Below are 72,089 nucleotides of genomic sequence, written 5' to 3'. Positions count from 1 at the left end.
ACATTCGACATTTGAACCTTGCCCCCTGAATCCAAGTCTCCCACGAAAGTTAAATGGTGGTAACTTATCACATTTGCCAATTGGTGGGTATACTGACGTCGACGACCTTCGTGGATTAATCGTTAAATATAAACGTAGCCTTCCGCGGCCATTGTCACAGTCAATAAAGTTTTTCTGGATTTGTGACCGCATATTCAGTATGTAAAACTACCGACGTTTTGGTCACTGTAGTAAGTGGCCTTCTTCAGGGTGTTTTTGTTTTTGTTTGTATTGTATTGCATTGTATGGAACTGGTGACCCAGAAACGACGGAGAGGGTACGTCCACGCCGGAGCCGTCAGTGATTCACAAACCCACAACAGGCTACAGCAGTCCACTCACCCCACCACCGCGACACACCGAACCCAGGGTGGTTATTGTATGGTTTAGCTCCAGTGTCCCCCCTCCCTGGGAACGTCTCTCACCAGACGAGTGTAACCCCAATGTTTGTGTGGTAGAGTAATGATGGTGTATGCGTACATGGAGAAAGTGTTTGCGCAGCAATCACCGACATAGGGTAACTGAGGCTTTATAAGGGAAACCAGCCCGCATTCGCCGAGGCAGATGGAAAACCACGTTAAAAACCATCCATAGACTGACCGGCACTCCGGATCTCGACACTAATCTGCCGGGCGGATTCGTGCCCGGGACCGACACGCCTTCCCGATCGGAAAGCAGTGCGTTATACCGCACGGCTAGTTTATGTTCACTGGTGAATGAGAAAACCTTGTTTCTTATATTCCTGCAGACGTGGCCATTATCTAATTCTGATGCGTTGTCAAGAATGAAGGGGAAGGATGTTAGAATTTTTTTTTTCCCTTATTGAATTTCAATTCCCCCCGAAGGGGGCGCGCTGGCAGCAGCTTAGTATGCCGCTCTTCAGCCTACAGACTTTGTTAGAAAGATGAAGAGAATAAATAATAAAAACAGGCGTTAAAATCGGAGACTTAAAGAGTAACATGGCGAAAAGAAATCGTGGAACTTAAAACAAAGAACAGAGGGATGATGACGCTAAGAAAATACATACAAAGCAGACAGGTAAAACAATAGACAGACAATTAAAAAAACACGACGACAGTCTGGTTTCTGTTCGCAAAAGACATAAAATTCACACCCAGCGACAGCATGGTTTCTGTTCACAACACGAGAAAGACGAACAACACTGAAGAGTCACTGGAACACTGCACTAAAAAGTTGGCAAATGTGACATACCACAGCCGAGAGTGGGTGGGGGGAAACTGGACAGATGTTGGGAAAATAAAAAAGGGGGGGAGCCGGGAAAGGAGCTGATGGAGGATGAGGACCCATAAGAGGGGAGGGGGCGCTGGGCAGACGCTACAGGGAGTGGGGTAGGCAGAGGAGGGGAATACAAAAGGACTCGGGTGGGGGGGGAGAAAGGAGGTAGGGAGAGGTTTAGTGGGGAGAAAACAGGACGGAAGGGGGGGAAGAGGGAGCCCAGGGAAAGGACAGAGGAAAGGAGGGGGAGTGAGGATCAGAGTTGATAGGAGGGATGAATGGAGGGAGAGAGGGCATCATCCGGGAGGGGGAGTTGACGGAAGAAACCTTGGGAAAGGAGATGTAGGGTGTAGAGATGGAGGGTAGGGGGGACACAACGGTGAAGACGTGGCAGGGGGCGGGGATGGGAGAGGAGAGGAGCAACCAGGGGATGTTAGAAGTACTTTATTGGCGTTTTTATTATTTCTTTTCATTAATGGGAACCTGGCGTTTTGATTGGTGTTTGCATTACTGCTTGTGACTGGTGGAAATCGGCGAATGGGAAACAGGCGGCCGTTGTGAGTTGGTGTTTACCTGTTTTCCAGCGCCGGCTGAGGCGCGCCAGTACTCAACGAAACTGCGGTCACTGCGGTCTCCCGCGCGCCTGTGTGTGTTGCTTCACGTGAGCTGGCATCGTGTAACGCTGTTATTGCTGGCAGCCAAAACGTCGGTAGTCGCTACCCATCTTCTCTGTTCATGTTCGTGGGTCGCTTGGCTATTTTATTACCTCTCTAATCTTCCTCCTGAAAGTAAGAGGCTGTTTCGCCAGTACATGAGCTTCACTAAAATCAAGCTGTTTGCCGCATTCATCCAGGCGTTGTGCCACCGCTGACTTGGTGTGTAGTCTTAGTCGGATATATCTTTCGTGTTCAGTCAGATATCCGTGTGCCAATGAGTCGCCCCGTCTCGCCTACATGTAGTAACCCACATTCGCACCTGGTTTCGTAAACTACAGCAGCATATAGTTTGTCAGCTGCATCTTTCGTTGTGTGAAGAACATCTTTTGATCTGTTACTGCTTCGGAAAATCGTCTTGATGCCTGCTCCGCGGAGAATTCCCCCCCCCCCCCCCTCCCCCCTTTTCGATGGCATCTTGAACAGTGCGATGTTTTCTGCTTCCTTCTGCTCTCCTCTATTGCCTTCATTCTTTGTCGTCATAGTTTTATCTCTTAGTTTCATTCCATAACCATTGGTACCAAAAATGGAGTTAACGTTTTGTCGTTCCCCCTTTAGATGTTCCTTATAGCTGATCCAGTGAGCCTTCCTGGTTAAAGTGTGCAGGGCGGGTTCCTTCTGCGTAGGGTGATGATGAAAGGAGGCAAGTAGGTACCTGTCAGTACTGGTTGGCTTCCTATGTACTCTATGGCCCAGCTTACCATCACGCTTTCTGTATACTTCCACGGCGAAGAAAGGCAGCACCCCATTATTTTCTATCTCCATAGTGAATTGGATTCTGCTATGCTGCTGGTTGAGGTGTTGGTGGAAATTTCGTAGCTCTTCCTCACAATGTGGCCACTTAATGAAGGTGTCTTAACGTTTCGGACGCAGGTATATAAAAACTAGTCTTCTCACTCAGCAGCAAACAAAACCAAAAACACCCTGAAGAAAGTCACTTGCAAACAGTGACCGAAACATCGGTAAGTTTAGATACTGACAATGGAGTCACAAGCCCAGAAAAATTTTATTGTCCGCTGAAACGTTCATCATCAAATGCCTGAGGTACTCACTACGTGCTGAGTCGTTCATATCAAAACAGTCGTCCTTGAAAGGAGAAAACCAGTTTCAGGCGTGATTTTTACTATGGCACTCACTCCACACACAGCATAATCTTTCGGATTGCCGCTGCAGCATTCGATTCTCTATTAAGACCAACATATCACAACAGAGTTTTTATTCCAATGGAGATTCCACTTTCTAACGCTTAAACAAGACACGTAACCTTCAAATGTGGAAAACTGAGTATATAACCTCAACAGAAATACATCTTAAGATAAAAGAGATGGCGATCTTAAGACAAAATAGATGGTGACATAAACTATCGCACCTGATTGTCAGACGTATGGTGGGCGACAGCCATGTTGGTATACCAGCGCAGTCAGGGGCGTCTCTAGACATGTCTTTGCCGGCCATCGGGCCTCAGTTCGAAGCTGGAATCATCACTGAAGACAATTCTACCCCATTCAATGAGATTTCAGGCCGCAGACATGTCTGGAGACGCTCCAGACAGTGAAGGGATAGCCGGCCGATGTGGCCGAGCGGTTCTAGGCGATACAGTCGGGAATCGCGCGACCGCTACGGTCTCAGGTTCGAATCCTTCCTCGGGCATGGATGTGTGTGATGTCCTCACGTTAGTTAGGTTTAAGTAGTTCTAAGTTCTAGGGGACTGATGACCTCAGATGTTAAGTCCCATAGTGCTCAGAGCCATTTGAACCAAGTGATGGGATACCAACCAGATTGTCGTCCTCCATACGGCCGAACAACCAGGAGTTGTGGTCTAGTGCCATTTCATTCCACAACAGGACGCCTTTGGTTGTCATCATCATCACACTTACGGCACAGCGGTACGTCGACGATATTCTAGGATCCGTTTGGTTACCCTTCATGGCAACACATCCTGAGCTTACTTTCACATCCTGAGCTTACCCGACCACACAAGGAGTGAGTTTATACTGTTTGTCTTCGTGCCTGCCAAACCTGTCTTGGCCAGCAAGGTCGCCGTATCTCTCACCAATCGAGAACGTTTGGAGCATTATGGGTAGGGCCCTCCAACCAGCTCATGATTTTGACTAGCTAAAGCTTCAGTTGGACGGAACTTGATACGCTATCCCCCGGGAGGACATCCAAAAACTCCATCAATCAACGCCAAGTCGAATGAATGCTTGTATAAATTTCAGATGTAGGCCAGCTCGTGGTCTTGCTAGCTCTTTTTCTGTCGAGTAAATCACTTAATTTTTCTAAGATTGTAATCATTTGTTTGTCGATATATGTACAGCGCATTTACCGATATCCTTTCCATTCAAATAATGCCTTCATGGTGCGCCGTTTTTTTTTTTTTGTGTGTGTTAGAGTGTATTACAATTTCAAATAAAAAACGACCATTGATAAAGAAAATCAGAGCAATCAACGTGCCAAAACGTCAAATAAAATCGTTACGAGGTTTTCTAGTAATCAGATACTTTTATGTAAATTTTAATCCGGATGGAAAACTGTTTCCTTCAATTTTCCTTACATATTATGGTGTATGAGCAGTAGCCACACAGCTTTTGTCACTTCAGTGTTCACTCGATTTATCGAAGAAACTGCACACAGAATTTCACGTGATAATAATAAGTAATTTTGTTCTTGCCAAGGCGAGTGCAGCAGCGTGCTCTGTAGGCCACAGGGGAAAGTTTTTCCCGCTTTGTCACCTGAGTGGGTGCCGGCGGCAGCTGGCTATGGTGAGTTTGCGACACTTGCACGGAGTGACACTCGTACGGCGGGGGAATGTGTTGACATTTGCACGGAGCCCAGGACACTGGATGTAGTGGACAGGGTGTTTCAAAAGTACACTACTGGCCATTAAAATTGCTACACCACGAATATGACGTGCTACAGACTCGAAATTTAACCGACAGGAAGAGCATTCACGCAAGGTTGGCGCCGGTGGCGACACCTACAATGTGCTGACATGAGGAAAGTTTCCAACCGATTTCTCATACACAAACAGCAGTTGACCTGCGTTACCTGGTGAAACGTTGTTGTAATGCGTCGTGTAAGGAGGAGAAATGCGTACCATCACATTTCCGATTGCGGTTTATCGTATCGCGTCATTGCTGCTCGCGCTGGTCGAGATCCAATGACTGTTAGCAGAATATGGAATTGGTGGATTCAGGAGGGTAATACGGAACGCCGTGCGGCATCCCAACGGCCTCGTATCACTAGCAGTCGAGATGACAGGCATCTTATCCGCATGGCTGTAACGGATAGTGCAGCCACGTCTCGATCTCTGAGTCAACAGATGGGGACGTTTGCAAGACAACAACCATCTGCACGAACAGTTCGACGACGTTTGCAGCAGCATGGACTATCAGCTCGGAGACCATGGCTGCGGTTACCCTTGACGCTGCATCACAGACAGGGGCGCCTGCGAAGGTGTCCTCAACGACGAACCTGGGTGCACGAATGGCAAAACGTCATTTCTTCGGATGAATCCAGGTTCCAGGTTCTGTTTACAGCATCATGATGGTCGCATCCGTGTTTGGCGACATCGCGATGAACGTACATGGAAGCGTGTATTCGTCATCGCCATACTGGCGTATCACCTGGCGTGATGGTATGGGGTGCCATTGGTTACACGTCTCGGTAACCTCTTTTTCGCATTGACGGCACTTTGAACAGTGGACGTTACATTTCAGATGTGTTACGACCCGTGGCTCTACCCTTCATTCGATACCTGCGAAATCCTACATTTCAGGAGGATAATGCACGACCGCATGTTCCAGGTCCTGTACGGGCCTTTCTGGATACAGAAAATGTTCGACTGCTGCCCTGGCCAGCCCATTCTCCAGATCTATCACCAATTGAAAACGTCTGGTCCATGGTGGCCGAGCAACTGACTCGTCATAATACGCCAGTCACTACTCTCGATGAACTGTGGTATCGTGTTGAAGCTGCATGTGCAGCTGTACCTGTACACGACATCCAAACTCTGTTTGACTCCAATGCCCAGGGGTATCAAAGCCGTTATTTCGGCCAGAGGTGGTTGTTCTGGGTACTGATTTCTCAGGATCTATGCACGCAAATTGCGTGAAAATGTAATCACATATCAGTTCTAGTATAATATATTTGTCCAATGAATACCCGTTTATCATCTTCATTTCTTCTCGGTGTAGCAATTTTAATAGCCAGTAGTGTAGTACACACCGACCGGTCTGCCCGCCGCTACCTGCGACGTATTCAGGGCAAGGCCTTAGCCGATTTCCCGCACCAGTTCGTAGTGCGCGTGGTTTTCTCCCAAAGTTCAGTACTGCAGTTGACCTATGTGTGGCAAGTAGTGTTCAGCGTTTTGGTGCTGAGATAATGGAATTCACCGAGACTACCAAAGGGAAGCCTTTAATGATATGCAATGGATGTCAACATATAGTGAATTATGCAAACGAACAAGAAGCGGCTAACTGGCCTTGTGTAACTTTAAAAAGAATAAATGCAAAGAAGGACTATCCACAAAAAATAACACAGTTTTAGGGGAAGCTAACCATGTTTGTATTCCAGATGAAGCAGCAAATGATGTGCGAAAACGTTTTTATCAGCGCGAAAAAGCGCGCAAAAGAAACAGACGCTACAGTTTCTTCAGTTTACATTGAAGAAGCAGTGCTGCTCTTCAAGCGAGAATACGACTTAGTAACATCATTACCAGCACACAGTACTGCGCAACAATCGATATATCCCATCAGGCGAAAATATATGGGAACTACACACGATCCCGCCGAATCTGGAGAAATGTTCCCCTAAGAAAATAATTCACTGATGAATGAACGTAGCAATTTTTTACTTGCTGATGATAACAGGAGACCGAATGAGAGAATACTGGTGTTTTACAGCGAAGTGAGGAAAAAAGTATTTATCAAACTGCGTATCATTCTTTGTGGATGGAACGTTCAAGAGTTCCAGGAAGCAGTTTGGGTAGTTATTTACACTCCACGCCAGCCTTAATAGTTCTTAGGAGGAAACGAATACCATTCCAGTTCTTTAGGCTTTACTGCCGAATAAAAAGCGAGAAACATAAAAATGTTTTTTTACAGCTATTAAAAATTACGTGCCTGGATGGAACGCTACATCTCTGATGATGGACTTCGAACTTGCAGCAGTCCAAACAGCTAACAGTTTATTTCCTGGAACAGAGATAACTAGTTTGTGGAAACAAGTTCAGTGTTGCGGCCTCGTTCCACCTTATAACACGCTGTCACATAAGAACGTATTCTGCTGTAGCACATCTTCCCCTGGAAATAATGGATTATGGTTGGCTATGTATTCAGGAGAGTACGGCTGAAAACCAAAAGTTTCAGAACTTTTGTTACTATTTTATGGAGCAGAGGCAAGATAACGAACATGCGCCAAGAGAGATGTGGAATTCCAGTGGAAGACGACATCGCATTAACAACGTCTCAGAAGAATGGAAAGAAAGAATAAATACGTTAATATCAAAAGTTCAGTCGAATGTTCACTCATTAGTGAAAAATCTTCGAGAATATGCAGCGTACTACGGCCACCAGTTTGCTCGACTGATTTTAAACTCTCATGGGAAATGAAGAAAAAAGTCAGCAGTGAAAACTGACAGAACGACTGTGAAGGCTTTAAGAAACTTTAACTGATGGGAACTTGTTAGTAAGTTTCGATGTCGTTTCACTCTTCACGAGGGTCCCTCTTTTGGATTCATTGTCACTTATCGGCAATAAGTTTACGGCCGATATAACGGCGCTGTTTCACTATGCCCTTTCCTCTACTTACTTTCTATTTAATAATGAATATTTTGAGCAGCTTGACGGTGTTGCCATGGGTAGTCCTCTGTCTCCTCTGGTAGCAAACTTTTTTATGGAAGACTTTGAGGAGAGGGCTCTCGATTCGGCGATGTTTAAACCAACAGTTTTCTGGAGCTACGTGGACGATACTTTTGTAGTGTGGCGTCACGGTGAAGAAGAGCTTTCACGGTTTTTACAACATCTGAATTCCATCCACACAAACATTCAGTTTACGATGGAAGTTGAAAAGGATGGTTGCCTACCATTTCTGGACGTCATGGTTAATCGCAGGGTGGATGGGTCATTGGGGCATTCTGTCTAACGAAAAGCCACGCATACGGACCTGTACCTGCAGGCGACAAGCTGTCATCACCCGTCACAAACTATGGGCGTCCTTCGAGCGTTGGTGCATAGGGCACATGTCGTGTCTGATAAAGGCAGCCTTGCAGACGAATTAGAGCACTTGAAATCTGTATTTCAACATAATGGATATTGTGCACATCAGGTCAGTACTGCTTTAAGGACGAAAAAACGTGACCAGCCACAAGATCAAGAGGATAAGGAGGTGTTTAAGTCCAGAGCATTTCTCCCATATGTCGGGAACATTTCATCGAAATCAGGCAGAATTTTAAAGAAACATCGTGTGAAAGCAATCTTCCGGCCACCTACAAATACTCGTGCGCTTCTGGGCTCAGCCAAGGATGATCTGGGATTACGGAAGGCTGGAATTTATAAAATACCTTGCGAGTGTGGGAAAGCCTACATTGGTCAGGCCACACGCACAGTACACGACCGCTGCGTTGAACATGAGCGCCATACTCGCCATTTACAGCCCAGTAAGTCGGCCATAGCCGAACATTGTATTTCCAGAGGACATACTATGGATTATTCTGCCACGAAAATCTTGGCCCCATCGAGATCCTTCTGGGATTCAGTTGTTAAGGAATCCGTGGAAATACGTTTTTTTTTTTTTTCTTTATTGTGAGTTTAACACCTTATACAAAGGCGGGCTGGCAGCAGCACAATACGCCGCTCTTCAGCCTCGAGTGTTACAACAAGTAGTACATAAAGGTGGCACAGAGTAGGCAGTAAAAACGGTGGGCAAAAAATGTAGACACTAAAAATCGATAAGACACGTAGCCGTTCACGCTAGACGAGAAACATCACTAACACTGGGCGACACGATGCACAGAACATGGATGATGGCGACGGCACGTGAACGGTGGGGGCGTGACGGCGAACAACACTACACACAAACGAAGGCACACACACGAAACACTGACGGCGATGATCCCCGGCGCGCGAATGTTCACTGAGCGTGTACGAGTCCGGGGACCTGCCAAGAGAGGAGGTGGAGGAGGAGGAATGGGAAGGGGAATGGGAGAGGGGGGAGCAGAGATGCCATGGGCAAAGGAGAGAGGGGGAGGGAGGAAGGGGGAGGGAAGCCCGGTGGAGAGGGGAGGAGGGAGGGGGGAAAGGAAAGAGGAGGGAAGGGAAGGGAGGGAGGGAGGGTGACTAAAGGAGAGGACATAGGAGGTGGGGGGAGGATCAAAGTTGATAAGAGGGGTAGATGGAGGGGACGAGGACATCATCAGGGAGGGGGAGCTGGCGGAAGCCACCTTGGGAGAGGGTAAGGAGGGTGGAGAGATGGAGATCGGGTGGGACGTGGGAATACAGGCGCGGCAGCGGGCGGGGGTGGGAGAGGATCAGGGAAACGAGCGGGTGAGGAGGATCAAGTTTACGTGAGGTGTACAGGATACGTATCCTTTCAAGGAAAAGGAGGAGGTGGGGGAAGGGGATGAGATCATACAGGATCCACGTGGGGGAGGGGAGACGGATGCGATAGGCAAGGCGGAGAGCATGGCGTTCAAGGATTTGGAGGGATTGATAGAAGGTAGGGGGGGGGGGGGGGCGGAGATCCACGCTGGATGGGCGTAACAAAGGATAGGGCGGATGAGGGATTTATAGGTGTGGAGGATTGTGGAGGGGTCCAGACCCCACGTGCGGCCGGAAAGGAGCTTGAGGAGACGGAGTCGGGAACGTGCCTTGGCTTGGATCGTCTGGAGATGGGGGGTCCAGGAGAGGCGACGGTCGAGGGTGACGCCAAGGTACTTAAGGGTGGGAGTGAGGGCGATAGGACGGCCATAGACGGTGAGATAGAAATCAAGGAGGCGGAAGGAAGGGGTGGTTTTGCCTACAATGATCGCCTGGGTTTTGGAGGGATTGACCTTGAGCAACCATTGGTTGCACCAAGCGGTGAACCGGTCAAGATGGGATTGGAGAAGGCGTTGGGAGCGTTGCAGGGTGGGGGCAAGGGCGAGGAAGGCAGTGTCATCGGCAAACTGGAGGAGGTGGACAGGGGGCGACGGCGGCGGCATGTCCGCCGTGTACAAAAGGTACAGAAGGGGGGAGAGGACGGAGCCTTGGGGCACACCGGCGGAGGGGAAAAAGGTGTAGGAATCGGTGTTATGGATGGTGACATAGGAAGGACGGCGGGAGAGAAAGGAACCGATCAGACGGACGTAGTTAATGGGAAGGGCAAAGGTTTGGAGCTTGAAGAGGAGACCGGAATGCCAGACGCGGTCATAAGCGCGTTCGAGGTCAAGGGAGAGGAAGATGGCGGAGCGACGGGAATTAAGCTGTTCGGAAAGGAGATGAGTGAGGTGAAGGAGAAGATCGTCGGAAGAGAAGGATGGCCGAAAGCCACACTGGGTGACGGGAAGGAGGCGGTGCTGGCGGAGATGCTGGTGGATGCGGCGGGTGAGGATAGATTCCAGGACCTTGCTGAAGACCGAGGTAAGGCTGATGGGACGGTAGGAGGAGACGGCGGACGGCGGTTTGCCAGGTTTAAGGAACATGAGGATACGGGAGGTTTTCCACAAGAAATACGTTTGGCGAAAAATCTCATTAATCGTGATGGCGGCTTTCAATTGAATAAGGCCTGGGACCCGTTGATTTCTTTAATATCAACAAAAAGAAAACTTTTTATGGCTTCTGACATGTCGAGCGACAAGTAATTTTAATTTCAATATTGAAATTTGGCATTTTATTGTTTTGAACACGTCTGCGTGCATGTTTTACTTGTTTCACGCATTCGTTTGCGCTCCATAGATGCAGTAATATTGTAGAGGGCCTTGGAGTCGACAGGTGGCGCGCGTGCAACGGTAACTGGCGCATGCGCGTCTTGCGGCACTTTTACGTATAAATAGAGCGACTTGCACTAGCAGTCTCCAGTGTCAAACACTCGCATGAAGATGGCTGTAAGGTTGTCAGCCGAAATATCGTGGAAAGAAGTCGATGAGATCCGGCTGCAATCCCGAAATCTTGTGGAATATTCGATGCGCCGGGAAAACTTTAAGAGTCACATAAAATAATAGTATCTGACTTGTGTGGCCTACGCACAAAAGTTACAATGATGAAGGGCACAGGAAAAGAACGTGCTTTGTCCACATTATTAAATTGTTCAGTAGAGCAATTTTAAACTTTGATACTAATGGACAAAATTAATTAACACAAAAGTCACTTCGAAAGACATCTTACATACATCAAATTTAATAAAAACTGATTCCTTCAATTGTGGTTTTATTGGCACAATATTTAAAGTAATGTCATGCACTACAAGGAAAAGATGTGGTACTTGTATATAGCGAAACTCAAGACATTGTTAGTAAAACTGTATTTTTTTCCTAAACATAATGTGTCAGATTATTTGTAATTAAAAACAGTGTTTGAAACAAAGGTACTTCTTGTTAAGTAGATTCCCCTTGCCATTTTCACTTCATGTGATAAAGATGTAAAAAGATTAAAATGTAATTTCTCTTTGTCCCAACATCCACTTATCAGCCAAGCACAAAATGTTTGTGTAAAAACACTCTAGTCTCTGGTCTGCAATCAGAAGGTAAAGAAGAAGTGCCCCATTATTTAAAATTTGCCTGCATCAGTATGACAGCAGGTCAGGTCAGCTGACGGAGCCGGATTCCTCCGCATCGATCCACAGATTGAGGCCCGGACTTGCCGAGTATGGGGAATCCGCCACTCGACCTGTGAACCCCACCCCCATCACATTCTCAAGCAAACACACACACACACACACACACACACACACACACACACACACACACACATACATACATACACATGTGGGAAGTCTAGGTTCGGCGCGAGGTCGTTTGGATTGCATGGTTGGCGTGTGTGGCTGCCTGTAAACAGGTGCACATGAGGTAACGGTCAGCTTCCTTAACATAGACGTAATCTCCGTTAAAAAGGATAATATTTAATACGAGGAGTGTTTTGTAAATAAAAATTAAACAGGAAGACTTGCCTTAGCAATTTTATTTTTACAAGTAAGTCTATAACCCATTGTTTACTGGCGGGACTTTGGAGTCCCAGTAGATTCTGTGTCGAATTACGTAACTCAACAGCCCGTTAAACTTGTAGGGATCGAAAGGTCCCATTCCATATAGTCTGTGCGTTTGTCCTTCCTACGGTGGATGTCACTACAGCCTGCATGCCATTCCGAAGCCTATGGATCAACCTGAAATGTAAACAGCTGTACTACAAATGGCTGCTTGATGTGAAAAACAGCGCTACAACGCTACGTAAATAAAAATAAGGTGTATATTTGAACTGAGGTGAATGATAGCTTCTGTGTAGTCACCTTTATACATACTAAAGTTAATGTGGATAAAATATCAATACAGTACCCTTGTAATATTCAATTACAACGTAACAAAGGATGATTGGGAATTAGCAATCCTGTCAGATACAGGGCACTAACTTCACAAGTTGCAGTTGCATTTACTTTTGGTTGCTTTGCTTTCATGTTTATAGCTTTTTCTACTTTCAGGGCTTTATGCACACGAAGACATAACCTTGCTGAGGACAACATTAGTGAACTTAGTAACATTTTTTGTTATGTTTCAGGCTATGACTGCACATTACAGAATAAGTCTTCCAGGCGAAGAATTGGTGCTCAACTAGAAAATTTCCCAGATGATATTGATACACCATCTGAATGTAGAGATGACAGTGAAGATGAAATGATTTCGCAGTGTTCTGTGGAGCAATAACGCAAAAAGTCTTCAGGCGCGTGCTAGTACTTCACAAAATATTACAGAATCTCAACTAAATGCTAATCTGGAAGAGGCAGGCAATGAAAAAAATGTTCAAACTGTCACTCTTCAGGTATGTAATAGTACTACACAGGATATGGATTGACAGTCGTGCAGTCCACTTTCTTTCAAATTATCATGGAAATGCAGGGTATCCAGAAGCCAGAAAGACGGTACAAGACTTAACTGAGGGCACTGACTGTTGTACAAGATTGTAATGAACTCACAGGTGGCCTAGATAAAGCTGACATATTGAAGTTTCTTTATGAGATAGACAGAACGTCTAACAAGTATTGATAAAGGCTGTTATATGCAGTGGAGGAAATGACCCTTGTGAATTCATGTATTTCATACTGTGACGTACAAGAAACAATTCCATTGATTGACTTCAAACGTAGAACTCCACTTCTTGGTCTACTCACATTTGGAATGCAAATGTTCAAGAAATGGAGAAGGCCCCAAAACGTTAAAAATTTCTCTCTTTCAACTCCATGGAGAAGAAGCACAGTATTTTCGGTAAGAAACGACGTTGACGTTCGATTTCAGAATACAGTTTGTTACTGGCTAACATTTGTCAATTCAGGAGGCAGATGTGTACTTTTCTATGTACAAATGTCGAATCTTGGCCTCATTCAGAGTGTTCAGAGCGTAATATTTTTTTGTGATAATGAAAAGAAGAACTGTTTTCGTAAGTGTCACCAGATGCAATAATCCTAGCTGTATGAATCTTTTGGGTCTTTTCGGTCCCCTACTGTACTTCGGCTGCATAATCCTGTCGGAACTTACGAGTCCTCTAAACATATCATGCATTTTAACGACTTTGTATCATTTTTGAAATACAATAATCTGTTGTTAATTCGATAACAGTTCATCAAGTATTAAACCCTGATTTAATATTTCACGATAGCGGTAAAAAAGGATAATCTACTTTTCTGCATAATTTCCTCCAATATTAATGCACTTTTCGTATCGTACAATCAGCATTTGAATACTGTCTTTATAGAAATCTGCCGTCTCATTAGACAACCATTGCAACACGGTCATTTTGACCCCCTCGTGGTCTTGGTGGAAATGACCACCCAGATGCTTCTTCGTATCCGGGGACACGTGGCTGTTATGGCGCGTTAGATCAGGTTCAAAATGGTTCAAATGGCTCTGAGCACTATGCGACTTAACTTCTGAGGTCATCAGTCGCCTAGAACTTATAATTAATTAAACCTAACTAACCTAAGGACATCACACACATCCATGCCCGAGGCAGGATTCGAACCTGCGACCGTAGCGGTCGCTCGGCTCCAGACTGTAGCGCCTAGAACCGCACGGCCACTCCGGCCGGCGCTAGATCAGGGCTGTACGGAAGGTGATCAAGTTGTTACCAGCCGAATGATACAATCAGCTGTTGTGTTCGATTGGTCGCTTGTGGCCGGTCGTTGTGATGAAGCAAAATGGCTTCCTTTCTCGCAAGTAACACTACCCAAATGCCATTCGCCGATTCCGATACACTTCGAATACGTTTTGGTCTAGGTCAAAATTTGAGACACGTATTTCTCATACGTGCCCATACGGCCGCTGAAGTGGTGAAAACCCTTCCGAAGAAAACTCTATTCTTATCTTTCTGAGCACATATCGTCGAAAACAGTAGGAGATATAACAAAAATTTTGAAACATAATTTGCGTGGTTGCTACTGCACTTAATATCTCTGCCATCACACGTTTAAACATTTCGATATATTTCGAAATCATTTTCTCACGTCGCATTTTTTGAAACGGTGAAAAGTTTATGTGCAGTAAATCTAATATCGTATTTAACAACATATTCAACCATAGATGATAAAGTTACATGCCGAAGTCGCAGTAGTCAGATGTAAGTTGGAATTACCCTTATGTACTGCTATACGCGATCTGTCCGCCGTGTGACGCTTGTCATACAAGGCGATAGTGTTGTCTGACAGTGCAACCATAGGACACGGGCTCCTGAAGGATTTAATCCAAACAATAAGGTCTCGCTCTCTGTCAAGTCCGGGAATAACCAACATAGAGGTGGAGGGATTACTCCCGTTTCGTTTTTTCGTGGTCTTTATCTTATTTGTTTGTTGTTTGTTTTGTTTCGTTTCTTTGGTTGTTTGGTTGTGGATATTATGTTCGACATGTGTTTTGTTATTTTACAGTATTTAGGTGCTGTTGCATTATCTTTGATAGTCAGTGCAATAATTGGTGACGTTGTATTATCCATTACAAAGAAGTGCTGCATACACACACATTTTGTGCTCCACACACATCTGATTATTGCAATATTATTGAACAATTTATAGCATGTAAATGGTTCAAATGGCTCTAAGCATTATGGGACTTAACATCTGAGGTCATCAGTCCCCTACACTTAGAACTACTCAAACCTAACTACTTAAACCTAACTAACCTGAGGACATCACACACATCCACGTCCGAGGCGGTAACTAAACATCCGCAAACCATTTAATAGCGAGTTCTGATGTTAACTTACCAGATGTTGAAGCAAATGCAAAAATATTATCGGCTTTTTACATAGTTTGTTGAACAATGGGTCCAAACTGGCCACCTGTTTCGTGCAGGACTATGAGCAAAGGAGATTGTAGAGTACCACTTGAAGAGAGGATGGGCTGTATCGTGTAGCTATGGGTTAACGAACTCAACGACTGAGCGAGACATTCAGTTTTTAGTGTTCCCTCAAGGGATACACTCTGTGACCAAAATAGTGCTGCAACAGAGGACTACAGACTAAAGACCGAAATACTAAATGTCCTTTTCCAAAGCTGTTTCACAGAGGAAGGCTGCACTGTAGTTCCTTCCCAAGATTGTTGCACAGATGATATCGAAATAGATGACAGAGGGATAGAAAAACAATTAAAAACGCTCAAAAGAGGAAAGGCCGCTGGACCTGATGGGATACCAGTTCGATTTTACACAGAGTACGGCAAGAAACTTGCCCCCCTTCTTGCAGCGGTGTACCGTAGGTCTCTAGAACAGCGTAGCGGTCCAAAGGATTGGAAAAGGGCACAGGTCATCCCCGTTTTCAAGAAGGGACGTCGAACAGATGTGCAAAACTATAGACCTATATCTCTAACGTCGATCAATAATGACTTTTCTGGAGACTAGAAATCTACTCTGTAGGAATCACCATGGGTTTCGAAAAAGACGATTGTGTGAAACCCAGCTCGCGCTATTCGGCCAAGAGACTCAGAGGGCCATAGACACGGGTTCCCAGGTAGATGCCATGTTCGTTGACTTCTGCAAGGCGTTCGATACAGTTCCCCACAGTCGTTTAATGAACAAAGTAAGAGCATATGGAGTATCAGATCAATTGTGTGATTGGATTGAAGAATTCCTAGATAACAGAACGCAGCATGTCTTTCTCAATGGAGAGAAGTCTTCCGAAGTAAGAGTGATTTCTGGTGTGCCGCAGGGGAGTGTCGAAGGACCGTTGCTATTCACACTATACGTAAATGACAACATCAGAAGTTCACTTTTTGAGGATGATGCTGTAGTATATCGAAAGGTTGTAACAATGGAAAATTGTACTGAAATGCAGGAGGATCTGCAACGAATTGACGCATGGTGCAGGGAATGGCAATTGAATCTCGATGTAGACAAGTGTAATATGCTGCGAATACACAGAAAGAAAGATCCTTTATCATTTAGCTGCAATATAGCACGTCAGCAATTGGAAGCAGTTAATTCCATAAATTATTTGGGAGTAGACATTAGGAGTGATTTAAAATGGAATGATCATATAAAGTTGATCGTCGGTAAAGCAGATGCCAGACCGAAATTCATTGGAAGAATCCTAAGGCAATGCAATACGAAAACAAAGGAAGTAGGTTACAGTACACTTGTTCGCCCACTGCTTGAATATTGCTTACCAGAGTGGGATCCGTACCAGATATGGTTGATAGAAGAGATGGAGAAGATCCAACGGAGAGCAGCGCGCTTCGTTACAGGATCATTTAGTAATCGCGAAAGCGTTACGGAGATTATAGATAAAATACAGTGGAAGACTCTGCAGGAGAGACGCTCAGTAGCTCGGTACGGGCTTTTGTTGAAGTTTCGAGAACATACCTTCACCGAGGAGTCAAGCAGTATATTGCTCCCTCCTACGTATATCTCGCGAAGAGGATAAAATCAGAGAGATTAGAGCCCACACAGAGGCATACCGACAATCTTTCTTTCCGCGAACAATACGAGACTGGAATAGAAGGGAGAGTCGACAGATGTACTCAAAGTACCCTCCGCCACACACCGTCCTGTGACTTGTGGAGTATGGACGTAGATGTAGAAGTAGATAGGGTATGACCTTCATGTGTCTCGAAATTAAATCCAGATTGATCCGAATTGTAAACATTTTCCTCTCCTAATGGTGCAATATTCGATTTTACTTTTGCATTAGCTTGTTCTACTAATAGTTCTTTATTGGTTAATTGTTTCTGAGTAACAAATTTATTAATCTTTCTGGAAATAATTCTATGCCTTACTTTAGAGTGGGTAACCCATTTCGTAGAGCCGGCCGCGGTGGTCTAGCGGTTCTAGGCGCGCAGTCCGGAACCGCGCGACTGCTACGGTCGCAGGTTCGAATCCTGCCTCGGGCATGGATGTGTGTGATGTCCTTAGGTTAGTTAGGTTTAAGTAGTTCTAAGTTCTAGGGGACTGATGACCACAGATGTTAAGTCCCATAGTGCTCAGAGCCATTTGGACCAGCCATTTCGTAGATGCCGTGAATAGGCGGCGCGGCAAATTAACTTCATCTCTCACCCTCAAAGCCCATTATTCCAGATCCAAGTCATGAACAGGTAGTGATTTATCGCATGCCTTCTGGAACTGTTCCAGTACATATTTGAAAATCTGTAATAATTTTTCGCTTCGTGTCCCACCTTCAGTGACTTTTGTTTCCCATCCATATAGTGCTTTTGTATCCTTACCCTTTCTGAAATTATGATGAACTGTTTTTAAATTTTTATTCCTCTTCTATCCACTGCGTTTTTTATATTCCAAATCTATTACCATTGTACTCTTCTTACTGCCTTCCACAAAATCCTGCCGGCTGAAGTGGCCGAGCGGTTCTGGGCGCTACAGTCTGGAACCATGCGACCGCTACGGTCGCAGGTTCGAATCCTACCTCGGGCATGGATGTGTGTGATGTCCTTAGGTTAGTTAGGTTTAAGTAGTTCTAAGTTCTAGAGGACTGATGACCTCAGAGGTTAAGTCCCATAGTGCTCAGAGCCATTTGAACCACAAAATCCTCATAATCCTCTTCAAACACATCTTCCACTGTGATAGCCTCAGGAAAAACACTTTTGTCATCATAGGTCAAAGTTCTGTAACTGTCTACAGATAAATCGGTGTTGATGGACTCTTTAATCATATTCGCTAAATGTAATGCGAACGATGTTTCTTTGTCGGTAGTGATAGAGTCGATATCGTATTTCGGATAATCGAAGCTTGTGTAACAGGTGTAATAAATTCTTTGGATTCATCGTGCTGTATTGGGAATAAACGTGTATACACTCAATCTGTTACATCGGTGTACGCCATTTGATTTCAATCCGACGTTCGATCTGCAAATTCCGGGCTCCTGTTTATGGGAGCGGTGATTACCGAATGCACCTGTACGCACGCAGTTGGAGTACATGCACACTAATGCGAAACTGTCCTACCGTCTCGGCCGTTCAACACTTCCTCATCATCGTGTTCCTGCCGAGCGATTCGGAGTCCATATTTGGCCTGCTGCATGAAATGTATTGGTGTAAACACGAGGCGGGCATGCGTGTGTCTGCTGAGGTCTTGGATAGACCAAGTGCGTTGTGCTCCCGTCGTCGCCATCCACCACCCCCACACACCCCGGAATTACACGCTCGCAGTACAAGTCACAACATACATGTGGCCACAATAAATCCATATTTAATGCTTCCTACATGCACATAGTTACCGCAGCCTTTGTAATAATTTACATTGTGGATTGGTCTTGTTCGTAATACCCTCTTCTGGCGATCCATCGCAAAATACCTGGAATAGGGAAATAAGGACGTACATCGTGTAACGATTCATCATGTTTTCTCCATACACTTTACTGATCCGACGATAAATTCCAGCCGCTTTCATGCCTTTAGCACCAAGAAAACGAATCACAGCGCGTATGTCGCAGTTGGCGGAATGAGGCATTCAAATACTCAGAAAGAAATCAACACGCTGATTGACTCGTAATAGTGTAATGGCGGGTTTGGTTTGCCTAGTGTGCGTGAGGTACACATCGCGCATGCGCCAAGTTCCGACCGTGGCACTGCAGTGGCGGAATTTCGAAACGGTACTTACTTTAGAAACACACCTCGTATATGGTTACTGTTTCACTTTTATTTGTATTTTAAGATGACTACGCAAGCACAATCACTGTCTCTCTTCGAATTGGACAATAGCTTTCAAACAACTACAAACAAAAGCAGATCAGGTGTTCGAAAGAATAGTCAAACGAGTGAAGTAACTTGTCTCGATCCGCTAAGCGTCTGTGGAAAAAAAAAAAACTGCCACTTTATGGTTTTTGGCGAACACATTGCAGAGAAACGGAGATCTCTGCCAACATTTATGTCCGCTCACTACCAGAAAATAATAAGCACTCCCATTTTCTTGGCAGAGATGTAAACTTTTAATGTCTCCTGCACAATAAATACTAAGCAGCTCTTTACCGTTCCATCAACCACAAGTGAGGAAACAGTCATGTCACCATTTTGCACGACCGTCGTTTCTTTTGAGAATAATGAGGACCAGGAAAAATCGTAAAACGCCTATACAGGGTTTTCATAGTGTCCCGCTATCGTTTGAAAGCAGCATTACTTGGAAACCATTAGGGACAGAGAATCGTGCATTGTTGTAAAACGTGTAGCTACTCTGAAAGCTTTTTCTTTTGTTCTTTGTAGATTTGACTTGGAGTGCATGAAAATGGCGACAGACCAGAAGAAGGCCAACGGAGGTAATAGAAGCATAATGGAGACGCTAAAAATCTTTAACGTGAAATGACGTTCCTCTAAGTAGACATACCCTGTAACTCAAGCACGTGTTGACAACAGTGCAAACTTTTCAACGTAGCCCCCAGAAGTCAATTCTTCCTGCATCATGCGAATTATAGGAAGCAAGATCAAATGTGTCACATTAGCTCTTACACCTTTTGCGTGCAAAGTGCAAACGGTCCAACCATTACAACCAAACGATCGTCCTATGCGGTATGCATTCGCTGGCTTCGATAAATGCTTACAATGACTGACTGAAAAAAGTCAATTTTTTGATGATGCAATGTTCTCCATTGCTGGACATGTGAATCGCCCCAGCATTACGATTCGGGGCTCTGAAAATACACGCGAACATACCCGTGATAGCCTGTATGTTTGGTGTAGCTCAATGCACGATAGGAGAGAAACATAAGGGGAAATGTTTATCCGGATATACTAGCACTGTTCCTGTTATCACAGATAATGCATTTCCTGAGAGATGGGAGGGTCGTGGTGGTTCCATTGCATGGCCCCTGCAGTCTCTCTATGTCACGCCATTAGACTTCTTTTTGTTGGGTTACGTCAAGCATCCCTTTGACACAACACCTATCAATGACATCACTACCCTTCACGCTCAGATCCATGAAGCAATCAGAACTCCTGACGCTGCAAAACTGACCTGTACGACGGGCAGAGCTCAAATTATCGCCTTGATGGTGTACAAGCGACGATTTTTTTCCCTTTATTGACATTTTATTCCCCTTGCTCCATATGGGCACGGCGTGGGATGTCAGTGGATGCAGGTAACCGCTCTTTAGCCATACGAGAGAAAAGATTTTAAAATATAGTAAAAACTGGACATGGCAGTTGACGAAATAAATGTTTGACGTAATAAAAAGACACAGATACAATGACACAATTTAAAACATAAAAGGCAGATTAGATGATTAATTAAAACATTGATACAGTTGAAATGAAAAGAGAATGTTTCACGAATGATGAAAGACAGAGGGACAGGACCATAAGTTAAATGAAGTGCGAAGCCAGTGTCAAGAAGTGAGTGGGGTTAGACTGCCAGGAGGGGGTTATCATGGGGATGCAGCAGTTGGGGTAGTGACTCAGGGGGAGTCTGTGTGGGCAGATGGATAGAAGAGGAACTCGGAAGAGTGAAGAAGGACCAAGGATTAGGATGTGAGTGGAGAGGAGTTGAGAGGAAGGGAGTCTGATGAGGATGCTGTGATGGGTTATTTCAGATGTGGTAGGATTGGTATACATAAGGGCGGATTTCATGGTCACGGAAGGAAAAGCGATTAAAGTTTGGTTGGAAGACGATGTGGAGAGTGTGGAGTCGTAGCGTTGGGCGAATGTAGTGGTAGAAGTGTGACAGAGGTTCAAATGGTTCAAACAGCTCTGAGCACTATGGGACTTAACTTCTGAGGTCATCAGTCCCCTAGAACTTAGAACTACTTAAACCTAACTAACCTAAGGACAGGATTGGAACCTGAAACCGTAGCGGTCGCGCGTTTCCAGACTGTAGCGCCTAGACTAATGACCTCAGAAGTTAAGTCCCATAGTGCTCAGAGCCATTTTTGTAGCGCGTAGAACCGCTCGGTCACACTGGCCGGCTGTAACAGAGGGCCAGGAGCGGTGAGCAAGGGAAGAAACTAAGGGATGGGTAGTGTCGAGTTTGTGGGTAATGTAGGATATTTGGAGATGTTAAGATGGAATAGTAGCGAGGGCAATTTTATAAGTTGGTGCAGGATGTCGGTGGGGAAGGGTAAACGGATTCGAAACGCTAGGTTGAGTGCAACGCGTTTAAGCATCTGAAGGGCGTGATAAGAATGAGGAGCGGACGTTCATGCCACATTTGTATAGCAGAGGATAGGTCAGATCAGGGATTTATAGGTGTGAGAGGATTGTGGAAGGGTGCAATCCCCACGTTGGGCCGGTTAGTAGTTTTGGCAATTTCAGTCTGTTGTGGGATTTCTGTTGAATTTTTAGTAGATGGGGCTTCCATGTTAGTCGGCGATCTAATGTTAGTCGGAGATATTTTAATGTGTTAGTTAACTGGATAGGGTTGTCGCAAATGTTAAGGTAATAGTCGTGGGGATCAGGCTGTGGGTGGTTCAGTCTATAAGTATTGCCTGCGTTCTGTTACGGTTGATTTTGAGGAGCGTCTGGTTGCACCAGGAGGTCAACTAATTGAGATGGAGCTGGAGGGATCGTTGGAATTTCTGGAGGGTAGGGCAGAGGGGGAGGAAGGCAGTGCCATCAGCATACAGGAGCAGATACAAAGGAGGGTGACTTGCGCGTATTGGCAGCCTAGAAGCCTGCAGGGCAGGGGAGAGGGCAGAAGAACCTTGGGGCACGCCTGCAGTGGGATGGAAGATATGGGATTTGGTGTTGTTGATGGTGACATAAGATGGGCATTTAGAGAGAAAGGAGACGATGAGGCTGATATAATTTATGGAAAGAGCGTTTGTCCGGATCTTGAAGAGGAGCGCAGAATGGCGTACATGGTCGTAAGCTTCCTCAAGATCAAGGGAGACAAAAATGGCGGATTTGCTGTTGTTGATCTGGTGGGAGAGGAGATGAGTACAGTACAGGAGTTGGTAATGGGAGGAAAAGTTGGGACAGAAGCAACATTGATGGACAGGAGTGGATAGGTGTTGTTGTAGGTGTTTATGGATATGTCAGTATAGAAAGGACTCAAGGACCTTGCTGAACATGGAGGTGAAGCTGATGGGATGGTTACAGGAGGTGTCAGTGTTAGGTTTATTAGGTTTCAGGAAGAGGAAGATTCAACAGGTTTTCCACTGTTCAGGATAGAAACCTATGTGGATGATTATGTTGTAAAGGACGGAGAGGAAAGAGAGGGCGTATTCTTTTACGTATCTGAAGTGATGCAGTCATGTCTGGGAGCCGTGGTGCGTTTGTGACGGAGCATCTGTTGAATGTCTTGTGTTATTCGAGTATTGAGTTCTGTCTGTGGCATGTTGTCGAGATACTGGAAGCTAAGGGCAAGAAGTGGGATGGAAGAATTGATACCTACGTGGACAGTCAGGAAGTGGGAGGGAAGAATTGCTACCAACGTGGACAGTCAGGAATAAGGAGTAATCGAAGTAGAGGTCATGAAGCTGTCGGAGAGGTAGGACGCAAAAAAGTTGGCTTTGCGTAAGTTGTTGGGGAGAGAGTGATTATCGTGCTCGAGGGAGTAGGGAACATGGTTGTTGCCACTAAGGCAGTGAAATGCTTTCCAGTACCTAGAAGAGTTTATGGGCAGTTGATATTGACGTTTGTACACGTTTGGCGCCAAACGCGGCGTTTCTTTACAGTCAGCAGTTCGGATGTGTCGTAATTGTTGATGGCATGTAAGTGTGTCTCGGTCATGGGTCTGCAGGAAGGATCGGTTCAGGTGGCAGGGGAGCATGTGGGGTAGTGTGGTTAGATGGGCTTCGTCAGAATGTGATGTGTTATGGCGTTTGACAAAGTCTTTTGTAGGAAGATGGCAGCATGGTTCACGTTATGGGGGTCTTTGAAGACTAAGGGATGGCTTCAAAGTTGAGTGGCAATGATTTCCCTGCAGCTACTCCAGTTGGTACAGGAGTAGTCGTAGATTCTTTCGGGAGAGGCAGGAGGAGTGAGTGCACGGGTAGGATGTGCAATGTAGGGGATGGTAAGTAGGACAGTGAGATGGTCGCGTCTGATGGGAGTCGAAGACTGCTGCAGTAATGCGTCCAAGAAGGTTAGGAGGGGTGAGGATAAAATCGGGAGTGGAATTGCTTTGAGGGCGAATATGTAGTGGGGGAGGGAATATAATACCGTGGAGGGAGTCAGTAAACCAATGCCCCTCCTGGAGTTCAGCATGGGACCAGCTATGAATGTTAAGGTCAGTGGCAATAATATGCGTTGAAAAGGTATTGTCTATATGAGTGAGGAAGTCATATGGAATGGGGTGATCTGGTCATATACAGATAGTTGCACAGGTAACAGTTATGGTTTTGAGGAAGAGGGTGAGAATAAGGTGTTCAGCAGGAGTGTTGTAGAGGGGTTATGGTCAATTGGGGAGGTTCTTGTGGTGGCCAATAGCAACTCCGCCTTGGGCCTTGAGGAGCGGATTATCTGATCGCTGGAGAACGCATGATGGAGTGCAGATAATATGATGAGGTTGAAGGAAGGTATCATTCAGGATGAAGACATCAGTATGATGTTGGGAGAGGGTGTGTGTGAAGAGGTGTTTGGCCATCAGCACTTATTTTGCTGCTCAAATAGCAAAACTTATCTACTTGTTTATGTGTTTCACTTCTTATCCGATTCCCTTAGCATCAGCTGATTTAATTTGAGTACATTCCTTTATCATTATTTTGCTTTCGTTGATGTTAATTTTTATATCCTCCTTTCAAGAAACTGTCCGTTCCATTCAACTGCTTTTCCAAGTCCTTTGCTGTCTCTGACAGAATTACAGTGTCATCGGCAAACCTCAAAGTTTTTATTTCTACTCCCAGGGCTTTCATTCCTACTCCAATTTTTTCTTTGGTCTCTTTTACTACTTGTTCAACGTACATCTTGAATAACATCGGGGATAGGCTACAACCCTGTATCACTCCCTTTCCAACGTCTGCCTCTTTTTCATGCACCTCAACTCTTATAACTGCCGTCTGGTTTCTGTTTACAAGCTGTAAAGAGCCTTTCGCTCCGCGTATTTTACCCCTGCTTCAGAATTTCAAAGATATGCAATGTTAATAAAGTTTGCTTTATTCAGAAAGCTTTAAGAGTTTTCACACAAAAAATCCGGAGGAGTTACTTTTCAGCACGTCTTCATGTCTACTGACTGCTTGTTGGTGCTGTAACTTTTGTATCTGATGATGGGTGTAAAGCCGAAACCAGTTATCGATTTTAATAAAGCAATACAGAGTCAAGATAATGACTTTTACAATCTAAGTGGACGCTAAGGTCCTCGCTAAGTCCAAGTGACCTCATTTCGCGAATTTAAATTACCATCGTAGCTGATGACAGTGCAGCAGTGACGGAATTAAAAACCTTAGATAATTAATAAACACAAGTGGAACAAACCGGAAAAAATCATTAGCATTAAACTCGGAAAACCAACGCCTATTTAACAATTTAAATTAAATAGGACTACCATCACAGACCGTAGCAAAATCAATAAAATTCTGCAACTATAGGATTTCCTACTATATGAGGAACATCACAGCCCAGTATATTTTGAATCGTAAAGATATGACCCAGTTACTAACCAAGAGTCGGATATCGAAGATTACCTATCCTGATTCTTAAGTAAGTCTTATATTGGACAATCGGGCAGAGATATAGCAAATAGGCAGACTGAACGTGAACGCAATTGGTAGGTTGCAGAATTACGACTCCACAGTTGCTGAGCATGTATTGTGTGGGGTACAGACCAGCCAGTGTCCTATGTCCTCCACTTAGCAAACAAAGACCGAAAACAATCTTCTGGAAGCAGTGGAACTCCGGATACATCTGGCCCACATTCCTGATTTATTATTAAATGACCAAACTCAATACTTCTCCTCTTCTAAACTACACTGAGTCTTACAGTTTTCTAATGCTTCCCGCGCACTGAGTTATACTTTATGCCTCCATTTTTCCTGTCCTTATTTACCTTATCGTTATTGTCAGTGTACTCCATATATTTTGTTGTTAGAATGGTCATTTCTGTCTTTTATTCTTTTCTGTATCACGTTCCACGTGTAGCAAGTCTGCAAGCTATCCTTCAGCACTCTGGTGCTGTACTAATTTTATTTTATTGAGATCATTAATTTAAATTGTTAAATAGGATTTTATTCGAGTTTGGTATTAATATTTTTCTGCTTTGTTCCCTTTATATTTATTTGCTGTTTATCGTTTTAAGCCGGCCGTTGTGGCCGTGCGGTTCTGGGCGCTTCAGTCTGGAACCTCGTGCCGCTACGGTCGCAGGTTCGAATCCTGCCTCGGGCATGGATGTATGTGATGTCCTTAGGTTAGGTAGGTTTAATTAGTTCTAAGTTCTAGGCGACTGATGACCTCAGAAGTTAAGTCGCATAGTGCTCAGAGCCATTTTAACCATTTTATCGTTTTAACTGGATTGCCATTGCACTGTCAACGATAACTTCCGTACCTCACTCTCGATGTGTAGCATGTTTTTCGGTGTTGTTCACGAATAATATGCACTCCTTGACGACAACAGTCAGTTAAAAACTGATGACGCTCTAACAAGCCGAAAAGCCGACCGTGGTGGCCGAGCGGTTCTAGGCGCTTCAGTCCGGAACCACGAGACTGCTACGGTCGCAGGTTCGAATTCTGCCTCGGTCGTGGATGTGTGTGATGTCCTTAGATTAGTTAGGTTTAAGTGGTTCTAAATTCTAGGGGACTGATGACCTCAGATGTTAAGTCCCATAGTGCTCAGAGCCATTTGAACCATTTTGCAAGCCGAAAACCATTTCACAAAATAAATACTATAGAACATACACAGTAGCGGTCTCTCCATTTATCATTTAAGTAACTCATTTGTCTTCTTGCTGAAAGTGATATTTAGTACTATTTCCTATTCGGTTTTATGTTCTTTATATAAATTTAGCAAGAGCAGATAAATTAAGGAATCCCAACTCGGCGGACCCATTCTCGTTCATTGAAAAGGCTTCTCACTTCACGGGATCCCGTGTTCGACTCCCGGCCGGGTTGGTGATTTTCTCTGCCCGGCGTCTGGGTGTCTGTGTTGTCCTCATCATTTCATCATTATCGTCATTTGTGACAGTGGCTAGATTGGATTGTGTAAAAATTGGACTGTATGCAAATTGGGACTGGGCGCTGATGAACGCGCAGTTTAGCGCCCCACAAACCAAACATCATCATCATCATCACCATCATCATCATCACCATCAGCTTCTCACTTTACAGATAGGTGTGGCAGGTTCACAAGTGTCCAGTTACTTTGACTGGAACTAAACGGACTCAGTGCAGAAGGACTGGGGCCAATGTACCGCTCGCGTGTGGTGGCCATAAGGTGAAGTCCATTTTACACAGCGATTTTCTGGTCGAGATCGGCTGTTCATGAAGGGTGCGCGTCACGTGCCAGCGAGTAATTCAGCCACCGACAACGACGCTCGTGGGCGAGGCCCACGGAAAATACGGATTTGGCAACGAACTTGTGACGTCACACTAGTTATCTTGCCCGACGTACTTTGCGAACACGCGGCTACCTCGGGAGCCAGCTGGGAAATCAGTATGTTAATGAAAAGGTACCTAAGAAAGTCCTTAACCTTGTCGTATGTTTACGGGAGCTTGAGTGCATTTAAACGTCCAACAGCGAAATATTAAACTGGTCGAAATAGTCAGCCGCTCCCTGCTGGAGAAGGTAGCTACAACTTGTAAGACCTGTAGTGTGACGTGTTGTGGCGTACGTCACAGACCCCGTGTGTAGTTCAGTGACTTCAGTGATCAATTGACTGCCACGAGAGTGGAGTTATAAACCAGTGAGTTCGCTGGAGACTGTGCACAAGCAGAAAGGGGACAGTGACGTTGTCTGCTAACATCGAAAGAAAAACCTATTTCATTGCGCTCACTCATGTTATGGTAATTCATTTTGTGCTAGTGTGTATTTTTTATCTTAATTTTATTCCTCGAATGACTTTCACTATGACAAACTGCCTGTTAGCTTTCGTCTCAGGTTCTTCGGCCGACGTTTCTTTCATGATTTTTCTGACGTTTCGTCAGCACGAGTGGCTGGCATTTTCAAAGCTTCACCCTCCATTGCTGGTGGTGAAATGGAGCCGAGCTCGCGGCCGCAGATTATACGAGGGGCGTTTGAAAAGTCCATGCAAAGTCTGAGAGACGGCACCATCGGCGCGTATCGAGGTCATGTTTAGTTAGTAGCATCTTTGGAAAGAACGCACACCAAGTTTCAGTCATATTGGTCTATTTCTTTGTGTTTGGCATTCGTGTGAATCAAAGAACTCGAGTGATTGTCAAAAAATGGACGAAAAAGTATTTCGTGTGGTGATTAAACATTACTTTATAAAAGGCAAAACGCCTCAGGAGACTAAATAGGAGCTTGATAAACATTACGGTGACTCTGCGTCTTCGATTAGAACAGTTTATAAGTGGCTTCAAAATTTTCGGAGTGGCCATATGGGCACACGTGATGCTGAACGTTCTGGACGCCCTGTGGAAGTTATGACGCCAGAAATCATTGATAAAATCCATGATATGGTGATTTATGACAGAAGAGTAAAGGTGCATGAGATTGCTAGTGCTGTGGGCATCTCGAATGAACGGGTACATAACATTTTGCACAAACATTTGGACACGAGAAAGCTATCCACAAGATGGGTTCCGTGATTGCTCACGCTTGACCAAAAACGGAATCGTGCGAAGTGTTGCAAGGATGATTTGCAGCTGTTCAAAAAGAATCCGCAGGACTTAAAGTGTCGTTTCGTCACTGTGGATGAAACATGGATACATTACTATACTCCTGAGATCAAACAACAATCTAAAAAATAGGTTACCAAGGGAGAATCTGCACCAAAAAAAGGCGAAGACCATTCCTTCGGTCGGAAAGGTTATGGCGACTGTCTATTGGGATTCGCAAGGGATACTTCTCATCGATTATCTCGAAAAGGGTAAAACTATTACAGGTGCACATTATTCATCGTTATTGCACCGTTTGAAAACTGAGCTGCAAGAAAAACGCCGGTCTTTTCCATCACGACAATGCACCAGCACACAGCTCAGCAGCTGTGGTCGAAAAGTTAACGGAAATAGGATTCCAACTCGATTCACATCCCCCCTATTCTCCAGACTTGATTCCCTCGGACTACTATTTGTCCCCCCAATTTGATGAAATGGCTGGCAGGACAAAGATTTTATTTAAACGAGGAGGTGATTGAAGCAGCTTATAGCTATTTTGCAGACTTGAACGATTCCTATTATTCGGAAGGGATCAACAAATTACAACAGCGTAGGACGAAGTGTATAAGTCTAAGAGGAGACTGTGTAGAAAAATAAAAAATGTTTGCCCCAAACACGTAAGTAGTTTTTATTTTTGCTCGGACTTTTCAAATGCCCCTCGAGTGTGTGTGGCGCGCCAAGGTCCAAGGGCTTCTCTGCGGTCCTTTTCGGTGCGGTTCTCCTCTTCCTACCTGCAACTGTCGTTCGCTGCAGCACGGGAGGCCGGGATCCATTCACCTCGAGGCTTTCTTCTTTCTTGTCGGAGCTATTCTCGTGTTTGTGTATTTCTGCAGCTTCTCTGAGCAAGCTGGTCTGATACCTCTTCTCTACAGCCAGAACTTCCGTGTGTCGGCGAATTTTACTATGCGATGGCCTCACTCAGTGCGTGCTCTGCTACGGGCGATTTCTCCACCTGCCCCAACCTGCAATGTCGCTTACGTTCTGTGACCCTGGTGTTGATTGATCGTCCATTCATTCCGACATAAACTTTTCCGCAAGTGCATGGTATGCCGTGTATTCCCGACATTGCAAGTGGGTCCCTTTTCTCCTTTGCCGATCTGAGACACACTTTCGTCTTCTTTGTCGGTTTGTTAAATAGTCTTTACGCTGTGTTTGCGCAATATACGGCCGATTCTGACCATCGTTCTTTGACTTTATGGCAGAAAAGCCGTATCCGACATTTCTTTCTCCGATATGACACTTTGCCTAGTGTTTAACTCTCTTACACCTCTACACTGAAGTGCCAAAGAAACTGGTATAGGCATGGGTATTCAAATACAGGGATACGTAAACAGGCTGCGGTCGCCAGCGCCTATATAAGACAACAAGTGTCTGGCGCAGTTGCTAGGTCGTTTACTGCTGCTACAATGGCAGATTATAAAGATTTAAGTGAGTTTGAACGTGGTGCTATAGTCGCCGCACGAGCGATGGAACGCAGCATCTCCGAGGTAGCAATGAAGTGGGGATTTTATCTTACGACCATTTCACGAGTGCACCGTCAATATGAGGAATCAGGTAAAACGAATCCGGTAAAACATCAAATCTCCAACATCTCTGTGGCTGGGAAAACATCCTGCAAGAATGGGACCAACGACAACTGAAGAGAATCGTTAACGTGACAGAAGTGCAAACTTTCCTAATATTGCTGCAGATTTCAATGCTGGACCATCAACAAGTGTCGACGTGCGAACCGTTCAACGAAACATCATTGATATGGGCTTTCGGAGCGGAAGGCCCACTCGTGTACCCTTGATGACTGCACGACGCAAAGCTTTACGCCTCGCTCGGACCCGTCAACACTAACATTGGACTGTTGATGACTGGAAACATGTTGCCTAGGCGGACGAGTCTCGGTACAATTTGTGTGTAGACAACGTCATCAATCCATGGACCCTGCATGTCAGCAGGGAATTGTTCAAGCTCTGTAACGGTGTGGGGCGTGTGCAGCTGAAGTGGTATAGGACCCTTGATACGTCTAGATACGACTCTGACAGGTGTCACGTGCTGTGTTGGCAGAAGAGCCAACACCGTGTTGCTAGAGGCGGCCGAAATGCACGCGTTTAATTACACGCAGACTGGCGTGAGGTCTGGAACAGTTAAATGTAATTAATATAGCCAATAAGGTACGCTGTTGCTGGAATACTTAACTTTAATCCATAATCGGTGTACATCGCTCTTGACGGTACATTCATATGCTCAATATAAACTGGTAATGGCGCCTTGCTAGGTCGTAGCAAATGACGTAGCTGAAGGCTATGCTAACGTCTCGGCAAATGAGAGCGTATTTGTCAGTGTAGCATCGCTAGCAAAGTCGGCTGTACAACTGGGGCGAGTGCTAGTACGTCTCTCTAGACCTGCCGTGTGGTGGCGCTCGGTCTGCAATCACTGACAGTGGCGACACGCGGGTCCGACGTATACTAATGGTCCGCGGCCGATTTAAAGGCTACCACCTAGCAAGTGTGGTGTCTGGCGGTGACACCACATCACGTATGCAAGCATCCTGTCTGATCACCTGTATCCATTCATGTCCATTGTGAATTTGGGCAGACTTGGGCAACTCCAGCAGAACAGTGCGATATTCCATAAGTCCAGAATTACTACAGAGATGCTCCAGGAACACTCTTCTGAGTTTAAACACTTCTGCTGGCCACTAAAGACTCCAGACTTGAGCATTATTGAGCATATCTGGGATGCCTTGCAACGTGCTGTTCAGAAGAGACCTCCACCCTTCGTACTCTTACGGATTTATGGACAGCCCTGCAGGACTCATGGTGTTAATTCCCTCCAGCACTAATTCAGGCATTAGTCGAGTCCAAACCACGTCGTGTCGCAGCACTTCTGCGAGCTCGTCTGGGCCCTACACGATATTAGGCAGGTGTACCGGTTTCTTTGCCTCTTCAGTGATATATAACTGGTGGAGTATTCATTGCTCCACAGAACGCGTTCCAGGTGTTGAGTTTCGCGTCAGAAGTGCTGCGGCTCATTTGAGTTTGTGCCACACATTCCAAGAGTGATGGTCACAATCGGTCCTATACTGTGTAAACACTGCGGAAAGACTATTTATAAACCGACAAAGAAGACAAAAGCCTGTCTCATATCTGCAAAGGAGAAAGGGGACTCACTTGCAATATCGGTAATATACCATTTATCATTCGCACGCCGATAACTTTATGTTGGAATGAATGGACGTCCAATCAACACCAGGATCATAGAACGCAAGCGACATTGTAGGCTGGGGCAGATGGCTAAATCGGCCGTCGCAGAGCACGCCCTCTGTGAGGTCGACCACATAATAAAATTCGCCGACACGAAATTTCTGGCTGTAGAGGAGAGCTATCTCATCCTCTTGTTCAGAGAAGCTTTTGAAATGCACAAACACGAGAATAGCTCCAACAAGAAAGAATAACGCCTCAGGGTGAACGGATCCCGGCTTCCCGTGCTGCAGTGAACGACCATTTCAGGTAGCAAGAGGAGAACTGGACCGGAAATGATCACGGAAATTTGTGGTAAGGTCTTATGGGACCATCGGTCATCGGTCGCTAAGTTTACACACTACTTAATGTACCTTAAACTAACTTACTCTAAGGACAACACACACATCCATATCCTAGGGAGGACTCGAACCTCTGACGGGGGGAGTCGCGCGGACCGTGACATGGCGCCCTAGACCGTGCGGCTACCCCGCGCGGCCCGCCCTTGGACGTTTGTGCGCCAGACACAAATAATCTGCGGCCGCGAGCTCGGCTCCAGCCCACCACCAGCAGTGGAGGGCGAAGCTTTGACAATGCCCGCCACTCCGGCTGGCAAAAAGTCAGAAAAATCATCAAATAAACGTCACTCGAAGAACCCAAGACAGAAGCCAACAGGCAGTTTGTCAAGAAGTGGTTACAAAAGCCTTAAAAATTTTGGAGTTCCACTGAATTTCTGTACCGTTCCACACTTGAACTGCGCATGGATAAAACGAACACTTATATTTTTCCGTGCGAGCTCTGATTTCTTTTAGTTTATTACTGAGATAATTTCTCCCTGCGTATGTGGGCGCCAACAAAATATTTTCCCATTAGATGGAGAACGTTGGGCAGTGAAATTTCATGAAACGATGTCGTCGCAACGAAAAACGCCTTTGTTTCAATGACTGCCGGCCCAACTCGTGTATCACATCCGTAACACACTCTCGCTTATCTCGAGATGGTACGAATTTCCCTTATTTTAATTTTTTTGTTGTCCTCTGTCAGGTCTATCTGATGCAGATCCTACAGAACAGCAGTACTTCAGATCAGGGCGGACAAGTCAAGCGTAGGCAGTGTCTTAAACAGATTTGTTGCATCTTCTAAGTGTTCTGCCAATAAAACGCAATCTTTGGCTCGCTTTCCCCATAACATTATCTATGTGATCGTTCCGATTTAAGTTATGAGTCACTGTATCGCTAAGTACAGGACTATTACAAATGATTGAAGCGATTTCATAAATTCACTGTAGCTCCATTCATTGACATATGGTCACGACACACTACAGATACGTAGAAAAACTCATAAAGTTTTGTTCGGCTGAAGCCGCACTTCAGGTTTCTGCCGCCAGAGCGCCCGAGAGCGCAGTGAGACAAAATGGCGACAGGAGCCGAGAAAGCGTATGTCGTGCTTGAAATGCACTCACATCAGTCAGTCACAACAGTGCAACGACACTTCAGGTCGAAGTTCAACAAAGATCCACCAACTGCTAACTCCATTCGGCGATGGTATGCACAGTTTAAAGCTTCTGGATGCCTCTGTAAGGGGAAATCAACGGGTCGGCCTGCAGTGAGCGAAGAAACGGTTGAATGCGTGCGGGCAAGTTTCACGTGTAGCCCGCGGAAGTCGACGAATAAAGCAAGCAGGGAGCTAAACGTACCACAGCCGACGGTTTGGAAAATCTTACGGAAAAGGCTAAAGCAGAAGCCTTACCGTTTACAATTGCTACAAGCCCTGACACTCGATGACAAAGTCAAACGCTCTGAATTTTCGGCGCGGTTGCAACAGCTCATGGGAGAGGATGCGTTCAGTGCGAAACTTGTTTTCAGTGATGAAGCAACATTTTTTCTTAATGGTGAAGTGAACAGACACAATGTGCGAATCTGGGCGCTAGAGAATCCTCACGCATTCGTGCAGCAAATTCGCAATTCACGAAAAGTTAACGTGTTTTGTGCAATCTCACAGTTTAAAGTTTACGGCCCCTTTTTCTTCTGCGAAAAAAACGTTACAGGACACGTGTATCTGGACATGCTGGAAAATTGGCTCATGCCACAACTGGAGACCGACAGCGCCGACTTCATCTTTCAACAGGATGGTGCTCCACCGCACTTCCATCATGATGTTCGGCATTTCTTAAACAGGAGATTGGAAAACCGATGGATCGGTCGTGGTGGAGATCATGATCAGCAATTCATGTCATGGCCTCCACGCTCTCCCAACATAACCCCATGCGATTTCTTTCTGTGGGGTTATGTGAAAGATTCAGTGTTTAAACCTCCTCTGCCAAGAAACGTGCCAGAACTGCGAGCTCGCATCAACGATGCTTTCGAACTCACTGATGGGGACATGCTGCGCCGAGTGCGGGAGGAACTTGATTATCGGCTTGATGTCTGCCGAATCACTAAAGGGGAACATATCGAACATTTGTGAATGCCTAAAAAAACTTTTTGAGTTTTTGTATGTGTGTGCAAAGCATTGTGAAAATATCTCAAATAATAAAGTTATTGTAGAGCTGTAAAATCGCTTCAATCATTTGTAATAACCCTGTATTTAGTTGAGCTGACAGCCTTCAGATTTGTCTCATTTCTAGTGTAACTAGTACTCATGTGCATGACCTCACATTTTTCACTATTTGGAGTCAGTTGCCATTTTTCGCAACTTAACAAATATCGCGTCTGAGTCAATTTGTTATTTGCTTTTAACTTCTGATGACTTTACTATACGGTAAATAACAGTAGCACCCGCATACAATCTCAGAGAGTTGCTCAGATTGTCTTTTAAATAGTTTATGTGATTCAGAAAGATCAAATGGCTACCTTGAGGAAAGTCTGATATCAGTTCTGTTATAATCGATGAGTTTCCGTCAGTTACTACGTACTTCGATCATTCTGAGGGGAAATCACGAGTCCAGTGTCACAACTGAGATGATGCTCCGTAGGTATGCAGTTTGATTAGAAGTCGCTTTATAGAAACGACACCAAAAGCCTTCTGGAAATCAAATAATACGGAGTTAATCTGAGATCCCGTGTTGACAGCACTCATTACTTCGCGTGAATAAAGAGGAAGCTGCGTTATACAAGAATGACGTCTTCTGAATCCCTGCTGACCACGTGTCAACAGACCGTTTTGCGAGGTGATTCATAATGTTCGAACATAGTAAATGTTCCACAATCTTGGAACCGCGTGACCGCTACGGTCGCAGGTTCGAATCCTGCCTCGGGCATGGATGTGTGTGATGTCCTTAGGTTAGTTAGGTTTAAGTAGTTCTAAGTTCTAGGGGACTGATGACCTCAGTAATTAAGTCCCATAGTGCTCAGAGCCATATTTTTGTTCAACAATCCTGCTGCAAAAGTTCCTTAAGAGTATTGGGCACAATCTGCAGGTTTCAGTGGTGTACACATTCTGTTTCTCATTCTTCCTTGCCGGCCGTAGTGGCCGTGCGGTTCTGGGCGCTGCAGTCTAGAACCGAGCGACCGCTACGGTCGCATTTTCGAATCCTGCCTCGGCCATGGATGTGTGTGTTGTCCTTAGGTTAGTTAGGTTTAAATAGTTCTAAGTTCTAGGCGACTGATGACCTCAGACGTTAAGTCGCATAGTGGTTAGAGCCATTTGAACCATTCTTCCTTCTGTAGGTATTTCAGGAATGGTGTGAACTGTAACTCAACAGATTTTTTTAATATAATTGTTAGAAAAATATAGTGGACACAGCTGTGACGGTTTGAGGTTTCTCTGCTTCTAAATATGCATTTCTGTATTATTTTCTTCTATTCCATTTACATTGTAACTATATTTTATTGATGGCTAAATCGAGTTGCTACTCGGAAGGCCTAATTTATACAAAAAATCGACGCCAGCCCATGGGTCTATAATTCAGCGCATTACTCCTACCTCCATTATTGATTGTTGATTTGTTGGTGTGACCTGTACAACTTTACAGTCTTCATGTGCGGATCTTTCGTCGAGCGAGCGGTTGTGTATGGTTGCTAAGTATGAAAGGAACCTAGTTGATGTACAATCTGGACAGGAGGCCTTGCCTTTATTAAACGATTTAAGCTGCTTCGCTACACCGAACATATCTACGAGGTTCATTCAAATGAAGTGTGGTCAGTGCGTCTACCTTTGCCTTACACGTAATGTGGCACCACATAACTACGGGTATGGTGGCGCCGTCTATGGGTAGAGAGACTGAGGCGTGCGCATCGTTTGATGTTGCATAGCGCCAGTGCGGTTTCACGCCGAAGAGATGGTGGTCACACAAGTTGTCGTCCACTACCGAACAAGCAGGTAAGTAAGCAGGAACAAAGTGGAGTGAATCGAGTTTTGGCGGCGGAGGGAGTTGGAGGCCGTGACATGTATCGACGGATGAAGGCTGTGTACGGTGAGTACAGTCTGAGTCGTTCAAGTGTTGTGGAATGGCGCAAACGATTCCTGGAGGGGCGCGAGTCACTGGAAGACGATGCTCATCCTGGACTGGCTCATCGTGTCATCACACCGGAAATGGTTGCGCAAGTGAATGTTTTAGTCTTGGACAACCACAGAATCACCGTGGACGAGATACATCGGTTTCTGGGTATTAGCGTGGGCACCGCCCACACCGTAATTCATCAACACTTAAACTTTCGAAAAATCTGTGCGCAGTCTGTTCCCCACCATCTGACAGCCGAAGAGTGCAATACTCGAATGGTGCTGTCTTTGAATCATCTGCAGCGTTATCATGAGGAGGAATACGGCTTTCTGTCGCGTATTGTTGCAGGTGATGGAACGTGGTGTCACCATTTTAAACCGGAAAGCAAGCGTCAGAGCAAGCGGTGGAAACATGTGACTTCACCACCTCAAAAGAAATCAAAGGCCGGGCACACCAATTCTGGCAAGGCCACGGTGTTCTTTTTTGACCACAAGTGCCCATTGCTTGTCGAGTTCCTAGAACGGGGTACCACCATCAGTGCCCAGCGGCATCAAGCCACCTTATAGAACCTTAGACGAGCCATCAAGTCGAAACATCGAGGCATGTTGTCCAATGGCGTAGTCCTCCTGCATGATAATGCCGCCCACACACGACCAGTGCGATGAAGACGACATTGCAGCAGTTCCGGTGGGATACGCTGGAACATCGTGCAGTCCCGACCTTTCACCGTGTGACTTTCATGCGTTTGGACCTCTAACACAAGATATTCGCGGACATCGATGCGCAACGGACGACGAAGTGTGCGACTGGGCCCAGGCCTGGATCCGACAGCAGCCTACTAGCTTCTCCGAGGATGGAATCGACCGGCTAGTGTCGCAATGGGATAGATGTGCCAACAGTTTTGGCCACTATTTTTGAGTATGTGTACTGTGTGTAACTACATTTTTGAGTTAGTAAAATCGTTACCATCTGAATGGCCCTTATACTTCGAAGTTACGCATATTGACAACTTTCCTTGCGTTGATCGGGATTCTGGGACGTTTACTCTGTCTCCCTTGGCTAAGGAAGTTCGGAAAATCGCCTTTAGGAACTCGGCTTTAGTGGCACTGCCATCGGTAACATTACCATTACTATCACTAAGTGAAGATACTGATTGTGTCTTACCGTTAGTGTACTTTACGTATGACCAAATCTCTTTGGATTTTCTGCCAAATTTAGAGACAGAATTTCGTTGTGTAAACTATTAAAAGCACCTTACATTTCGTGACATAATGTAGTGGTTTCATGAGGATTTGATATTTTTCCTGCTAGAGTGGCCATCATGAAATTAGACGCCTCTCGCTCATACCTGCTGCTTGTAGCCCACAGGCGTTGAGCGCTGAGATTCCTTCGCTCCTTCGTAGCTTCGTAGCTCCTTCGTAGCTTTGTTGCTGCAGTAGGTCAACGCCACGTGTGGTTTCAGTCTTCGTTTAACGTTGCACTGGCGTGCGTTTGATAGTGTGCGAAATGCTACGTGTAGCGTTACCTCAATCGGTGTGCGCAAAGGGGCAAGAGACATTCTAAAACAATCTAAAATTGTATCGAATCTACTGAAGTTCTTTACTGATCTGGCTAACAGCAAAGAGACCAGGAATAACATAAATTTTGCCCAAGTTAGTAAAATGACAACAAAAGCTCGTATTATTTCTGAATCGACTGGATTCCGCACTATCAGTGCAGCAAACTCGACAGGATGTCTAGATGTGGGCTGTTGGGGTTCCTCAAGTAAGTGATATAAACGGAAGCGGAAATCTATCGAATGTGACGATTTTGACAGTTCGTAGAATTATTCTTAGATACTAACACAGATGAGAGTATCCGCCGGCTAGAGAAGTGTGGGATGATCTCAGTGAAAAAATTAATTCTTGTGGCCCAGAGACGTCCGTTATTTGCCTTTTCCTCTCTCCTTGTTATTGATTCAGAAAGTGTAAAGGCGGTCGAAAATTTGTAGTGGAATGCAGAAACATTGCAGCAGAAAGAACGAAGTTTTGTGTACAATGCACTTATTGCTGGCTGAGGACAACAGTCGTGTAGCATATTTCCTTAAAAGTAGGATTTCATAAAATCAACGCAAAATATATTTTGCTCGTCTTCAACGGAAGCAGTGGCCTGAAAGTACCTACATCCGCTATTGTGTACCGTATATATCGGCGATTTGGGTGATGGGTGAAGTGACGGAGAGTCAGCAAGAGCTGTAAATAAAAAATTTTCTGGACGTATGGAACATTCACGGTTGCTCTAAGGCGAGACGGAATAAAAATACTGGCGGTGGCACACAATTCTCGCGCGCTGCCACGCACAGATTCTCTCACAAATAAAATGAGTTCACACGTGATACGATACAACAATGATGTCTCAGAGTTACTAAAACTAAATTCATAGTTTTCTTAACAACTTTATCGCTGGAAGTTTCTACAAGGTGCAACAGAACGCAAATTCATCGAAAACGACACTTTTCATTCCACATACGGAACAGTTTCACACCATTTACGGTATTTTATTTTTTATCTCTGAATAATTTTATATTATATCACGCGCATCTATAAACTTTCAGAATGTTCATGTATTCTGCTCAGTTCAAATATATCAGCGATTCTGTCTTACCAAGAGGTTGAGTAAAAAATTTTTTCTTTAACATTTCTTGTAACGTCAGTTCTTATTTCTTTCGTAGTAGCTGGCAAGAATTTTCTTTTGGAAACTACTCCATCACATTCTGCACTAAAAATAGATGTTTCTACTTTTTTTTTAGAATTTTTACCATCACTTGAAATTATCACTAGCTGGCAGTTCTGTAAAACGGTGAGATGACATGAAAGTGCCATTTTCGTGACAGCCGCTATAGTGTTGATCCACAAGAGAGACCAAATATCTGAAGGTATATTGCTATTTAGGTTTCACAATACCTGAACAAAGACAAAGCCTACACTGTACATAAATACGACCATAAATAGATAAATAATTTTTAATAAAAATAGTTTCTTCAGCGAAAAAGTCAGATCTACTGCACGATAAAATAGTTTTCGATAATATTTGGGAGTTAGCAAGAGAACAATATGCAAAGGAGAAAGTAAAATGTTGCTGTTTACTACTTTCTAAGTACTGTTCAATGTATTTTTATGTATATAGGCCCGGCAACGGCAGTCTGATGATAAGAGCAGAACAAAATTCTCTAGACAGCCACAGGTTGGAAACACTTCTTGTGGAGCTATAGTCGCAAAACGACAACCAATCAAAACAAGCACGCTGAAGTGATAATAGTCATTATGTTAATGGGAACAGTTTTTAGCTGAAGGAAATGTGCTCAACTGAATAGACAAAGCTAGGTAAATTCTAAATTCCTGCCCATGGCTAGTTACCGTTAGACGCGAATTTTCTGCGGTGTTTACTGGGCTAAGTCTGACTATTACATCAGGTATGGTAAATGTGCCATAATGCCATAATTTGTCAAGAATAATACGCTGTACTTCAAAAACAGCACTGCACTGAATAATACCCAACTATTTGTTTGTTGGGATAGTCGTCGGCGACTGTTCATTGAAGATGAATCACAATCGCTTACTTTGTTGCACTCTTTGTCGTGAATTGTGTCAGAGGGGGTTCACTGGCTTAATGAAAAAAGAGACTCGTTCACTACTTCTGAGCTCCCATTTGAAGAGCTAAGAAGCAACAAGGACAAGTTTCTCTTTTTTTAAATTTCTGCTTGATTCCTGCTACAAGTTTCTACAAACAGATTGGTCTGTTGAACAAACGTCTACGAACTCATATTGAACAGCAACATGTACTACAGTTTAACCAACAGTAAAATAATTTTCGATTTCAGTAGAGAAAGAATTTGACAACGTTGACTGAAATACGCTATTTGGAATTCAGAAGGTATAAGACGAACATCAACTAAACACAAATTGTCGGTAAACTATGCACGAAGAAATAAGTGATGTGGTTCATATTCGTGGAAAAATCGCCGACGACTATCGCAATGAACTGTAGAGATCAGAAACTAATAATCGTTGTGTTACTGTCGGTTTCCGCTGCCAACTTGTTTAGAAATCTGGACATTTTCAGGTGCTCGAAAGTTGACAAATGGGACAAAGGAATGCCTAATATACATTAGAAGGCAACAAGTTGTAGCCTCTACTTAAACCATTCGCTCTTTAACCTCTGGCGCTGTACTGAGCGTTCAGAATCGATAAAATTAATTCTAAATATTCGAACCTGTTTTTACTGTGTGACGAAACTCACATTACCACCCGATTTTCGTTAACTGATAGTTCTATACACAGTCAAAGCAAATATTACTAACTGCTACGCAACCCATCATTTGCAGGTGCAAGTCTTTTAGTTAGTCTAGCCAAAGGCCATACTAAGAGAACGTCTAGTTCAAAACGTCTGTGCTGAACATATGTCAAACACTGCTGGATTCCACGCCGTCCTTGTAGTGGCATAATGACAAAGTTACAGCTGTTCAGCTTCACATTTCTGCATTACAGTCTACGTCTTTACTCCGAAGGTCATCACCCTAAGTATGGTAGGCGCAAAAAGTGAACTTTTCGGCCAACGAGTCAGAAAACAGGTGAGTGTTGGAAATACTAAAAGATACTACATGGTCGAAATGTAGACTAGATGAAGGACAAAAGCGTGACAGAATTTCACTAGAAACAATTGCATTCTAACATTGGTCCTCTCGTTTCACCGAAGTTTCCAGTACCATGGATAATTAAAACGAGATAAAGAAGTGTTGTGATTGCCCTGATACTTAAAATTACGTGTTTTGCAGAAACCCTTTATGCTACGACGAGGAATGTCTTCGCACTACGATAACTTGACTTACACAAACTATCCTGTGTCTAGCGCGTGTCGCTGTACTGAATACACAAACTTAAAGGAACACTGTCAAAGGGAGTGGACAACACCATCAATCCGATGAAGACGCTTAGATTATCTCAACTTGGGGCGAGAAAACACATTACTGTGAGCGAATCGCCGTCCACTAACGAGGTTACGAGAAAACAGTAGGAAGTGAGATGGTACCGTTTCGTGGATATCATCACTGAACGAAGGCTGCATTCAGTGAAGGCCAGCGTCGGTAAAGTTGCTTCATATATCTCTCCTAACGCAACACATGCAGGCACTGTTCGCAAAATTAAAAGAAAAAAGATCCGTTTGAGCTCTGAACTGCACCGGCAGAAAAATACTGACTTTTAGGAGACCATTACGCAAGCTCAAGTTCTCTAAGAAATAGTGGTTGGAAACTATGAACTATTGTTCCAAGCATGCTGCAACTTACGTCAACTACTGTGCTTGGAAAAAAACAGTATAATTACGTGCTACGTATGTAAATAAGAAATACATACGTCACTGTTCCGCCCTGATTTTTCTTCATCCGTATCAATTCGTCTTTCAGATTCTGCCTCTCGGTTCTTTAACACTGGCGGCTGTAGTCGCAGATGACAGCAGGTCACTGACGTACAACATGGACAGCGAGGGTGTCAACACACTTTCTTGGGAAACATCTGAAGTTTCTTGTACACCTGTCGACGAGTCACAAAGATTCTCATAGGACTTCATTCAATTCGTGAGCAGTCCCTCTGCACCATCTATGTTCTTACTGTGTACTTATGTTCAAAGACAGAAAGTACGTAGCCACTGAACTTCTGTGTTGGTTCCTTGGTGTTTCCCTTTTTCCGAAGAATTCCTCAACTAGCCGAGTCCAGCACTGGTGTACCTACCATAGGACGCACAGGTATCTCAATTTTTAGTGTTAACCGTACTGCAGATAGGCGAAATGGACGGGTTAAAACTGGTACTGGGACTTTAGTTCTGAACAACAGGTTTTTTTCGGTATGTTTTGTCTCGGTTACGAAAGTTTTTTTTACGATAACCGAGTAAAAACAAATGAAATATCAATCAACCATAAGATTTCATTTTTAAATAAACCTGTCTTTAAAAAAAGGAGTAATTTCTATTCGTTAAATTCGCTTTGGTTTGAAATATTGCATTTTTACCACAGAAAATGGGAAATGGGAGCAGTGCTATTTTAGTAATAATACCTACAGAAACGAGCAACAAATACATGGCATAAGAATTGGTACATCATCGCCGATTCTTATAATGTCCCTGTTGTCGTGTGTCGTGGCTTAACAGTTCGCGTCTGCATGCATTGTGCAAGAGTTTCCCCCATCAGGTCTACACGCTTGCGTTATCTTCTTGATGTCCTTAAAAACGAACAAATTAGCACGAAAAACAGATTTCTTCAACCTCAGTTTTCATCCTTTAGTACTGACTATTGGTAATGGCCAGTTAGTACACTGAAGATCCAACAAAACTGATACACCTACCCAATATCGTGTAGGGCCCCCGCGAGCGCGCAGAAGTGCCGCAATACGACGTGACATGGGCCCGACTAATGTATGAAGTAGTGCTGGAGGGAGCTGACACCATGAACCCTGCAGGACTGTCCATAAATCCGTAAGGGTACGAGGGGGTGGAGATCTCTTCCGAACAGCACGTTGCAAAGCATCCCAGATATGCTCAATAGTGCTCATGTCTGGCAAGTTTGGTGGCCAGCGGAGGTGTTTAAACTCATAAGAGTATTCCTGGAGCAATTCTGGACGTGTAGGGTGTCGCATCCTATTACTGGAATCGCCCGAGTCCGTCGGAATGCACAATGGACATGAATGGATGCAGATGGTTCAAAAATGGCTCTGACCACTATGGGACTTAACTGCTGTGGTCATCAGCCCCCTAGAACTTGGAACTACTTAAACCTAACTAACCTAAGGACATCACACACATCCATGCCCGAGGCAGGATTCGAACCTGCGACCGTAGCGGTCGCGCGGTTCCAGACTGTAGCGCCTAGAACCGCTCGGCCACTCTGACGGCGGATACAGATGATCAGACGGGATGCTTATGTACGTGTCACCTGTCAGAGGCGTATCTAGACTTATCAGGGGTTCCATATCACTCCAACTGCACATGCCCTACACCATTACAGAGCCTCCACCAGCTTCAACAATTCCCTACTGACAAGCAGGGTCCATGGATTCATGAGGTTGTCTCAATACCCGTACACGTCCATCCGCTCGATACAATTTGAAACGAGACTCGTCTGACCAGGCAACATGTTTCCAGTCATCAATTGTCGAATGTCGGTGAAGAACGGCCCAGGCGAGGCGTAAAGCTTTGTGTCCTGCAGTCATCAAGAGCACACGAGTGGACCTCTGCTCCGAAAGCCCATATCGATGATGATTCGCTGAATGGTTCTCACAATGGCGCTTGTTGGGTGATGGCCCAGCATTGAAAGCTACAGCAATTTGCGGAAGGGATGAACTTTGTCACGCTGAACGATTCCCTTCAGACGTCGTCGGTCCCGTTCTTACAGGATCTTTTTCGGGCCGTAGCAACGTCGGAGATTTGATGTTTTACCAGATTCTTGATATACACGGTACACTCGTGAAGTAGTCGCAAGGAAAATTCCCACTTTATCTCTACCTGGGAGATGCTATGTCCCATTGCTCGTGGTGCGACTATAACACCACGTTCATACTCACTCAAATCTTGAGTACCTGCCATTGTAGCAGCAGTAACCGATCTAACAACTGCGCGAGACACTCGTCTTAGATAGGCGTTGCCGACCGCAGCGCCGTATTCTGCCTGTTTACATATCTCTGTATTTGAATATGCATGTCTATACCAGTTTCTTTGACGCTTCATTGTATAATGGACCCCGATTAGAACACGATTTTTAAACAGGAGAATAATTGTGATTTTTTGTTGTTCAACCATTTATCACCTTTCGAGTAAAGCAGCGGACGTTGGACGGACTCAGTTTTCTTTAATGTGTCTGTCTAATTTAATATTTTGATTCTATGTAGCTTGAAACTGAGAAAGTCAAAATTTTTCAATCTTTATCCGATTTCTACAGTTATTACAAAAAATAATAGGAATAAAAAACCGAAAATACTTAATTTCAGAAACGAGTTATTTTGATAGCTTTTTACGTTCAGGTTAAACTGTCGTGGAAAAGAATCGTTATCACCGAGATACGGTGGTTCCAGCGATGAAAGCCATCCATAACAGGTGCTGACTGCTCGCTTCGCCTGAAGATGACGTAGAGACCTTGTTGTCACTACAGAGCTTGCAGATAATTATGAGTTTTTGCAGATGATACATTCGTCTACAATACACTACTGTTTGAAAATATCAGCAGAAATACTCAGCCAAATCTTGAAAAGATTTCGAACCGGTGCGAAAACTGGCAACTTGCTTTAAGTGTTCGTAAACGTAAAAATGCGCAGTTCGCGAAACGAAATTCCGTAGTATCCTATGATTGCAATATCAGTAGGTCAGTTGGAATCAGTCAACTCATACAAGTTCCTGAATGTAACAGTTTGTAGAGGTATGAAATGGAACGATCACACTGGTTCAGTCGTAGGTAAAGCAGCTGACAGCATTCGGTCCTCTGACTATGCAAGGAAAATGCTATCAGTTTGCAAAGATTTGCTCACAAAACACTCGTGAGACCTTTTGTGACGGCTCCCAAACCCAAGGTCCTCAGCGGTACTTTTGGGGCAGCCACCACAAATTGTATAAAGCGTGGGTAGTGACCAGGATGTAGCTATCTATGTCTGTTGGCCGAAAAATAATTAATAACAAGAATTGCGCCAGCTAGAATGAAGAGATAACTTATCTTTATTTCTGACGAAACGTGCACCAGCAATACAAGTCCAAATAATATCCAAGAGTAATCCGTGTACTGAGCCTTGTCGAATACAATAGCAAATATCACACTGCAATGGCTCCGCTATAAACTCCACGAAAGGCTAGCAGTAGACAATCGACAATAGACTGTCCGCCTCGGGGCCAGCGCTCCTCCTTATACGCAAAAGGCACAGGGCGCTGCGGACCCGAGCTCAGCCATGGCGCGACCTCTTCCGTCGGCGGTAACGCCCTGAGACGCCGACGGCCGCGACAGGAACTGTGGCCAGCGATGTCACGGTCAGGGCGCGCGTGCGCGAGTTAGTTGGTTGGTTGGGTGGGTCCGTGGATACAACAAGACCTATGCTACAATAAGGCTCCAGTGTGTGGGACTCGTACCTGATGGGTCTGGCTGGTTGGCTCTGAGCACTATGGGACTTAACATCTGAGGTCATCAGTTCCCTAGAACTTAGAACTACTTAAACCTAACTAACCTAAGGACATCACACACATCCATGCCCGAGGCAGGATTCGAACGTGCGACCGTAGCGGTCCCGCGGTTCCAGACTCAAGCGCCTAGAACCTCTCGGCCACTCTGGCCAGCACCTGATGGGTCTAACAGAGTATACTGAACCTATTGGTATACAAGGTAGGACAGCACGAGTGGTCATAAGTTTGTTTGACCCATGGTGGACCGTCGCGGAATAGGTAAAAAGAGTGAATTGGCAGGCGCTCTAAGCCTACCTACAGAGTTCCAAGGTCCACCTCGAAGTGAGGAATCTACGAATATCCTAGAGCCCCTACGCATCGCTTCAATGGGAGCCCAGAGACAAGATTAGGCTGATTCCAGCACGCGCAGAGGTGTAAAAGTGATTATTATAAAGGCGTTCCATGTTTGAATGGAACGGGAAGATGCCCTAATAACCGCCACAATAGAAATGACCCTCTGCCATGTACTCCAGTGGGGTTTGCAGTGTATGGATGTAGCTGCAAATGCAGATTTTTCCCAATTGCATCTACTCACCTTCCAGTCGGTCGCCACATCTTTTCAAGTGCCTTGGCTTCCAGTAAAGTATTTGCCTTTTACATCTAGTTTCCAATATCCTGGCTATATGTCATTCTCACCTCCATTTAATTTTCTTTACTCACCCACTGACTTCTTCCTCTGCAAGCTGTTCCCTGATCCAGTCGTGCACGGTTCTCCTGTTCTAGTCATTACACATCTCCATTATCACTGGGCAACCCTCAGTTTATGAATGGCATTATAATTAAAGTCTAAATACCATTACACAACAAAAGTAATTTATAATCACTGAACTTGCTAACATATCCCAAACAATGTTTTAAAAACTTTATTTACTATGTCACAACCTGACACTCGCCATTCGTCATCCGTTTCCCGTCTGGCTTACCAAACTAAAAGTGATCTGTAAAATAGTATTGTACACTAAAGGTAAACTGAATGAGGTTGCACTGTTTTAAACAGAGTGTTCGGGCGAGTGGTGACTCCATATTTCAGCCAGCCATTCTGATTTAGGTTTTCCATTATTTCCCTAAATTATTTCAGCAAATGTCCGCATGGTTTCTACATTAAGGTTATGGTCAACTATCTGTCCTATTCTTGTCATTCTAAACCTGCAATAGATGTAGAGATGTGCAGATGAATACAACTACCAGTACAACTGCTACTATTCGTAAGTTGCCCTTCTTTTGTTTTCATTTCATAGGGTAGTTCATTTTGTGTTAGTAAATTTCATTTTTAGTTATCTAAATTGTCTGTTTCATTCTCTAATACCTTAAGTTTTATAACAATGTTTCTTGTAAATTGTTTAAAATAATTAAATTTGTTTGAACCATGAAATTTGGGGTTTTCTGTCTGATATTGGTAACTTCTAGTTACGATACATTAACACTCAATTCTTTGGGAAATTTTTAAATCTCACAACTTTCACAACGTCGTATCACCAATCGCACCAAGTGCAACACAACTTTTTAGACTTCAAAGTAAAAGGTTTAGTAAATACAGTAATAGATGAAGTGATTAATTTATGATAATGATTCAATATTACTCATGGGCTGTGCCTACAAGTGCTGACTATTCAGACTCCTCCATTGCACATCACAAATATATAGCACTGCTCTGTTACATTGTAAGTAACTTTTAGTTTTCTGATCTGTGAGTGTACCAAGTATCAGTTTTTCACATTTATTACAATCTAGGGTACTGAAACTCATTTTGTTCGTATGAATCCTTTGGAAATGTCTAAAATTAAGTATTTTGAGTTCAGCAATTTAACACAGCAAAATATAAGTAAGTGTGCTTAGTTCTAGGCATTGAAAGTAAAGCAAAGTAAAAGGAGAAGTTTAATGAAGTGGCATTAAAATACTCTGACAAGGAGCTTACATTGTCATCTCATATATATATCAATGATGCTGATGATGAGATATGGGAGCTTTGTTTTATCATGTAGTGAAACACAATTTTATTTGAGTCTCTGCAAGAAATTGAAGAAAATTAGTTATTTATCTACCAACCAGAACCATTGATACACATCTTTTCTAAAAAAAAAGGATGACACACAGCTTTTTAGTTGTCTTTTATTATTGCTACTGGTTTCTATTTCACACCTTCATCATGGTATGTGGATACATCAACAGAGCATGAAACAACCATGAATGAATACAGTCCAACCAATTATATATGGATGGTATAAACCAATACTTACAAAAGTCAAATGCTATTCCACTGTCCTAGTATATTATATCAGTATAACAATACATATAACTGCTGCCTCTTCTGAACTGTATCTGTGCACTGTGAGTGGTATGGCAAGTGACTCTTTGATCACATAATGAAAAATGTATTACAGCATAAAAGGATGAATATTCCTGGGGCAATTCGTCATTAAGAGAGAATGTATTCATTGCACAAAAGCAGGTAATCAGAATTGTAGATTGAGCCCACCCAAGATCACCTTGTAGACATTTTTTTAGGGAACTCAGAATATTCACAGTAACTTCACAATATTCACTTATGAATTTTGTTACTAATGATCCATCCCTATTCAAAAATATCAGGAAAGTGCGTAGCTACAACGCTGGAAGAAAGGATGATCTTCACTATTCTGGATTAAATCTCACTTTGGCACAGAAAGGGGTGAATTATGCTGCCACGAAAAACTTTGGTATTTTGCCAAATAGCATTAAAAGTCTGACAGATAGCCCACCAACATTTGAAAGGAAATTAAAAGAATTTCTGAATGACAACCCCTTCTGCTCAATAGGTGAATTTTTAGATATGAAGTCTTAACTATAAAAAATTAATTAATCTTTTGTGTAAAGAAAACGTATGTTAAAGTGACACGTTCCACATCATTAGGGAAATGTCGTATTCATGATTTATGGAACAAGTAGTATGTACGTATGTATGTAAAAAAAATGAAGTGAGCGTATTGCATCGTTGGCTGGGAGGCACCTATTCACAGAAACTAGGCCGCCAAGTGCAAGTCTTATTTCATTCGACGCCATATTGGGCGACGTGCACGCCGGTGGTGAGGATGGAATGATGATGAGGACAACACAACACCCAGTCCCCGAGTGGAGAAAATCTCCAACCCGGCCGGGTATCGAACCTGGGCCCGCTTGCATGGGAGGCGAGCACTTTACCAACCACCTAAGCAGGCGGACATGTATGTATGTGTGCATGTACCATAGTATAGAATTGCTTTTTATAGATTTATCTGAGAATTATTTCAGTTTTGATGGAGATCTTGATAAGAACTACAAGATCTGCTCTTCTGTTACAGTTCAGCTGGTACCCCCTGCTGATATATTCGCAGAAAACATTGAAAATAAAATCTAACAACTAAGTTAGAAAATAAAATAAAACACTAAGAAAAGAAAATAATACTCTACAAAAGATGTGTTAATGACACTTATTGTTTTGAAATGGCTTACAAACAATCTACATAAGTTAGATCAGTCTTACATTCAGGCTTACATCCAGCTATCAAGTTTACATTAAAAATTCAAAAGAATGGAGGGATTAATTGCCTAGATTTAAATAGAGGGGGAGAGAAATCGTCAGTTCAGTATATTCCAAGAACCCACAACTATTGATGTTATTATACATGAAATATCTGATCACCATGTCCTGTAAAAATGCGGTTTCTTTCATTCAGGTGACAATACTAATGATAAACTAAAAGCATCATCTCACATTACTTGGCAGAATGGTTATGAATCAATTTTATTTGATAGAGTATATCAGAAGAAAATTAAAATAAAATGAAATGCCGCAACACGTGAAATTACATTGATGGACATGGATGACAGATTGAAAACTAAATATCCTGTTCGCCGACATCTTGAAAGAGTTTCAGAGGAAATTAGTCAGTTATTCAAAAATAGTAATGTCTCCACCTCTTTCCAGACTGACAATAATTTAGGTTTAAAACGGCAAGACAGTATTAAATAAAACATACATGATCAGTCAGGAGTATATAAAACCTTATATCTACACTATAACGACTTTTATATTGGGCAGACAGGGAGGATGCTAAAGACCAGGTTCAAGGAAGACCTTTACCAAAGCAACTCATCAGCTTCAGATACCTGTGTAAAAACTCACAAGCATTCACTTAATAATATGAATGAACAAACGGAGATGCTACATATTGCCAATGAAGCAGTAAGCATGATTTATATGAAGAAATGAAAATGTTTTCCAATATCTTTAAAGACCCAGAAAAAAATCTTTAATGAACCAATAAGTTTAAAAAAAACTGCTTAAAAAACTACATTGACATGTTCAGTTTGTTACAAGCGATCACCTGCTTTTTAAGCCTTCATTCACACATCTACCTTATATGGCCTTGTTTTCTAGTATTGCATTATGTGATGTCCACCGTTTGGTCTAATTGATCGTGCAATAACATGAATTACGCAGGCTTAGGCACCATTACATGTATGTTGTACCTGGGTCTCGCAATCCTATGTGACTTTTCTCTATGATGATAATACTTCCAAAGACAATGTTACATGGTTACTTATAACCTAAATGGTTCATCATTAATAACTCCCCCCTCCCCAAACTCTCTTTTGTTGCATTGTCTACTTAATTCCTATGAATACTGTGGTCTTATTTGGATAGGAAAAGAAGCTGCATGTTAATTACGTTTGTAATACTGGTTTTATGACTTCATGATAATTACTGTTACTTAATATTTTGTTCTTTTGTTGTGTCTCCAGCCTTTGCCTGAGCTTAATAGTAGTCATGCTTATCTCTTATGTGAGTTGGCTGTCAGTTTGCTTCTGACATTCACATTTGATATTCGTTACAATCTGCTAATGTGTTAAATATTACACATTAAATGTTGGGCACTGTTATTTCCAAATATTCTAGCTGTTTTAGCACATTAACACTTGCATTATTGCCTCCAAACTAGTAAATGTACTACAGGGCACGTTTTTTTACCATGTGCAATGATAGTTATACGACTTAGTTGTCAGTTTTATTGATTTACACTAGCATGTGCATGATGGTTCCCACCCACTGTTATGCTGGACAGTAGATAACTGACAACTACGACACGTACATTCAGAAGCGCAATGACGGTGGACGCTATTTAAATGTACACAGGCGCAGATACTTGTGTGGTATAATATGCCATCGGTGAACTTCTTTTAAAGATACTTTCTACCTGTCTATGAATGAAATTAGCAATAGTACAGCAAATAAAGAAAAATATTAAGTTGAAGGCAGCATTGAGTCATTTAAACAATTCATTATAACTGCAGGCCAAGTCTCAATGAACAATCCTCTTAGCATACGATAGTGCCCTAACCTTCTTATTAATTTCGATAACTCCCGACTATACTTTTCCATCTCGGCTATCCATTGTGGTCACTTCTTCCGAATCCTGAGTTTGTCAGTAGTTACAATGTAAGGAACCAAGGATTGTCTGCAATTTATGTAGAAACCAATCTGCATTTTTAATAGTCGAGGATCATAAAACGAAGACGCTACTTGAAAAAAGGGGTGAAACAGGGCTGTAGCCTATCCCTGATCTTATTCAATGTACAATGGGCAAGCAGTAAAGGAAACTAAGAAGGAATTTGGAAACGGAGGAGGAGATTAGTGTTTAACGTCCCGTCGACAACGAGGTCATTAGAGACGGAGCGCAAGCTCGGGTGAGGGAAGGATGGGGAATGAAATCGGCCGTGCCCTTTCAAAGGAACCATCTCGGCATTTTCCTGAAGCGATTTAGGGAAATCACGGAAAACCTAAATCAGGATGGCCGGAGACGGGATTGAACCGTCGTCCTCCCGAATGCGAGTCCAGTGTGCTAACCACTGCGCCACCTCGCTCGGTAATTTGGAAACGGAACTGCACAGTCTGGGGAGAAGAAGTGAAAGCTATAAGGTTTGTCAGCGACTTTTTAATTCTGTCAGAGACGGCAAACGACTTGGAAACATGCTGTAAGATTAGGACAAATGAAAGTAGCACAAGGGTAATGGAATGTTGTCGAATTAAGTCAGGTGATACCGAGGGAACAAGATTAAAAAAGAAGACGCTAAAAGCAATAACCGAGGTCTGTTGTCTGGGCAGCGAAATAACTTGTAATTTCAGCAGTAGAGAAGATATAAAACAGAGACTGGCCACAGGCAGGATAGATATGGTGAAAGAGAGGAAAATGCTAACAGCGAATAATGAATCAAGTATGACGAAGTGTTTTGTGAAAGTATTTGTGTGGGATGAAGATTTGTACTTACGGCGAAACATGGAAGTAATACAATACGAACATTAACAAAAGGGAAATATAGTTCCAAAGAGGAATACTGAATATTAGATGGCCGGAAAATACAAGTAGTGAAGAGGTACAGAACCGAAACAGGGAAAAAGAGCGAAGGGGCGATCGTATTTCGGGACACATCCAAAATCATCAAGAATTTGATAATGGGGGCGTGAAGTAGTGGGGGGTGGGGGGAAGGGGAGAGAGTGCCTTGAATACAGTGAGCATGTTGAAATGCATGTATACTGCAGTAGTTATGCAGATATGCAGGAGTTCCACAGGCTGCAGACTGACGTGAAGAGCTGCTTCAAACCAGTCTTCGGTCTGAAGACCGCAACAATGTCAACACCTTCCTTACAGTTAATGGTATCTTTTCCAACGGAATACGAGGCACAAATTACTGATACTTCCTACTGAATGAGATATTCGAGATGCGCCAGCTGCGAGACTCTTTGTTCCTAGCGGCTACCATGTTGCTGATTGCACTGCCTAGAGTTACACATAAGGACAAGTCCACGAAATTTGAGTTCTCTTTTTAGTGTAGACTATGCAAAAGCCAATAGTGAGTTGATGGAGGTTGGTATAATGAAATACAAGGTGCTGCTTCCCCATTTTCTTTGTAGAAAGCAAAAAATTGGTGTTTTTCTCCAACTTGTTCTGGAAAAATAGAGTGGTATCTACGCTGCGAGTAACCAGCTTACTCAGGGACTTTCTTATCTATACTGCGCGTAGAATCTAAGTTGCACGTCAGTACTGAGATATACATGCATCATTCACGGCAAGCCAGATGGCAGTAGTTAGATATTCTTATTACACTCCACTCGTGTATCTTGTTTTCTTACAAACTACGCGACGGGTCGCAGGCGCCATCGGTAGCATACCGTTGCCATATTATTTAATTAGGTAGAAGTATGTTCTTTATTTTTTTAAGAATTGCATGGGTAGCTGGAAGGTCAAGTAGAGGACTGGCGAAACACAAGAACAAAGTTACAGAGCAGTCCTTTTTTAAAGAAGATGATTAAACAGTTCTCTAACTCATACAATGTAGGCTTTCACAGTCGGTGTTGTCTTCAGTTGAAACTTCCGGTCTTAGAGGCCGTGGTCGATGTATAAAATTTCCACGTAACGTTTCGTCTCCATCTGCTGGAGACATCTTCTGAAGTCGTCCGGCTCCTGCCACTGAGGCTCCAGGTATTCTCGCATTTATAGAGCGCATAGTAAAAAGCCAGCTAAGTGGTACCGCTATGTTGATGACACATTTGCAGTGTGGACTCATGATGAAGAAGAGATGGATGTCTTCTTGCTGCATCTGAACAGTATTAACCCGAAGATACAGTTTACGATGGAGAAAGAGAGCAACGGTCGACTCAATTTCCTGGGTGTGTCGGTAATTAAACACTCACACGGATCGATACCTCCACAAGGAATCAAACCATCATCCTAGGCAAAGAAGAGGTGTCATGAAAACCTTGGTGGACAGAGCCAACAAAATCTGCGAGCCGGCTTACTTGCAAGATGAATTAAATCATTTACGGTCAGCCTTCATGAAAAACGAATATACCAGCAAGGAAATTGATCGAGCCCGCCATCAAAGAAGAAAAGAAGCCAGAAGTCAAGAGCAACAACGGTCACCTATTGGAAAAGTTTTCCTACCGTTCATTAATAAAGTCAAGGAACGTATCGGGAAAGTTCTGGCCATTTATGGGATCGAAACAATCTTCAGACCTACAAAGAAGATTAAGGAATATTTAAGAACTGCAAACGACGCCCGACACCCCCTAGCAACACCTGGGGTATACAAAAATCCATGCAGTTGTGGACAAGTATATATTGGAATAACGAAAAGAAGTGTAAACACCCGCTTAGCCGAACATAAAAGAAACTGTCGCTTAGGACACATCGAAAAATCGGGCGTAGCTGAGCGTGTTTTTCGAGATGGAAACCACGAAATTAAATTTAATGAGACAAGCGTTCTAGCACGAACATCCCGTTATCATGCGCGCATGTATAGAGAAGCAATAGAGATTCACAAACATCATAATAATTTTAATCGAAAAGAGGAAGTTTTTAAATTGGACAAAATTTGGATGTCGACGTTGTGCCAGCAAAATGACAATCGACTACTCTTAATCGAGAAGGATGACTCCTTCCAAAGATAGGCATACCGTCGGCATCACGTGACGAATAGTGGTGGCCTCTATGCGCTCTATAAACGCGAGAGTACCTGGAGCCTCAGTGGCAGTAGCCGGACGACCTCAGAAGATGTTTCCCGCAGATGGAGACGAAACGTTAGGTGGAAATTTTATACATCGACTACGGCCTCTCAGCCCGGAAGTTTCAACTGAACAGTTCTCTATCTCATCATTAAAATTTTACTGGTTATAGCTTACAACTAAGAGGTTAAGGAGACAAGGTTTCTGATTCCGAGAAATATATTTGATATAAATATTTCATATCTAATTTTATTGCGTCTGCACTAGACAGATTTATTTTCACGCTGGTCAGTTACCGGTACAGAAAACATGGACACTCGGTCAAGAACATGGACGGTCCAGTCGTCGAACACAAGAAAGTACATACTTCGGGAACACTATCCACATAGAGTCTATCAAGCAACTACACAGTCCATCCGAAATCGACAGGGGTTCAGAGTGTAAAAGTTTGTGCCTCATGTCGAAGCACCATGCTGACGTTGACCTCGGTATGCAGCGTAGAGTGGGGAGTGGGCGAGCCTTACATTTAGGCCCAATTTGTAGTCGTGATGTGAGGTACACAGGTAGATTCCAACGAGCTGTCTGAAGCGGATTAGGCTGTAATGCACTCATAATACGCCTTGGGTGTACAGTGCTACGATCTCGCACATTCTAGAGCGTCTTTCGTATTAAGTTGGCTAACTTACGTTTCTCCTCTTTCATAAGGAAATGAGCGTAGTGGAGGCAGTGGCGAAATTGGGAGAGCAAATCAAGAAGGAGAAAATTCGTCCACCCTGAGTGAGTTGCTTCTGACACGCAACAAGGCGACTACAGTAGGCCTCTCTTTTCAAATTCTGGCAGCATTTGTTTTATAGCCTGCGTATACTGAGCGCTCGCGAAGGTGTTTCTGTTGGCAGCACTGTCACTTTCGTTCAGAGACGCTTCCACATCGAATCTAGTTTCGTCTTGAGTGCGCACGATTGGCAGCACTGCTACTGCCGAAAAAACGGCGTACAGTGCATGCGCCTCGAAATCCTCCAGTAGCTCCTCAAAGGACATCTGTTTGTCCGAACTGATACCAATATCGTCCATCACCTCGATTAAATGGCTGTGGTACTCTTTCAGAAGATCTGTTAAATGATTGGCGTACACTTCTTCCGTAAGGCTTGTGTGAGTAAAATATTGCAAGTCAATCGAAGGTGAACCGTACGAAGACAACTGGAAATCGAGTAGGACCACGTCTTGGACGACTTCTGCAGCGTATTTGAACATGATGTTGTTGACCCAGGTATCTGCGTGGGTTAGCACACGAAGCTTACCCTTCCGTTCCGTCAAGTCAGCTAGCCGTGGAAATATGCTTTCTGCGAGAGTTCGTAACCTCGGCGCATACTCTGAGTACGATCCGTCTAACGTGTCCAACTGATCCGCGAGTAACCTGCAGCCCTGTTTCAAGAAGGTCTCCACATGCTGCGCCGTAGGTCCGTGGAACGACTTGAAGACCAGGTAGTTGTCCAGAGCCGATGGGTCCTGCTCGAACAGCTTGACGGAGGCCGCGTGGAACTCTGCCAGTTTCCTGACCACGAGTTTGGAGTGCGCCAAATCGAGTCCACTGCACCTCTTCGCCAGCGAGAACCCACTGGCCTTCAAGTCCTCGAGAACCAGATAGCTGACCGGCTGCCTCCCAGAGGCGAAACACTTGGCAGACAGCTGCGTGTATTTACCGGGTGCCGCCTTCTCCAGGATTTGTGACATCGCGGGAATGGTATCGCAGAACATGCGAGTCTCTTTCTCGAAGGCTTGCATCTCCTGCGCCATCTTCTGCATCGCCTCTCGCGTCGGGAGGCACTTGATGATCAGCGACAGGGAGCTGCCATGGGGACTGGCGTCGCGCTCCAGCTTGACAGTCATGCGGTAGACGTCGCTGAGGTAGTTGTCGCCCGTAGCCGTCGCCCTCTGCACAGCCACCGAGGCGACCTTCAAGTCTCTGGACGCGTCGCTCTCCTTGAGCGAGGTCTCCGCGAACTGCTTGTCCAGCCACGCAGGCAGCACGGTGGTGGCTTCCGCGGTCATCACCTGCAGTGCAACAGAAATGAAAGGGACGGTCTAGTGACGGTTGAGACTAATTGTCTTGAATCGCAAATAAATGCTATTGCTGTACCTAATAAATTATGCAGAATCATAATACGAAAGCACACTCATAACAACGACAGTTAATACAAACTTTCGTCTTTTCTTAAATTTCGATTCCCCACCAGAGCAGGCAGGGTCACAGAGACTAAAACCACTCTTCATGTGGGAACGATTACCTCACTGTTTGGTCCTCCCCTCAGACCAACCAACCAACCACCCTTCATGCAAAAGTTTAGCTGTTTAATAAAACTTTTAATCACATAAAACAGATTTAAAAAATTTTGTTTCTCAAAGTACGCGAGTTTAGATAACTTAAGATACACCGCTAAATTTGACATTTTCAGACGGAAGGATGCGATCTACAAGAAATGCATTGACTGAAAGGAATTGCAGCACCAAAAAATACTTAATGTAGAGTAATGAAAATTGGGAATGCCTCTGTATAGGTAACACATGTAAGTGATTAACATTGCAAGTTCACAGCATGAGACACCCCATTGAAAATGTAAATTAGTGGTACATTAATAACGGGTGTAACAACCTGAATGTTGAACGGAAACATGCAAACGGTGATGCATCGTGTGGTACAGAGTCAGGATGTCAGTTTGTGGGACGGAGTTCCATGCCTGTTGCACTTCGTCTGCCAGTATTGGGACTGTTAATGCTCATATCACGCTGGTGGAGTTGTCGTCCGATTAAGTACTGTATGTGCTCGATTGGAGTCAGATCTGATGTTCCAAGAGGCTAAGGGGACATGTCGACACTCTGTAGAGTATGCTGGGTTTCAACAGCGGTATGTGGGCGAGCGTTATCCTGTTGGAAAACACTTCCTGAAATTCATTTCATGAATGGCAGCACAGCAGATCGAATCTCCAAACTGACGTAGAAATTTGCAGTCAGGGTGCGTAGGATAAAGACGAGAATGCTTCTGCTGTCATACGAAACAACAATCCAGACCCTGAATCCGGGTAGTAGATCCAGTGTACCTGGCACACGGACAGGTTGGTTGTAGTCCCCCAACTGGCCTCTTTCTAACCAACACGGCCTTCACTTCCACCGAGGGAGAACCAACTTTTATCCGAAAATACACAGACCTCCAACCTGCCCTCCAGTACCACTGAAGTCGCAAATGGCGGTGGTTTGGGGTCACTGGACAGCACGGTACAGAGCGTCTGGTTTGGGGCTGTCACTGATTTGTAACAAATAGCTTTTGATGTCGCTGAGCAATTGTTAAATGAACTTATCGCCATTTAACCGTATTGTTGTTTATGTAATTACGACCCAGGTTTCGGTTATATCCAAGAATGTTTGCCTATCGAAGCCGCGGGCTCCAAACGATAGATATCGAACGCGCGATTCTAAATCGATCACGCAACCATGGTGGCGCGCGTTATGAAAGCGAGATGCTACGAAAACCCAAACGATTTATGACGGTAGTGAGTGGGATATCTGGTATTGTAGCCGGTTCTTCGGGCGATTGCCTCACGCGGAAGAATCTAATTCTATGCTTATGCAATGTGGAAAATTGTTTGTGTTTTTGTCGGAAATGTGACACTCTACCCATATTTTTGAGTGGCACTTGCAGAGTCCATTCAGATTACGGCAAAAATGGTATTCTTTCCGTAGCATACACATCAAACTGACTTCCTCATGACCACAACGTCGACGACGAGTGAGGTAAGTCGTTTCCTTTGTAATTACAACTATTTTAGTAACGCTCTTCTTTCGCCGTTGCTGCAGTGACCACTATAAACATGCTCATAATGCGCGCCACCGCAGTGGCGTGGTCGATTTAGAATCGCGAGTTTGATATCTATCGTTTGGAGCCCGCGGCTTCGATAGGCAAACATTCTTCGAAATTACCCAGGTTTCGGCCGTTTATGCAATTTTCAAGTGACTGATTTTATGTCATTAACGTATACTGCAGGACATCAAACACAAACCTGGCCGTAAATTAAGAAAAATATTCGCTCCCCACTAAATGCCAGATGAAATGTCATCATCTCGTAAAAAGACCACTAAATACGTTAATAACATAAACTCAATCACCAAAATGGCATAAAAGGCCGAAACCTTGATCATAATTACGAGTGCTGTCCAGAAAGTAAGTTACGATCGGTCGCGAAATGGAAACGACTATGAAAATCCGATAAAGCTTTGCAAAGATGTGTTGGGCAGTGTCTCTAGTATGACTCTAGGTAGAATTATGTCGCTCTTTTCATTCCTGAGCTGTTAGTGAGCGCGTAAAGTTGTTATAGAAAATAGTGTCTCCCGCCAAGTACGAGGGCCTGGTGAGAATTTTCCCCTGAAGCTATGCAACCAACATTACGTAACTGTCGTGCGGTTTCTTCTTCAAGACAATTCTCAGCCTCATTCTGCAGGGGCAATGAAGATGTTCCTGCATCGTTTCAATTGGAAATGTTTGGTTACCCACATTACAGCCCGTGATTGTCTCCCACTGAGTTTCATCTCTGCTCAAACGAACCACTGGCTATGAAGACTGTGGTGTCACCGCCAGACACCACACTTGCTAGGTGGTAGCCTTTAAATCGGCCGCAGTCCGTTAGTATACGTCGGACCCGCGAGTCGCCACTATCAGTGATTGCAGACCGAGCGCCGCCACACGGCAGGTCTAGAGAGACTTCCTAGCACTCGCCCCAGTTGTACAGCCGACTTTGCTAGCGATGGTTCACTGACAAATTACGCTCTCAAGTGCCGAGACGATAGTTAGCATAGCCTTCAGCTGCGTCATTTGCTACGACCTAGCAAGGCGCCATTATCAATTGCTATTTATCTTGTGATGCATGTACCGTCAGACCGATGTTCGGCAATTATGGATTAAAGTTAAGTATTCCAGAAGCTACGTACTACTTTTGCTACTATAAAGACCTTGTCCTGTTCCAGACCTCACGCCATCCTGCGTGAGCTTAAACGCGTGCCCTTCGGCCTCCCGTCCTCGTGGATTGGCTGTCTTGCCAGTCCACAAAAAAGACAACATTTTGGCACACCGAGCGAGGTGGCGCAGTGGTTAGCACACTGGACTCGCATTCGGGAGGACGACGGTTCAATCCCGTCTCCGGCCATCCTGGTTTAGGTTTTCCGTGATTTCCCTAAATCGTTTCAGGCAAATGCCGGGATGGTTCCTTTAAAAGGGCACGGCCGAGTTCCTTCCCAATCCTTCCCTAACCCGAGCTTGCGCTCCGTCTCTAATGACCTCGTTGTCGACGGGACGTTAAACACTAACCACCACCACCACCACCACCATTTTGGCACAGACAACGAGCTTTAGGCCAGCGTAGAGAATTTGCGGAAAGCACTGGCGGCTGCTTTCTATGATGAGGGTATTGGAAAGTTGGTACAACGCTACGACGAATGTCTGAGTCAGAACGGCGACTACGTAGAGAAGTAGCTGAAAGGTGTAGCTAACTTTTACAAATGAAACATTTCTGATTTTCACTGTGATTTTCATTTCACGATCAATCGTAACTTACTTTCTGGACAGCCCTCGTACATAAACGATAATGCAGTCAAATGGCGGTGTGTTCATTTAAAAATGATTTGTAGCAGTTCGTTTTGTCACTGTGGTGCCAACTGCTGCTAAAATTGCTGGTGCAGATGCGGTGCGATGCGCCAGAGCCATACAACCAACACGATAGTCTTCCTTCTCGGTAGTGCCACGTCGACGTCCGGAGCCTCGTTTTCTTGCGACCTTACATTCTCGCGACTGCCGCTGCCAGCAGTCGTGTACAGTGGCTACATTACTGCCAACTCTTTCTGCAGTGTCGCAGAAGGAACATCCAGCGTCTCGTAGCCCTATTACCCGACCTCGTTCAAATTCGGCATTATGCTGACAATGGCGTCAGTGTTGTCTAACATCAGGTCACCACTTTCAGTCTCAATGGTAACTAACGATCACGACCGTTACAGCGTGTATCTGAAGAAAACCTGATTCGCACCTTCTTTGGCACTACCAGCGCCACTTCTATGCGACTGACGTGAAATCTGAACAGACGTCATCTTTCAGATGTAGACGCACGGCGACCATCTTCCGTTCATGTCGTACATCTCCTTCTTCGTATACATTCATCTATTCACATATGTGTCCTAGAATGAGTTTTGACTCTGCAGAACAGAGTGCTTTTATTTGGACCTGCCTGTTACACTGAAACTGTATACCAGACGGGCAGTCGAACCAAGAACCTCTCTCTGCCCCCCTACCGACTGAGCCATTCGAGGGCGATTGACGACCCACGCAAAGTTCGAGTCCCGGTCTGGCACACAGTCTTCATATGTTACGGTGTTTCAATCAGCGCCCCACTCCACTGGAAAGTGAACACTCGTGCTGGGAACAATCCCCTACTCTCTGACTATATCCTTTCTTCCAAGAGTCCTAGTCCCTGAAGGTATGCAGGAGATCTGCGTGGTGCTTTGAAGCTAGGAGATGCGCCACTGCCTGAAGTAGGGCTCTGAGGGCCGGTAGTGAGTTGTGCTTGGATAGCTTGGACGGCAGAGCATTTGCCCCCCCAAAGGGAAAGCTACCGGGTTCGAGTCTCGGTCCGATACACAGATTTAATCGGCCAGAAAAAAATTACAAATATTTTGATCGCTTTTGGTTGATTTGACAGTTAATCGGTTTCGACTCTAATGTATCATCATCAAAAACAAAAATTCTGAAAAGAAAAAAAATGCGTGTTTACTATTCAACAAAAATGACTGGACTTGTTACTTCTGACTTGCTCTTCTTAACATTTTTATAACTTCAGATGTAATAATAGCAGTGAGCCATTTCTGCCTTTTCTGGATTTTTAGTTCTGATGGTCGCTCCTTAGAGAAGAAACTTATTAACAGTCAAAAAAATGTTCAAATGTGTGTGAAATCTTATGGGACTTAACTGCTAAGGTCATCAGTCCCTAAACTTACACACTACTTAACCTAAATTATCCTAAGGACAAACACACACACCCATACCCGAGGGAGGACTCCAACCTCCGCCGGGACCAGCCGCACAGTCAATGACTGCAGCGGCCTAGACCGCTCGGCTAATTCCGCGCCTTAACAGTCAAATCAACCAAATGCAGTCTAGACATTTGCGAATAAAAGACTGTAGGTAAAGTGTAATCAAAGATGATGCTGCCGTGCTATAATGGTGATACTGGTGGTGCTTGAAAATGATCGTGTTCATTACGGGAATGAAATGAGTAGTGTCCACGCAGGATACAGTGGCTGATGCGCAGTGACAAGTTTTCGTCCAAACCGCTGTGAAAGTTCACTTGTTTGTTCGCCATAGGGAGGCCGACGTTGTTTGTCCGCTTTCGCCCGGTTAGCGATGCTACGTGCTGACAGAATCGAGCCGCACCCCGTGCAATCTTTCTCAAACGATTTTACAGAAACTATTCAGTAACTTAAAAAAAAAAGGTTTAACTTACAGCTTCACATGTTACCTTCATGATGTCGTGCTCATCATTTCGTTAATGATCATAGTTATTGTGATATTTTCATTTAAGTAAGACACTGAGAAACTGGAAAACGTTTGCAGTGAAAAGTATGGGTCCCTATGATTTTGCGCTGGTGCATATGTTGCTGGCTATGACATTTAGCTAACATTTTGAATTTTTCAGCGTCTTTGATTAGTAATCAAAACGCTCACGGTGTCGGTTTCGACTCCCGCCACCGCTCAAATTTTGAATAAATATCTTCCACAATGGTGGCCGAGGACTTCTGTGATAAGAAGTCACAGCCGTTCTGCCAAAGGTCTTGCGAAAGAGGGCGGAAGAGCGGACAGAAATTTAGGGCTTTCCCTTGGCATGGAAAACTACCCCCAAAGGCGAAAGAATCAGCAATGACCTTCCAAATGGAACAACTGCATTAAAGACACAATGTCTATCCACAGGAAATGTGGCCTGTTATTGCAAAAGAATTTTCATGATCAGTGACAAAAGATTCTGGATCTTTCCTCCATTCAAATCTCCGGGAGGGGACTGCCAATGGGGAGGTGACCACGAGAAAAAGATGTAATAACCACCAGAAGGATAACGTTCTAGGAGTCGGGACGAGGAATGTCAGAATTTTAAACGTGGTACGAAACACAGAAAATTTGAAAAGGAAAATGCAAAAGCTCAATACAGATATACTGGGGGTCAGTGAATTGAAATGGAAAGAAGACAGGGATTTCTGGTCAGATGAGTATAGGGTAATATCAACAGCAGCAAAAATGGCGTAATGGGAGTAGGATTCGTTATGAATAGAAAAGTAGGGCAGAGAGTGAGTTGCTGCGAACAATTCAGTGATAGGATTGTTCTCGTCAGAACTGACAGCGAACCAACAGCGACAAAGATAGTTAAAGTATACATGCGGACGCCGCAGGCCGTAGATGAAGGGCAGACCAAGTATATGAGGATATTGAACGGATAATTCAGTATGTAAAGGGAGATGAAAATCTAACAGTCATGGGGGATTGGAAAGATTGTTGTTGTTTTTGGGGAAGGAGACCAGACAGGGAGGTCATTGGTCTCATCGTATTAGGGAAGGACGGGGAAGGAAGTCGGCCGTGCCCTTTGACAGGAACTATCCCGGCATTTGCCTGGAGCGATTTAGGGAAATCACGGAAAACCTAAATCAGGATGGCCGGACGCGGGATTGAACCGTCGTCCTCCCGAATACGAGTCCAGTGTCTAACCACTACGCCACCTCGCTCGGTGATTGGAAAGAGGTTGTAAGGTAAGGAGTAGAAGAAAGGCTTATGGGAGAATAAATGCTCTGTGCTAGGAATGAGAGATGACAAAGACTAATTCAGTTCTGCAGTAAAGTCCAGCTAGTAATAGCGAATACGCTGTTGAAGAACAACAAGAGAAGGAAGTAACTAGGAAAATGACGAACGATATGGAAAATTTCAGTGAAATTACATCACGGTCAGGCAGAGATTCCGAAGTCAGATACTAGATTGTAACGTGTACCAAGAATCAGATATAGACGCAAACCTTAATTTGGTAATGATGGAGAGAAGGCTGAAGCTTAAAAGAATAGTCAGGAAGAATCAATGCGCAGAGAAATGGGGTACAGAAGTACTAAGGAATGAAGAGATAAGCTTGAAGTTCTCCAAGGCTATAGATATTGCGGTAAGAAATAGCTCAGTTGGCAGATAAGTTGAAGAGGAACGGAAACCTCTAAAAAAGGGTAATTGCACACGATGGAAAGGAAAACGTCATGGGTAAAAAGAAGGTAACTGCGAAGAAACCATGAGTAAAGAAGAAATACCTCAGCTCATGCACGATAAAATACAGTACAAAAATATTCAGCGAAATTCAGGAATACAGGAACACGAGTCACTTAGTAATGAAATAAACAGGAAGAGCAGGGAAGCTAAGGCGAAATGGCTGCAGGAAAAACGTGAAGAAATCGAGAAGAAATGTTTGTCGGAAGTACTGTCTCAGCATATGGGAAAGTCAAATCAACCATCGGTGAAATTAACAGTAAGGGTGGTAACATTAAGAGTGCAATAGGAATTCCACTATTAAATGCAGACGAGAGAGCGGATAGGTGGAAAGAATACGCTGAAGGCCTCTATGATGGGGAAGATTTGTCTGATGTAACAGAAGAAGAAACAGGAGTCGATATAAAAGAGATAGGGGATCAAGTATTAGAATCATAATTTAAAAGAGATCTGGAAGACTTGCGATCGAATAAGACAGAAAGGACAGATAACATTTCATCAGAATTTCTAAAACCATTGGGGGAAGTGACAACAAAACGACTATTCACCTTGATGTGTAGGATGTATGAGTCTGGCGATATACCATCTGACTTTCGGAAAAACATCATACACACAATTCCGAAGATTGCCGTTAAGTGCGAGAATTATCGCATATTCGGCTTAACGCACTTGCATCCAAGTTACTAACAAGAATAACACACAGAAGAATGGAAAAGAAACTTGAGGATGTGTTAGACGACGATCGGTTTGGCTTTAGGTGAGATAAAGGCAGGAGAGAGGCAATTCTGATGCTCCGATTGGTAATGGGAACAGGACTGAAGAAAAGTCAAGACATATTCATAGGATTTTTCGACCTGTAAAAAGCGTTCGACAATCTAAAATGGTGCAAGATGTTCCAAATTCTGACAAAAATAAGGGTAAGCTATAGGGAAAGACGGGTAGTATACAATATGCACAAGAGCCAAGAGGGAATAATAAGAATGGACGACCAACAACGATGTGCTCGGATTAAAACGGGTGCCTCTACTGCTCAGTCTATGCATCGAAGAACCAAATCACAGAAATAAAATAAAGGTTCAAGAGGTGTAGCAAAGCTAATGCAGTGAGCTCTCAGCTACGATCTACTCTCTTCTGCAAGAAGGAAGTCAGTACCAAGACTAAGTTATCTGTGCACCGTTCGATCTTTCGACCAACTTTGTTGTATGGGAGCGAAAGCTGGGTGGATTCAGGTTACCTTATCAACAAGGTTGAGGTTACGGATATGAAAGTAGCTAGGATGATTGCAGGTACTAGTAGATGGGAACAATGACAGGAGGGTGTCCACAATGAGGAAATCAAAGAAAAACTGGGAATGAACTCTATAGATGTAGCAGTCAGGGCGAAAAGGCTTAGATGGTGGGGTCATGTTACACGCATGGGAGAAGCAAGGTTACCCAAGAGACTCATGGATTCAGCAGTAGAGGGTAGGAGGAGTCGGGGCAGACCGAGGAGAAGGTACCTGGATTCGGTTAAGAATGATTTTGAAGTAATAGGTTTAACATCAGAAGAGGCACCAATGTTAGCACTGAATAGGGGATCATGGAGGAACTGTATAAGGGGGGCTATGCTCCAGACTGAACGCTGAAAGGCATAATCAGTCTTAAATGATGATTATGATGATGATGATGATGATGATGAGTGGAATTAAAATTAAAGGGGAAGGGATATCTATGATAAGATTCGCTGATGACATTGGTATCCTCATTGAAAGTGAAGAAGAGTTACATGCTATGCTGAATGGAATGAGCAGTCAAATGGGTACAGATTATAGATTGGGAATAAATGGAAAAAAGACGAAAGTAATGAGATGTAGCATAAATGAGAACAGTCAGAAACTTAACATCAGGATTGGTGACAGGAAGCAGGTGAAGTTAGGGAATTTTGCTACCTAGAGAGCAAGATAACCTATGACAGACACAGCAAAGAGGACATAAAAACAGAGTATCCCTGGGAAAAAGTGCATTCCTGGTTAAGAGAAGTCTACTAGTATCAAACACAGACCTTAATGTGAAGAAAATATTTCTGAGAATGTACGTTCGGGGCACAGCATTATATGGTAGCGAAACATGGATTGTGGGAAAACCAGAAATGAAGAAAATCGAAACATTTGAGATGTGATGTTACAGAAGAATGTTGAAAATTAGGTGAACTAAACAGCTAAGGAATGAGGACGTTCTCCACATAATCGACGAGGAAAGGAATGTATGGAAAACTCTGAGAAGAAGAAGGGACTGGATGACTGGTCATCTGTTAAGTCATCTCGGAGTAACTTCTATGGTACTAGTGGGAGTTACAGAGAGTAAAATCTGTAAAGGAAAACAGAGCTTGGAATACATCCAACAAATAATTGAGGACATAAGTTGCAAGTGCTGGCCGGCCGGTGTGACCGAGCGGTTCTACGCGCTTCAGTCTGGAACCGCGCGATCGCTACGGTCGCAGGTTCGAATCCTGCCTCGGGCATGGATGTGTGTGATGTCCTTAGGTTAGTTAGGTTTAAGTAGTTCTAAGTTCTAGGGGACTGATGACCTCAGAAGTTAAGTCCCATAGTGCTCAGAGCCATTTGAACCATTTTTGCAAGAGCTGCTCTGAGATGAAGAGGTGGCACAGAAGAGAAACCGTGGCGTACTGCATCAAACTAATCAGAAGGGTGATGACAAAAAAAAAGGTAAAGACACTAGACGTCTATTTTTGTACCATGAATGTGCTATTTCATAAGCTATTGATTCTACTTGTCCTCTGTTCCTCACGTAATAACCTTTATAAACCACTGTTTCGAAATTCTCTTGCAATTACGATGTCACAATTACATAAATAAGGTGACATTAAGTAAACTCCGCTGTATTTTGGCAAAAGAAGCAATTTTCAGCATGTCAACAAATGAAATGTAGGCTTTACTCAAAATTCACCACTAACTGCGCTTCTGTGAAAGTTAAAAATGATTAACAAGCGAGGCGAAAATAAATCACTGATTTTATTGCATTTTCAGCGGAATTGTTTTAGGATACTAATCGAAGCAGAGGTGACAGTAGATGTGTTTTGATGGTTGCCATGGAACTGTAAGCGTGCATAGTCTCCACTTAATATTTGCAAAAAATGTGAGTGTAGGCTTCAGCTTAGGACGACACTTCTCCAGCATCCAGCATTTCACCTACGCTGCATGCCCGCAACTGCCCCCACTACTGCTCTTCCCACACTTGACCTGCCGACTGCGCAGTTGCTGGTCACTTTATTTTGCGCGCACTCTACTACAGTGGGTCCTCGTTGAACTGCATGGAGCAGCTAACAGTTACTGAGAGGGGAGGATGGAAGAGGGATAAAATTATGCATTAAGTGAAGTCGAGTGTTGATGACTAGGACTACAAGTAAGATTTGTCTTAGGATGGATTTGATTTGTCACATGACAAGAGGTGGTTGAATTTCCGGTGGTAGGTAGCTGAATTGACTTTCTGCTAGAGGTTTTGGATAAGGTATTAAGCTGCTTATAAGGTGGGATGTGGGTGTAGTGGCAGAGAAGGGAACCAGGGTTAGTGATTCGTGGATGGAATATTGGGTGCTGGGGCTGATGTTTCCGATTAATGCAGGGTGTTACAAAAAGGTACGGCCAAACTTTCAGGAAACATTCCTCACACACAAAGAAAGAAAATGTATTATGTGAGCATGTGTCCGGAAACGCTCACTTTCCATGTTAGAGCTCATTTTATTACTTCTCTTCAAATCACATTAATCATGGAATGGAAACACACAGCAACGGAACGTACCAGCGTGGCTTCAAACACTTTGTTACAGGAAATGTTCAAAATGTCCTCCGGTAGCGAGGATACATGCATCCACCCTCCGTCGCATGGAATCCCTGATGCGCTGATGCAGCCCTGGAGAATGGCGTATTGTATCACAGCCGTCCACAATACGAGCACGAAGAGTTTCTACATTTGGTACCGGGGTTGCGTAGACAAGAGCTTTCAAATGCCCCCATAAATGAAAGTCCAGAGGGTTGAGGTCAGGAGAGCGTGGAGACCATGGAATTGGTCCGCCTCTACCAATCCATCGGTCACCGAATCTGTCGTTGAGAAGCGTACGAACACTTCGACTGAAATGTGCAGGAGCTCCATCGTGCTTGAACCACATGTTGTGTCGTACTTGTAAAGGCACATGTTCTAGCAGCACAGGTAGAGTGTCCCGTATGAAATCATGATAGCGTGATCCATTGAGCTCTAACATGGAAATTAAGCGTTTCAGGACACATGTCCACATAACATCTTTTCTTAATTTGTGTGTGAGGAATGTTTCCTGAAAGTTTGGCCGTACCTTTTTGTAACACCCTGTATATTGGGTGTGAAGGTGCTCCAAGGTGAGACGTAACTATGGGAAAATAATGAGTTGGTATAGGAACTTAGAAGGAAAAGTTTGGCAGATGTGCAACCGTGCCATAGTGCATGTCTTTCAAGGTTTTCAAGCGATTGGTTGAGTTAAGGAGACGTGGAGATCTAGGAAATAGTTAGGGTGAGACTGATGTAGGAGTTATAGGCGAGGACAGTGGTGGAAGGTTGTAGGTTAAAAGTGTGGCCTTTTAGCAGTTATGGTCGCTTAAGTCAGTTTCGAACTTTGTATTGGATGGTAGGGAGGTATTCATTCCATGTTCATTTTCTGTCAAGGGTCAATCCCATTCGCTTTACTGTGTTTGCTGTAGCTGGAAAGGCAGAAATCTGGACGATGGAATCAGCGAGTGGCGCGTACAGAGATGGTGGTTTCGATTGTCTGTGGAGTTACTTGAAGCGTCCGCATATTACATCACTCGTCCAGGACATTCAACTGACTTTCGAGCTGGGCGTGGGACGGTTGGAGTACGCTGCGGGTACCTAGGTACGCACTGCCATCATAATATTATAGCAGTTAAGTGGGGGGCTGGTAGTATGTGAAGTGTAGAGTGTTCATTGCTTTTTATCTACGTATATTATACAACTTTCTCATGACTCACAACTTCGCTAAGCATATACACGTATAATGCAAGCTGAAAAATGCTGCTGAAAATTTTACCCATTGACACCATGCTTTTCGCCCCCATAGACGAGAATCCCTGAATTTAATGTTGACTGCTCAAATAATCTGACGTCTGTTTCCTGTCACACTTGTTAATAATAATATTGTGCTTTTTTGTTAACATTCTATTTAAAATTAATGCTCACTGGTGGTATAACAGGCTTACGGTTATTGCCTCCCTCCTCCGCTGTAACTGAACCGAACAGCTCGGAGAACGGTCTTGATTGCTTTCGAGAGACCCTTGAAAACTTCCTAAGTGACTACTTATTAATGAACAGAAAACCGAATTGGGACGTTCAGGACGCTACTGCAAGTGGTTCACTTATCTAAGACATGATTTTCGGGTTGCCAACCAGCTAAAGTGAAATTGTAGTGAGACCAAAACAGTTTCCTGAAACTTGCTGATAATTCCAAGCAAACTACAAATGCTTAAAAAAATTTGAAAACTGCACAATCATGCGTAACGGAATATTAGATCATCTGTGGCAAACAATGCAACACTGCAAATGCATACGCCGGCTGGGGTGGCCGAGAGGTTCTGGGCGCTACAGTCTGGAACTGCGTGACCGCTACGGTCGCAGGTTCGAATCCTGCCTCGGGCATGGATGTGTGTGATGTCCTTAGTTTAGTTAGGTTTAAGTAGTTCTAAGTTATAGGGGACTGATGACTTTAGAAGCTAAGTCCCATAGTGTTCAGAGCCATTTGAACCATTTTTTGCAAATACATCCTGTACTAAAAACACCTTTTGCCGACTCTCAGTTGTTTTAAGAATGATTTATTTAAACCGTCAAAAGCTGATATATCAAAATAATTTTATTGCCGTCTAGATTGAATCATATGTTGTCGTCATGTCACATAATATTACGAATTTAAAACGGTAGTGCGTTTCGTTGACATCAGACGTTGAAAGGTGGCTACACTGTGCCACTGCGCCAGAGAGTGCGCCAAAGAGTACTATTAAGCCGCCTCCACAGTGCCTGTTTAGGGTTCGTGGAAGTCAGTGCTTGTTGTGACTTCGGAGAGGACAGTGCGTGTTGAGAACTCATAGAGTCAGTTTTGTCGAGAGCTCGTAGCAGTGTGTGCGTGGGCAGAGCTCGTGGTTGTTGTGAAGTTGGAGCAAGATGTTGTAGTAAAGAGTGTAGTTCCAGGTCTTATGCAGTTATTTGATGGGAGAGATAGCAGATGTTATTGTAATGAGTGCATTTCGTCAATATATATGAAGGTAAAAATTACAATGTTTTTTTTTATTTATTGGTTGTGTATCTGAAATAATGTGTCACTACAGGTTCAGTCAACAAAGCATCTGGCTTGTGTTCTTGAATTAGAGTGTAATTGTGATTTTCTTGCGTAATTATAGTTTTTCTAAATTTTTTTTGTCACGCCAGTATAGTTGGTATTTAAAAATTCTTGTCTTGTTGGAAAAGAACCGTGCCAGATGTGGACGTTGAGTCACACTCCCACATACAGAACAGTTACATTTGTGCCAGGATTTGTAGATTTTATAGTTGCTGGGGACTTAATTAATTAACTGTGTTTACGGAAATTTTCTTACATTGTTTGTTGCAGTCAGATAGCGTAATAATTCTAGTCAGGGCCAACCGATTACGAGACTTACGTAATCGGACAGACAGTTACTAAAAATTAAAAGTATTTTCAATTAATTTATTTAATTAAGCCCCCATGCACGTGGCGACCCTGCCAGGATCGTCCCTTGGATTCTTCTGATTGTGAAAATTGTAGACTGTAGTATTGTTGTAGTAATTTGTAGTTCAGTAATTGTAGTCTGTATTGAATGTGTAGATTTGGTAATTGGCATTCTTCTAATGGTATTTTTCAAAATTTAATTTTTATTGCCTTGTATACGCGTTTGACAATCTTGTGCAATTATTTCAATTGTTCGATTGATCGTGTTTGAGGGAGACATTGCGTGTGAATAGTATTGTTGGAGATAAGGGGTCATTGCGTGTGATTTTCGTACAGTGACGAATCTTTCGTATATTTTGTAAATGATTACGCGATCAATGAAAAAGGCAAAAATGATGAATAGTGAGAATAACGAAATTGTTAACATGGCGAACTCGCCAACAGAGGAAAACAGTATGATGGATAATGAAGTGGAAAACAATGTAATAAGTCGGGAAGACAGTCCGGAACCATTTCAAAATTTTTCTCAATCGGAAAATTCACAGAATACGAGATTAACGATAGAAGATTCTGGAATAGTATCGAACACAGATAGCTTTACAGCTATTACGAAGGAAACTGGTTTTGCGGGAAATGTTAGGCGCGAAAAGAATTGCGAACCGGCTACTATGGAGCAGTTGATGGGTGCAATATTAAATTTGGGATCTGAATTAAAAACAGTGGCAACACGTTTAGAAACAGAGATGGGAACAATTAAAACTGATATGGGAACAATGGGAACACGGTTGGGATCTGAAATAAAAACAGATAGGGGAATAATGGAGCAGTTTCGATCTGAATTTAAAACAGAGATAGGAACTTTGGAAACACGGTTAGATTCACGAATAGGGACATGTTTCAAAAATATGAAAGATGAATTAAAGAAAGAAATCAGGGAAGAAGTACAACCGATTCTGAATTCTCACAATAATAGATTAATTGCAGTAGAAATCAGACAAAGGGAACAGGATAGAGAACAGGAAGAAAGAGATCGCGTGATAGTACAGAATTTTTCAGAGTCAAATTTACAACGTGCGAAGAATAAGGAAGAAATATTTGAGAGAATCGAAGGATCCGTATCAAATGACAGATTAAATAACCTAACACAACAGTATGAACAGTTAGCTACCAAATGTGACAATACTGAAACCCGAGTCGCGACACTTACAGAAGACGTAAATAAACAGAAAGAAAAAATAGGTGACTTATCGGAAAGAGTTGAGGAAATTTCAGATAAATTGACAAATCTTAGTTTACATGGGGACAGAGATTCGGATGATACAGCTCCATTACCATTTGCAGAAACCGAAGAGTATCAGAACATAAATAAGCATGTTGAAAATCAGGGAAAATTTAATGAACGTGTGAAAAGGGAATTTGAGGCATTACGGAAGCAAGTCAAACAAATTGAAGGCGAAATAGTAGGAAAGGACAGTAGAAGGAACTTAGAATCACAGATAGCAGAGGGGTATGAAGAAAGTAATTTATTTCATTTACGAGAAGCAACAAGAGAGCGCCAGGCGCGCGAACTTTACAATAATCGACATTCGGACTGGGACAGACGCGGTAGGTCTTTGTCGCCACGAGGCGAAAACTTTGACTATAAACACTTTTTGACTGTTCGGAAATTTAAGATCTTTCGTAATTCTAAGGATGACATACATCCATGTTCATGGCTAGATCAATTTACGTACGCACTTCCGCCAGATGTGCCACAAGGTCACAAACTAGAAATTATGTGCAGCTATTAAAGTCCTCAGGGGATTCACTACTCTAAGTGAATATGTGCGGTAGCGAGCATAGGGCCCCGAGCTGTAGTGGTGCTATTTCTCTTTTAGTTTTCTGTACCGCTGCCTACTCTTTTACTATTCTTTGCATCTGTCAAAACAACTCTTCGACTATCAATCTATCTAGTGAGTAAGTAAACTATAACCGGATTTGACTATTTACCTAAATGAGATTTCGAAAATTACTGTTTGAACTTATTAATGTCCTCAGGGGATTCACTATTCTAAGTGAATATGTGCCGTAGCGAGCATAGGGCCCCGAGCTGTAGTGGTGCTATTTCTCTTTTAGTTTTCTGTACCGCTGCCTACTCTTTTACTATTCTTTGCATCTGTCAAAACAACTCTTCGACTATCAATCTATCTAGTGAGTAAGTGAACAATAACCGGATATGACTGTTTTACCCAAAAGTGACTTTGGAAATTACCGATTGGACTTAATGTACCTACTGCAGC

General features: G+C 43.8%; 1 protein-coding gene across 1 annotated transcript; it reads right to left on the bottom strand.

Annotated features, from left to right (window-relative positions):
* Nucleotides 1-54,578: 54,578 nt before the first annotated feature.
* On the bottom strand, nt 54,579-55,820 carry LOC124803443. The gene has a single exon (XM_047264629.1). It carries the CDS (start codon nt 55,818-55,820, stop codon nt 54,579-54,581), a length of 1,242 nt encoding a protein of 413 aa, XP_047120585.1.
* Between the last annotated feature and the right edge of the window lie 16,269 nt (nt 55,821-72,089).

This window comes from Schistocerca piceifrons, chromosome 6, assembly GCF_021461385.2.
Source record: "Schistocerca piceifrons isolate TAMUIC-IGC-003096 chromosome 6, iqSchPice1.1, whole genome shotgun sequence".
NCBI classification, from domain to species: domain Eukaryota; kingdom Metazoa; phylum Arthropoda; class Insecta; order Orthoptera; family Acrididae; genus Schistocerca; species Schistocerca piceifrons.
This window is presented reverse-complemented; position numbering and strand designations above follow the sequence as displayed.

What these genes read in the sequence shown, in the direction of transcription:
- LOC124803443 (XM_047264629.1), bottom strand. Translation starts at nt 55,820, where the DNA reads ATGACCGCGGAAGCCACCACCGTGCTGCCTGCGTGGCTGGACAAGCAG.